The sequence below is a fragment of the Aquarana catesbeiana genome, linkage group LG03 (genome assembly GCF_042186555.1).
Source record: "Aquarana catesbeiana isolate 2022-GZ linkage group LG03, ASM4218655v1, whole genome shotgun sequence".
Lineage (NCBI taxonomy): Eukaryota > Metazoa > Chordata > Amphibia > Anura > Ranidae > Aquarana > Aquarana catesbeiana.
In genome coordinates, this window is record NC_133326.1 from 729,265,024 (window position 1) to 729,337,112 (window position 72,089).

The 72,089-nt window shown below is 41.8% G+C and overlaps 1 protein-coding gene across 1 annotated transcript; it reads left to right on the forward strand.

The window, feature by feature from the left end:
* Nucleotides 1-28,077: 28,077 nt before the first annotated feature.
* On the forward strand, nucleotides 28,078-58,033 carry LOC141133792 (C-reactive protein-like). Its single transcript, XM_073623348.1, has 3 exons — nucleotides 28,078-28,234; nucleotides 43,951-44,012; nucleotides 54,914-58,033. The coding sequence occupies exons 2-3, from the start codon at nucleotides 43,955-43,957 to the stop codon at nucleotides 55,510-55,512; spliced, it is 657 nt and encodes a 218-aa protein (XP_073479449.1). The 5' UTR covers nucleotides 28,078-28,234; nucleotides 43,951-43,954; the 3' UTR covers nucleotides 55,513-58,033.
* The last annotated feature ends 14,056 nt before the right edge of the window (nucleotides 58,034-72,089 follow it).

The following is a 72,089-nucleotide window of genomic DNA, read 5'->3' on the forward strand; positions in this document are numbered from 1 at the left end:
ATTTTTTTTTTATAACCTAACCCTGCTTTATACTTCTCCACACCTTTATCCCTGACCTGTCTGGTGTGTTTCTTGGCCTTCATGATGCTGGTTGTTCACTAAGGTTCTCTAACAAACCTCTGAGGGCTTCACAGAACAGCAGTATTTATACTGCGATAAAATAACACACAGGTGGACTCTATTTACTAATTAAGTGACTTCTGAAGACAATTGATTCCACTAGATTTTAGTTAGGGGTATCAGAGTAAAGGGGGCTGAATACAAATGCACCCCACACTTTTCACATATTTATTTGTAAAACATTTTAAAAATCATTTATCATTTTCCCTCCCTTCACAATGATGTGCCACTTTGTGTTGGTCTATCACAAAAAATCCCAGAAAAATACATTTACGTTTTTTGTTGTAACATTACAATATGTGGGAAATCTCAAGGGGTATGTATACTTTTTCAAGGCACGGTAATATCTTAGTGGTCAGTGGGGACAAAGTCTTGTTAAAAACGTGTATTCTTGTCGGTATAATGACCTAATTGTTAGACAAACATGTTATAGACTGATACACAATTATTCTGTATTCTTATTGGTTAAGGACAAGTGTCCGCCTTTCTTTGTAATTCATATACTGTATACATTGTTCATCTATTAAAACCTTTTGAGTATAGGCTGAAACACATCTCTGTGTGATTGCATGTTTCCAAGTGCACTTGAAGGTTTGTCAATACAGCAGATGCAGCATATATTACACCGCGTTGACTAAATTCTATAGGAAGCTAATAATAACTGTTATACCTTATGCCCTGTACACACGGTCGGACATTGATCGGACATTCCGACAACAAAATCCATAGATTTTTTCTGACGGATGTTGGCTCAAACTTGTCTTGCATACACACGGTCACACAAAGTTGTCAGAAAATCCGATCGTTCTGAAAGCGGTGACATAAAGCACATACGTCGTGACTATAAACGGGGCAGTGGCCAATAGCTTTCATCTCATAATTTTTTCTGAGCATGCGTGGCACTTTGTGCGTCGGATTTGTGTACACACAATCGGAATTTCCGACAACGGATTTTGTTGTCAGAAAATTTTATAGCCTACTCTCAAACTTTGTGTGTCAGAAATTCCAATGGAAAATGTGAGATGGAGCCTAAACACGGTCGGAATTTCCGACAACAAGGTCCTTTCACACATTTTCCATCGGAAAATCTGACCGTGTGTACAGGGCATAACAGTTAGATGGTGTCAGAAGGTGGGGTTTTCACTGACCGGTGAGTAGAGTAATTGATTATTTTTTCTCACCATTCTCACTGTTCTCTGAAAATCACAGATCCACAGAAAAAACTCTGAAGGTTTTTCTGACGGAGTTTCGACGGAATGCCGCTCAAGCTGTCTTGCCTACACATGGTCACACCAAAGTCCGACCGTCTGGAATGAAGTGACATACAACACGTACGACGGGACTAAAAAAAGGAAGTTCAATAGCCAGTAGCCAATAGCTTCCGTCTCGTACTTGCTTCAGAGAATGCGTTGTTTTTGGTATGTTGGAACAGCATATTGACGAGCAGGTTTCCCGATAGGAATTAGTTACATAGTTACATAGTAGGTGAGGTTGAAAAAAGACACAAGTCCATCAAGTCCAACCTATGTGTGTGATTATGTGTCAGTATTTCATTACATATCCCTGTATGTTGCGGTCATTCAGGTGATTATCTAATAGTATCTTGAAGCTATCAATGCTCCCCGCTGAGACCACCGCCTGTGGAAGGGAATTCCACATCCTTGCCGCTCTTACAGTAAAGAACCCTCTACGTAGTTTAAGGTTAAACCTCTTTTCTTCTAATTGTAATGAGTGGCCACGAGTCTTGTTAAACTCTCTTCTGCGAAAAAGTTTTATCCCTATTGTGGGGTCACCAGTACAGTATTTGTAAATTGAAATCATATCCCCTCTCAAGCGTCTCTTCTCCAGAGAGAATAAGTTCAGTGCTCGCAACCTTTCCTCATAACTAAGATCCTCCAGACCCTTTATTAGCTTTGTTGCCCTTCTTTGTACTCGCTCCATTTCCAGTACATCCCTCCTGAGGACTGATGCCCAGAACTGGACAGCATACTCCAGGTGCGGCCGGACCAGAGTCTTGTAGAGCGGGAGAATTATCGTTTTATCTCTGGAGTTGATCCCCCTTTTAATGTATGCCAATATTCTGTTTGCTTTATTAGCAGCAGCTTGGCATTGCATGCCATTGCTGAGCCTATCATCTACTAGGACCCCCAGGTCCTTTTCCATCCTAGATTCCCCCAGAGGTTCTCCCCCCAGTGTGTAGATTGCATTCATATTTTTGCCACCCAAATGCATTATTTTACATTTTTCTACATTGAACCTCATTTGCCATGTAGTCGCCCACCCCATTAATTTGTTCAGGTCTTTTTGCAATGTTTCCACATCCTGCGGAAAAGTTATTGCCCTGCTTAGCTTAGTATCGTCTGCAAATAGAGATTGAACTGTTTATCCCATCCTCTGGGTTGTTTATAAACAAATTAAATAGGATTGGTCCCAGCACAGAACCCTGGGGAACCCCACTACCCACCCCTGACCATTCTGAGTACTCCCCATTTATCACCACCCTCTGAACACGCCCTTGTAGCCAGTTTTCAATCCATGTACTCACCCTATGGTCCATGCCAACAGACCTTATTTTGTACAGTAAACGTTTATGGGGAACTGTGTCAAATGCTTTTGCAAAATCCAGATACACCACATCTACGGGCCTTCCTTTATCTAGATGGCAACTCACCTCCTGATAGAAGGTTAATAGATTGATTTGGCAAGAATGATTATTCATGAATCCATGCTGATTACTGCTAATGATATCGTTCTTATTACTAAAATCTTGTATATAGTCCCTTATCATCCCCTCCAAGAGTTTACATACTATTGATGTTAGGCTAACTGGTCTGTAATTCCCAGGGATGTTTTTTGGGCCCTTTTTAAATATTGGTGCTACATTGGCTTTTCTCCAATCAGCTGGTACCATTCCAGTCAATAGACTATCTGTAAAAATTAGGAACAACGGTCTGGCAATCACCTGACTGAGTTCCCTAAGTACCCTCGGATGCAAGCCATCTGGTCCCGGTGATTTATTAATGTTAAGTTTCTCAAGTCTAATTTTAATTCCGTCCTCTGCTAACCATGGAGGTGCTTCCTGTGTTGTGTCATGAGGATAAACACTGCAGTTTTGGTTACTGAAGCCCCCCGATTCACTCGTGAAGACTGAGGAGAAGAATAAATTCAATACCTTTGCCATCTCCCCATCCTTTGTAACCTCATTCTTTATGGGGCCAATATGGTCTGTCCTCCCTTTTTTACTGTTTACATACTTAAAGAATTTCTTGGGATTGTTTTTGCTCTCCTCCGCTATGTGTCTTTCATGTTCTATCTTAGCCGTCCTAATTGCACCCTTACATTTCTTATTGCATTCTTTATAAAGTCTGAATGCTGAGGATGATCCCTCAACCTTGTATTTTTTTGAAGGATTTTTAGTTCAGTCGGAAAAATTTAGAACATGTTCTCTATCTAAGTCCGTCTGAATTTTCGACGGAAAAAGACCGATAGGGCCTACACACGGTCGGAATATATGATGAAAAGCTCCCATCGGACTTTTTCTGACAGACATTCCGCTCGTGTGTACACGGCATTATGGTTTTCACACAACTGCTCGTACTCTGCTTGTTATCCAATAATCAATCCAGGTTTTTTTTTGGTATTTATTTTTGGAACTTGGATAGGAGAAGGGAATAGTGGGATGCTCCAACTGTAACTAATTACAGACGAGGACAACTCTCACTCGGCTTCCCCATGTTAAATGTGGTGGCAGACTATTTTCTGCTTTACCATACAACACATGTATGGGAAGAATAAGTCCTTTGCTTTCTCTGGCAGCAGACTTGGTGAAACTGTTTATCTTCAGAACACTCACTAGCATTCCCTTTGACTGACACCTGTCAACTGACTCTACTAGCTGAAGGGATGGCCCTCACAGGACAGGCCCCATGAAACTGGTCTGTACTCACTGTAAGTCAAAATAGATCCTTACTGGCGTGTCTCCATTCCAGTCAGTTCTGCAGGACATCTGGGTTGCAGCTTTACTAATTTCAGGCCCTCAGGTCAATGACCTGAGGCCGCATGGCAGTTTCTGCAGGGGAGCCAAAGACCCCGAGCATGTGTGCCCTTGGCATATATACAGCCACCCAGCATGCACTGAGGCACTTTCCTCGGCTAAACACCAGATCTATATATATGCCTGTGCTCTCATTTGTCAAGTTTCCTCCCAATGTCCAATATGCCCCCCTATTGGACCAGTGTGAAACAATCAGACAACATGAGCAGCATCTGAGCACCATGAGCAGAGAGGATCTAAATTTACCTGACAATCTTCTTGATAAGCAGAAAGACCCAAAAACTATACTCTCTTTTAGCACCTACCTAGGAGGGAGCTACATTTTGTATCTGTGTTAGTATTTATGTCTGTTGCTTTCAAAGCAATAAAGTCTATGACATGCCGTTTTGTGTGTGTGGCGTGGGGGGAGACAACTGCTCCGCTGAGAGGAGGGTGAGCTAGCCGAGGCTCCGTGGCAATGGGCGATGACGTCAGCCCAACTGGGAGGCCGTTCCGAGGAGGGAAGGGCTTGGCTTCTCACAGGAAAGCCGCTGGAGTGTCAGCTGTTAAACACTGAGCCGCTGACTTGCCGGTCTGTGTCCCCTCAGAGATGAAATGCCTCTGTGTTGAATGGTTTCACTCAGGGGATGCAGCAGTGCAAAATAAATAAAAAAAGCCAGGGAAGGGAATAAAGGAGCCAGAAAAAAATGATGAAAACCGCTGCTGCTAGGCAATGTGGAGGTCCCAAGAGTGGATGGATGGTCACCGTGGCATATTGCTGGATTGGACCACTGTAGAAAGGTTGCCTTGACGACACGTTTCGCGCATCAGCGCTTTGTCATAGTCAAGGATGGAGGCAACTAACAGGGTTTAAGTAAAAAATATTAAATAAAGGGGAGAGAAAAAAGGGGAGGGGGGAAGGGGGGGAGGGAAAAAACAAAAATTAAAAATTAGGGCGGGAGTGGTTAACCCATTGCGATAGAAAAAAGGAGGATTATATCTCCGATATTAACCCCTTGTTGCTCGGTGGACTCACAATAGAAACCGTGGCCATTTCAAAAAGACATACATTGATGGTTAAAATCAAATAAATTACAATAAAACAATATCTTTATAACACACAAAACAAACAGACTCTACACAAAACTGCCACAATGTTACAGTCCTGCTAAAAATCGCTGATCGCCGCCATTACTAGTAAAAAAATGAATTAAATAAAAGTTCCATCCCATAGTTTAATGGTGCTATAACTTTTGCACAAACCAATCAATATACAATTATTGGGAGTTTTTTTTTTTTTTTTACCAAAAATATGTAGTGAAATACATATTGGCGGGGGGCGTGGCTTGATGGTGGAGCGAGCGGCCGCATAGACACACCGCTCCGGCTCCTAACTGCCATCCTACAGGCATCCTGCGTCCTATCTCCTCACCGACAGTCTCTAATTGTTCCCCACGACTGTGGGCACCCGACAGGCTGGCAACCATGGTGAAATACGGGCCAGCTTGGGCCACATCCACGTCGGACCGGCTGGCGGGCTTCCGGAGGCAAGATGGTGCTGGGACACAGGCTCTTCAGACAGACATGCTGCAGACATGCTCTCCTGCTGACTGGAGTTCTGCTAGTGGGGTGAGTGCCTCTACTCCAGCCATATTTCAGTCACAAATAGACCCCCAGAAACTCCATAACTCCCATTCAGCACAGGACTCCCAACATTTTGCTGATAATGACTCAGAGGAAGCTTCTCCCTCTGCTGAGCCAACCTTAGCCTCCATTATGCTAGCAATACAAGATTGCAAAGCCTCACTCACTTCCCAAATAGCCTCTATAAGAATAGACTTTTCTCTCCTGAAACAAGACGTCCAAAATCTCCGTGACAGGGCTGGGGACATGGAAGAACGCATTAGTTCCATAGAAGATAATGTGCATCCCCTTTCTGTTAAAGTGCGTGATCATACTGGGGAAATGGTGGCCCTCCGCGCTAAAGTTGATGATTTGGAAAATCGTTCCGGATGGAACAACCTTCACTTTGTAGGATTCCCTGAGCGTGCAGAGGGCACGCACCCTGAAAAATTTCTTTACTCCTGGTTAAGGGACATTTTTGGCACTGATGCACCCTCGTTCTCCTATGTGATTGAAAGGGCACACCGTACCCCTTCATGCCCTCCCCTAGAAGGGGCACCTCCACGCTCCATTATAGCACGTATTCTCAATTTTCAAGACAAGGTGGCTATCTTGCGCATTGCAAGAGAAAAAGGTCCGCTTAAATACAATGGCAATAATATTTCAATCTAACCTGACTTCTCAGCTGAAGTTCAACGCCAGCGTATCTCCTTCTCAGCAGTGAAGAATCTGTTACGTGAAGAGGGTCTGAAATACGCCATGCTTTTTCCCGCCAAGCTCCGTATCATCCATGATGGTAAAGCTCAATTCTACACCAGTCCTAAAGAAGCCATGGCTTGGCTGAATGACCGCTACGGACCCACAGACAGAAGAAGAGGTAACAGATAGCAAGCCCATTGACTCCTTGATGCCTTCCATCTTGTAGTAGCACTACAATCCCTTATTTACAACGTGCCTGACCCATATTGGATGGTCGTTCACCTTTACTACTTGGACTAGAAGTCCCAAGATAACATTCGATTTTTCCCCTTTTATATTTCTTTTTCTTTCCCTTTGAATGACCTACTGTTTTTCTCTACCACGTAGAAGGACTACCTACTCTCTGAACTTCTACACATTTGCAGAGATGAACATCCTGGATCGGGACACATACAAATTTTTTTCTTTTTTTTTCAGTTGGGAGCCACACCGGACTCCACAGTACCCCCTCACCGGTTAGTGGCGTGGCCACGGAATAGTTGAACCCTCGATAATGTTCCCCTTTTTTTGCTTATGGGGTAAAAGGGATTTTCTCAGGTTTAGGGATCCAAGGCTCGCTAAGTTGGGGATGGCCGAGCGGGGTGGGGGATACGGGTTTTCAAGCAATGTTCTGTTTGGGTTCATTTTTTTTCCTTTTTTTGTTTTTTCCTTTTTTCAAAAAAAATTTTTTTTCTTTAATTGCTGCTCAGAGCAGCTTATTGGTATTCTCTGCCTTATCGATCAATGGTGTATACCTCTGTAAAAGATATTTGCAATGCAATATGAATGTAATTGAATGGGAGTGGACTGGCACGGCCTGTGAGGTATTAGAGGTGAAAGTATTTACATATATATATGTGATTATGGTATAGAATATGTTTTAAAATGACCAGGTCACTGAAAATAGTGTCATGGAACACTAGAGGTATGAATGCACCTCAAAAAAGGTCTTTGGTCTTTTCAGTCCTAAAAAAATACAGTCCCCACATCATTTGCCTCCAGGAAACCCACCTGACTGATACTAGGGCGAGGGCCCTTAAGCGTCCATGGCTGGCTCAATGTTATCATGCCACCCATACAAATTACTCTAGGGGGGTTTCTATTTTATTGGCTAAATCCCTTCCAGCTGAAATTATACAAGTTAAGACAGACTCAAATGGGAGATTTGTTATACTCTCCTTACAAATTTCTTCTGTGACACTCACTCTGGTAAACATTTTCATTCCTCCCCCATTTTCAGTGGAAATGCTGTCCAAATTGTCACTTCATTTGTTGAACAGACCCCCAGGGCCTTTACTCTATATGGGTGATTTTAATGCAGTACTGGATCCAGCCATGGACCGCTTGGGGGGTGGGGGTAGATCTTTTCCCTCCCTTCTGGATTGGATACAGGTTCATGACCTTACAGAACTTTGGCGATGGAAACATACAGACGATAAACAGTTTTCATGTCACTCGGACTCTTTCCGCACCATGTCTAGGATTGATATGGTCTTTGCCCCTGCGGACACTCTTCCACTTGTCTCTGCGGTTACATACTTACCCAGAGGGGTTTCGGATCATGCTCCTCTCTCTGTGGACCTCGACATCCTTCCAGGCTCAGGTCCGGCCATTTGGCGGCTAAATTCTTAATGGCTGGAAGATGAGATGGTGCAGGAGACCTGTAGGAGGGGTATTGTGGAATACTGGAGAGACAATCTTGGAATGGCGGACCCCTCTACAGAATGGGAGGACTTTAAAGCCACATTGAGGGGCACTTTCATGTCCATCACTGGGGTTTTGAGAAAAAATAATCAACAACTTACTGCAGAACTAGAGACCGCTATGGTGCGGGCAGAGTCTAGATACGCCACTGACCCATCCCCTGACAGGAGAGAGGTATGGTTACAGAGGCGTAGAGAATATGAGATTTGTTTACTAGATCTCACACAAAAACGACTACTACACACCACACAGAAAGCATTTGAACACGGTAACAAAGCTGGATGTCTCCTGGCATATCTAACGCGACCTGACCGACCTCCTGTATCTATTCCACGTATCCAGACCATACAGGGCCAAGTTAGTGATGTTCCTGGGGATATTATGGAAGCTTTTCTTAACTTTTACAAAGACCTTTATACCTCTAGGGCTGAATACACTGACTTACCACGCTCCTACCTATTCCACTATTATCAGCTTAGACATGCTATCCGAGCTCAGTTTGTCTCCCTAAATGACCCCACAGACTTGCCCCCACTGGAAAGACTGCTGAGACAACCTGATCCTAATAAACTTGTCTCTGCCTACTATGCTGCCCTAATGACAGATTTTAACCCCAGATTCAGTAAAGCGCAGAAAAAATGGGCAGACATGGACATTTCACTTACGGAGGATGACTGGACTGAATTTGGTGACACATACAAAAACACTGTTATCTCATCTAAGGACCGGGTTATACAGATCAAGATTTTCCACCAATCTCATCTTACCCCAGCTAGGCTGTGTAAGATGGGGTTGAAGCCCATTGCTGGATGTTTCCGGGGATGTGGGGGAGATGCTGATTTCCTACATTGCTTCTGGACTTGTCCGGTGGTTCAGGACTTTTGGAGGGAGGTGGGTTCTTTCATTTCCTCTGCTCAAGGACTCCTCAATATTATTCACCCTAAGAATGGCTTACTGGGGGTCTTTGGTGATTTACAGATACCAACAAGAGACTACTACGTATCCTTTATTTTTATGTTAGAAAGACTATACTGCTATCCTGGGAAGGTATACAAACACCTTTGAAATCTTGTTCAATATATTTATTGAAATTTTGCATAAGAAAAGACAAAGTATATCAGATATCATAACAAGGGATACATATATGAACAATAGAGACATATCTATATAGTCATTACTAAAACAATTCTCGCAGGCCAGGTGAAAGCAGAGATAATAGATATAATTTAAATTAGTTAATAAATTGTGGACCCAAATATGAATCAATATTTATATATGAGATATATAAAGCATGCCTCCAGACCACCTATCCACCCCTCATGGACTGAAACTGTGGATAGGTGGGGGCATGGATATTCAAAATTGAAATTGTTATTACAAATAGGAATTAGTCCATATAGTATACCTGAGAGAAGAGAGAAAAAATTAAAATAGAAAACGAGAAAAAGGAGCGATACTCACATTACAAGTTATTGACTATACTTAACTATTGAAGGAGAAAAATTGTGGAAGTCTAATATGCATAAAGGCATTACTCATTGATAATGTGATATGAGTAATTTAAGTAAATTGTTAAAGTATCCCAAAATTATCATTAGTGTAATAAATAATAAAGGAAAAGTTAGTAGAGAAAGAAGAGAATAGAATATAAGAATTATACGAGCATTATAACCTTAGTGCTGAATACTAAATAAAAATTACATAGGTTTGCCCTAGAAAATAGAATAGAAAGAAGAAAAGAAAGAATCCCTCGAAGTGGTGTCCCGGCTCCCGACATAGATAAGCAATAATACATCAATATTACAGGAATTTTAATAGGGTAGCATCAATGACTGGTCGAAATCAGAAGAAAAAAGTGCTTAACCCATGGCTGCCAAATCATACGGAATTTATTAATATTATTATCTTCGATGGCTGTCATTTTTGCGAAAATGAGGGCCTTGTTCGTTCTATGTTTGACTTCCGCCACAATCAGTGTATTAGACTTCCATGCCTTGGCTATAGTTTGTTTGACTGCAGTATTGATTTGAATGAGCAATTTGAATTGATTACGGGTTATGTTGTCCGGTTTAAGATTTAGAAGTGCAATGGCTGGATCTAGTGTTATAGGAATTTCTAAAGCTTTAGATGCCATAGCAAATAAGTTTTTCCAGAATTCTTGAGCTATCGGGCATTGCATTAGTTTCAAGAGCAAAGCAATAAGGGGATGAGGATTTGGTAGCCAGCCATATATTAGACCAGTAATCGATGGTGAACGTCCGTCCTAAATTTGTTGCCCATTTAGCAGTATAAGAGGGAAGTATATCATTAGGAGTAATAATGAGATTTTGATAAATGAGTAAAATAACCCCTCTAGCATGTGGGTCACTCATACAAATATGTTCAAATTGAGACATGTGATTAAGAGTAGCACCAGTCCTAAGGAGAGGTGTACAGTACCTGACCGCGAGATTGTGTTTCCAGCGCGATACCATCGCGCTGGTTCTCGGCGACAGGGTACTGTGAATGTCGCGCTGGCTCGCTCATCGGGAAAAGAAAACTTTGTTTTCCTTCCGCGATGAATGACAGGCAGTGCTGACAGTTGTCTAGTATGAATCCTGAGGCGGGAACACCGCGCCAAATTTTAAATGAAAAAAACGGCGTGGGTTCCCCCCTCGGGGGCATGCCAGGCCCTTAGGTCTGGCATGGATTGTAAGGGGAACCCCCCTATGCCGAAAAATCGGCATGGGGGCCCCCCCAAATCCATACCAGACCCTTATCCGAGCACGCAGCCCGGCCGACCAGGAAAGGGGGTGGGGACGAGCGAGCGCCCCCCCTCCTGAGCCGTACCAGGCCGCATGCCCTCAACATGGAGGGTGGGTGCCTTGGGGGAGGGGGGGGCCCGCCCAAAGCACCTTGTCCCCATGTTGATGAGGACAAGGGCCTCATGGAAAGAAGAGAAGAAGCGGCGAGACAGCGGCGGCAAGACAGCGGCGACAAGACAGTGGCGACAAGACAGCGGCAGCAGACCGGGCCCCTTGCTGGCAATAGAGCTGGAAGAAGATAGCGGCGGGGCCCGGACAAGAGGCCGAACACCGGGAGAAGTCGGAAGGAGACCCCCCGAAGTCGGAAGAAGATCCCGGAGCTGACTAATAAATTACTCTTAAAACCTGTGTACTGTGTTTTTTTTATATTGACACTTTTCCCTAGGTGAATGGGTAGGGGTACCATGTACCCCAAACTCATTCACACAGGGTGGGGGGGCCGGGATCTGGGGGCCCCCTTATTAAGGGGGGCTCCCGGATTCCGATAAGCCCCCCGCCCGCAGACCCCGACAACCAACGGCCAGGGTTGTCGGGAAGAGGCCCTTGTCCTCATCAACATGGGGACAAGGTGCTTTGGGCGGGCCCCCCCCTCCCCCAAGGCACCCACCCCCCATGTTGAGGGCATGCAGCCTGGTACGGCTCAAGAGGGGGGGGGCGCTCGCTCGTCCCCACCCCCTTTCCTGGCCGGCCGAGCTGCGTGCACAGATAAGGGTCTAGTATGGATTTGGGGGGGACCTCCACGCCGATTTTTCGGCATAGGGGGTTCCCCTTACAACCCATGCCAGACCTAAGGACCTGGTATGCCCCCGAGGGGGGAACCCACGCCGGTTTTTTCATTTAAAATTTGGCGCGGGGTTCCCGCCTCAGGATTCATACTAGACAGCTGTCAGCACTGCCTGTCACTCACCGCGGAAGGAAAACAAAGTTTTCCTTTCCCGATGAGTGAGCCATCTCAGCGCTGGCTCCTGCGACGGGGCTCGTAGGTGTCAAATCTCGCCGAGAAGTGCAGCGAGATTGACACAATATCGCGGTCACCTACTGTATAGAAATTTTTGATTTGTAGATAACGAAATAATTCATTACAAGGTAGTTCACTGTTATCACATAAAGTAGAGAATGCTTGAAAATTATCTATAGAGACTAGCTTGTATAATCTGACCAAGTTTGTAGATGAACAAGCAGAAAATAACTTTGGAAATTTCCAAGCAGGGGTTAAGTAGATGAGATCTATCTCTAGGTTGCATCCATAACAAATTGGCTACAGATATGGGGTCGCTATCAATAGATTCAATAGCTACCCAAAGGGGTATTTCTTCCCTAGAATGGTATTTAGATAATATTGATATTTGTGCAGCATGGTAATATGAGGAAAAGTTTGGTAACCCCAAGCCCCCGCATGTTTTGCTAAGGTAAAGAGTAGATTTAGATATACGGGGTTTAATATTACCCCAAATGAATGACATCACTTTACGTTGTGTAATTCTAAAGAAATATGATGATATAGAGATTGGAAGCACTCTAAATAGGTATAAAAATTTCGGTAATAACGACATCTTTATAGTATTTATCCGTCCCAACCATGACAATGGGAAAGAGGACCAATGTTTCATAAGGCCTGTGGCTTGTTTCAATAGAGGTAGATAGTTGACTGCAAAAAGGTTGGAAAGTGAGGATGTAAGGTATACTCCTAAATATGGTAATTGATGAGAGACCCAATTAAATTATAAAGAAATTTGAGCCTGTTGAAGATCTGATAATGATAAAGATATATTTAGCGCATTTGATTTAACGGGGTTTACAAAGAGCCCTGAAATGTGTGCAAATTTATCAAGTACATTAAGAAGATTGGGAGCGGAAATGTGGGGATGTGATAAAAAAATAAGAATATCGTCTGCAAAAAGACAAAGTTTGTGTTGATAACCACCTAATTCAATACCTTTGATGTCTGGATTAGATCTGATTAATTGTGCTAAAAGTTCTATAAGTAGAGCAAAAAGCAGCGGAGATAGGGGGCAGCCTTGTCTCATGCCTCTTCTAATATCCAGCATTGCCGATTTGTAGCCAGCATATTTAATATAAGCCCTCGGATTGTTATAAAGAGAGGAAACCCAGGTCAGAAAATGTATTCCAAAACCCCATTTTTGAAGCATATACTGCATATAAGGCCAGGTGACTGAATCAAATGCTTTTTGATGTCTAAAGATAAGAGGCAGGTTGGGATGCGTCTGGATTTAGGATTTAATTGGATCACTAGTGTACGCGTACGGCATTAAGGTATTGAATATGTTGGCGTTTACGTATGAGTTTGTCTGCTGAGTCAGTTAAAAATAAATCCAGATCAAGACAGGCTTTACATAGTTACATAGTAGGTGAGGTTGAAAAAAGACACAAGTCCATCAAGTCCAACCTATGTGTGTGATTATGTGTCAGTATTACATTACATATCCCTGTATATTGCGGTCATTCAGGTGATTATCTAATAGTTTCTTGAAGCTATCAATGCTCCCCGCTGAGACCACCGCCTGTGGAAGGGAATTCCACATCCTTGCCGCTCTTACAGTAAAGAACCCTCTACGTAGTTTAGGGTTAAACCTCTTTTCTTCTAATTGTAATGAGTGGCCACGAGCCTTATTAAACTCTCTTCTGCGAAAAAGTTTTATCCCTATTGTGGGGTCACCAGTACAGTATTTGTAAATTGAAATCATATCCCCTCTCAAGCGTCTCTTCTCCAGAGAGAATAAGTTCAGTGCTCGCAACCTTTCCTCATAACTAAGATCCTCCAGACCCTTTATTAGCTTTGTTGCCCTTCTTTGTACTCGCGCCATTTCCAGTACGTCCCTCCTGAGGACTGGTGCCCAGAACTGGACAGCATACTCCAGGTGCGGCCGGACCAGAGTCTTGTAGAGCGGGAGAATTATCGTTTTATCTCTGCAGTTGATCCCCCTTTTAATGCATGCCAATATTCTGTTTGCTTTATTAGCAGCAGCTTGGCATTGCATGCCATTGCTGAGCCTATCATCCACTAGGACCCCCAAGTCCTTTTCCATCCTAGATTCCCCCAGAGGTTCTCCCCCCAGTGTATAGATTGCATTCATATTTTTGCCACCCAAATGCATTATTTTACATTTTTCTACATTGAACCTCATTTGCCATGTAGTCGCCCACCCCATTAATTTGTTCAGGTCTTTTTGCAAGATTTCCACATCCTGCAGAGAAGTTATTGCCCTGCTTAGCTTAGTATCGTCTGCAAATAGAGATTGAACTGTTTATCCCATCCTCTGGGTTGTTTATAAACAAATTAAATAGGATTGGTCCCAGCACAGAACCCTGGGGAACCCCACTACCCACCCCTGACCATTCTGAGTACTCCCCATTTATCACCACCCTCTGAACACGCCCTTGTAGCCAGTTTTCAATCCATGTACTCACCCTATGGTCCATGCCAACAGACCTTATTTTGTACAGTAAACGTTTATGGGGAACTGTGTCAAATGCTTTTGCAAAATCCAGATACACCACGTCTACGGGCCTTCCTTTATCTATATGGCAACTCACCTCCTCATAGAAGGTTAATAGATTGATTTGGCAAGAACGATTCTTCATGAATCCATGCTGATTACTGCTAATGATATCGTTCTTATTACTAAAATCTTGTATATAGTCCCTTATCATCCCCTCCAAGAGTTTACATACTATTGATGTTAGGCTAACTGGTCTGTAATTCCCAGGGATGTTTTTTGGGCCCTTTTTAAATATTGGTGCTACATTGGCTTTTCTCCAATCAGCTGGTACCATTCCAGTCAATAGACTGTCTGTAAAAATTAGGAACAATGGTCTGGCAATCACCTGACTGAGTTCCCTAAGTACCCTCGGATGCAAGCCATCTGGTCCCGGTGATTTATTAATGTTAAGTTTCTCAAGTCTAATTTTAATTCCGTCCTCTGTTAACCATGTAGGTGCTTCCTGTGTTGTGTCATGAGGATAAACACTGCAGTTTTGGTTACTGAAGCCCCCCGATTCACTCGTGAAGACTGAGGAGAAGAATAAATTCAATACCTCTGCCATCTCCCCATCCTTTGTAACCAGATGTCCTTCCTGGTCTAATTTAGAATTGTTAATGGCATTTGGGGATGATTGAAAGGCGGAATGACAAGAGTTAAAGTTATCTTCCAACTTTGCAAACAGAAGTTTGCGTTCTCTTTTAAGGTTTGTAGCTTGTTGTATCAGTCTACCACGAATAACCACTTTGTGAGCTTCCCACAACGTGGTGTCAGAAATATCTCCGGTGTCATTGGAAGAAAGATAATCATTTAGTGCTATTTCAATTTCACTACGACGGGAAGGGTGAGCTAATGTGGAGTCATTAATACACCAATTAGTATCGTGGGATCTGGGTATTGTAGATGCAATGGATGTGCGTATCGCACAATGTTCTGTCCATGTAAAGGGTAGAATGCTTGAAGATAAAATTTCAGGGGTCATGCTATAAGGGATTAGGATATGGTCTATACGTGAGAATGATTTATGTGGGTAGGAATAATGTGTAAAACATCTACTAATAGGATTAAGCTCTCGCGATGTGTCTACCAAACCATGTTTAGCAAGTAGATGTTGAAGAGTTACTTTAATTGACCTATTGATGGGTGCCGGAGGAGATCTAAGAAGGGGAAAACTGTTGCATTTGAATCTCCACATAAAACTACAGTGCCAAATTTGTGGGTGTCTACAATTTGGAAAAGATGGGACAAAAAGGATTCTGGTCTCTTATTCGGTGCATAATATGATACTATTGTGACAGCCATATCCAATATATATCCTGTGAGAAGTAAATATCTTCCCTCCGGATCGTTCAGTTGTGTTAAAAGCGTAAATGGCATAGAACGATGAAATCCAATAAGAGTCCCTCGTTGTTTAACTGTGGTCGAGGCGGTATAAAATTGTGGATAGGAGGGGGGAAAGAAATTTAGGAGTAGCTTTATCTGTAAAGTGAGTTTCCTGCAAACAAATAATGTGGGAGCTTTCTTGGCTGAGAAAGATCTCATTGCTTTCGCGCGTTTATGTGGGATATTAAATCCTTGAACATTCAAGGATAAAATATTTATCGGGGCCATAATAGATCAGAGATGACTATTACAACATATAGTATACAATTAAAAACCAGAGCCAAGGACACCTCCCTGAGAGAAAGAAAAGGAAAAGAAAGGACAGAATAGGAGAGAACAATTTGCAATCGAGTAACCCTAATATGGTAACATTTTAAGCATAAAGAAAAGCAAAATACTAGGGTAAGGGAGCAACTTAGAGGAGTAATCAAAAAACTCCAAGAGGCTCCAAAACCATCTGCAGACTCCCACATAATAGTAGCGAGAGTCCGAGGATGGAGAGGGGGGCAAAAAGAAGTTCCAAAAGGACGAACTTCGCCGGAGAACTACAGCTCCATTAAAATATACCACTATAACTTATAATACTAGACGCAATCTTAGGCAAACTAAATTATTTAAATCGCTACCGGCCTTAAGATTGTTTATTTGTATGTTAATCATGACTGAGAAAAATAAATAAATAAATAAATAATATATATTAAAAAAAAAAAAAATTATATTTTTCTCAAAAAATTATTGATGATATAGATATTAGAAACAAGGATTAGACTGGAAGTCCAAAAACATGAAACATTGGTATTATGGATAGTGGGTTTACTTAAACAGATTGTACTATAATACTGAAGATTCAAATAGAAGACATTCTTTAACAGATAAAAAAAAAAAATCAGTCCATTGAATCTTCATTATTAGGGGAAGGGTTGTCAAAGCGGCCTCGCTTATGTAGATTTTGACGCGAAGAGGTGGAAGAGTTATGGACTCCTGTTGCATTTTGCTGAGGTGATTCTGAGGCTGACCTTCTGCGTGGTAAATCTTTAGATGAATCCTGGTCCCCTAGGCCCAACTCAATCAAGGCTGACTGCAAATCCTCTGAAGAGCGACATACATATTTACTTTCTAAATGTGTAAACCTGAGTGAAAAAGGAAAACTATGATAAGTAATTTGATGACGCTGAAGTACTTGTAATTGGAGTTTGAGTGCATGTCTTTTTGCCACTGTAATAGGAGAAAGGTCTGCAAAAAGCTGATATGCATGACCTTGAAAGGTGAGAGAATCCTTTCCTCTGGCTGCTGCAAGCAATTGTTCTTTAGTGCGATAATAATGCATTTTAGCAATTATGTCCCTAGGAGGACCATTTATTTTACGATGAGCTAAAGCTCTATGCACTCTATCCATTTCTAATCTCTCTATTGGGATACCAGGTTGTAGTTCCTGAAACAGTGCGGTAATAGCGGCTTGAACATCAAGGACAGTCTCAGGGATACCTCTAATCCGCAAGTTGGCCCGACTATCCCTATTCTCTTGGTCCTCTAAACGTGACTGTAATATAGCATTTTCTTCTTTAAGGTTCATAAATTCTGATACATATTTCTGTGTTTGGCTTTCCAGATCATCCATCCTTATTTCTAACTCAGCTGTTCTTTGCCCCAAATCTCTAATTTCCCTTGTTAATTTGTCCGTTATGTAGTCCGACGTCTGTTTCAGGGCTTTTTGTAATATTCGTTCAAATTTTTTAAATAAATCTGCTTGTGATGCTGATTGTGAGCCTCCTATGTCTGAATCAGAGTCTCCAGAAAAATCCACAGTGCTTGTATTAAGTTTCAGTGGCTTGGCAGTATGTGAAGTGCTGGGCTGTGAGGTAACTTGGATATCGGCCGGGCCGGCGTCTCTTTAATGTTACTGGACTTAAATTTAGATTTGGTGCCCTTCAGAACCATTCTAACAATACCTGAGTGCTTTACAAGTAAGTGCCTGGTCGGTTTGAGGATTTTCGGCGTCTCTGGGACCTGTAGTCCTCCGGCGAAAACGGCCTCGGAGCAGAGCTCTAAGCAGGCATAACTATCCTCTCTGGCATCCGCGCATGTGCCCCCACCTTTGAAATCTTTATGGCTAAAATTAATTAATGACGTCATACCGTTGTATAGACTTACCTTTGAGCTCAGGAAACGAAAAAAAATGTTCCATAAAATATGGGACAGGTAGCTGGCTAGCCCCATGACCCTCTCTATGTAATGTGTGCTCAATCTATACCACTCACAGGTCGTGTCAGGAAATGCACCATATATGTGAATTACTTTAACTCCTATGCATCAATAACTGATTATGTATATACTTATGTAATCAACCTCAAATCGACTTACCATTAGTTATCTGTTTGTTTTTCTCCTCCCCCCACATATAGGCATTGTACTTGACAGGGTATACCAATGCTTAACTGTGATTTATTTAGTGACAGTTTGTTGTGCTTGTTTTTTTTTTTTTTTGTACAACTGGTTTGTATTAAAATCAATAAAAAATATCTTTAAAAAAAAGAAATACATATTGGCCTAAAGTGATGAAGAAATTCGATTTTTTTAAATTTTTTATTGGGTGTTTTATAGCAGAAAGTAAAAAAAAATATTTTCCAAAATTGTCGCTCTTTTTTTGTTTATAGCGGAAAAATAAAAACCGCAGAGCTGATCAAATACCACCAAAAGAAAGCTCTATTTGTTGGAAAAAAGGACACAATAGATCTGCATGGAGTGTTAAATGTTGCCTAATTCTGGGGAGACTCCAAAGGAATTTGTTTGTCATAATGTGGGGGCATATTATACAGACCCATGGACAGACAATCTCTCAGGATGAACAATGTTTAACCACTTCCATACCACACCAATTCTGGCACTCCTCTTCTACATGTAAAAATTATTATTTTATTTTTGCTAGAAAATTACTCAGAACCCCTAAACATTTTATATATATATATATATATATATTTTTTTATTTTTTAGCAGAGACCCTAGGGAATAAAATGATGATTGTTGCAACTTTTTATGTGACACGGTATTTGCGTAGCAATTTTTCAAATGCATTTATTTTGGAAACACAACTGTTTCGTGAATTAAAAAACAAACAAAAAAAAGTAAAGTGAGCCCAATTTTTTGGTATAATGTGAAAGATGATGTTACGCCGAGTAAAAGGATACCTAACATGACACTCTTTAAAATTGTGCACACATTCGTGGAATGGTGCCAAACTTCGGTACTTAAAAATCCATAGGCGACGCTTTTAAAAACTTTTACAGGTTACATGTTTAGAGTTACAGAAGAGGTCTAGTGCTAGAATTATTGCTCTCACTCTAACGTTTGTGGTGATACCTCACATGTGTGGTTTGAACTAAGTTTACATATGTAGGCGCAACATATGTATGCGTTGGCTTCTGCGTGCGAGGACAGGGGGATGTGGGCGCTTTAACTTTTTTTTTTTTATTGTTTGTTTATTTTTATTTTTTTTACACTTTCCCTTTATTTTTTATAAGGGAATAGGGCATGACAGTTCCTCTTTATGGAGACATCTAGACTGGAAAAACTGAGACGCTGCCACGCTGTCCTTTATATGACAAATGCATAGATTCATGCATTGCAATGCATTGCATGAATCTATCCATGGCCGCTGCTGCCAGCTCCTATTGAGGCATCCGGCCCCTTTTCGGACGTCGGGCGCCTAAATTCAAGCAGCGGGGTTGTTTTTTTGAAGCACCTGATTAGAGCCATAGGATCTAATAGGCTTAAAAAAAGGTGGACTTGGAGCGCAGAGCATTGCACTCACAGTCCAGCTATGCGTGTTAGAAAAGAAAATTAATATTTGCTTTTCTAACACTGAACCATGTCTCCGCCAATCAGGAGGCATGGGTCTGATTGGCTGAAGGCACAGGCGATCCCATTGACCAGCTAGCAGAAGCGAAGAAGAGATGCATGGAGGACATAGGAGCCATCGCCTGACCCACGCTACCCATCCCACAGTTTGCCGCCGTCACCCAAAGCCTGACCCGCCACCAAGATGGGGTAAGCGCCGGTCAGACAGCAAGCGCGCGTGGGGGGCACAGTGACTGCATATGATGGGCACAGTGGCTGCATATGATGGGCACAGTGGCTGTATTTGATGGGCACAGTGGCTGCATATGATGGGCACAGTGGCTGCATATGATGGGCACAGTGGCTGCATTTGATGGGGAACAGTGGCTGCATTTGATGGGGCACAGTGGCTGCATATAAAGGGGCACAGTGGCTGCATTTGATGGGCACAGTGGCTGCATATGATGGGCACAGTGGCTGCATATGATGGGCACAAGTGGCTGCATTTGATGGGCACAGTGGCTGCAATTGATGTTTTTGTTTCAGTATTTTTCAGAATTTTTCAGTTTGTTTGCGCCCCCCCAAAAAATTTTGAGCACCAGCCGCCACTGCGTCATTACGTTGTGCCCAACCTCCAAAGGCAATAGACTGCCGGGGACTATCTGGTCCATGGTATTCTCTATGGTGAACTTCAGCCGCCGGCGGAATTCCTTATCTGGCTCGCCGTTTGCATGGGCGAGCCAGTAGAAGCACCAGAGGGTGTCGGGAGAGGGGGGTACCCACTGCCTGTAAGAACAATCAAGCAGCTGAACAGCCTCTATGATTGTTTTTTATGGTGCAGGGAATCGCCGGCTGAGAAAAAATATTGGCATATTGGAAAAGGAGAAAAGGACACCTCTGAGAGGAACTTCGATTGCCAAGGAACATCACTACTGGATCCCCATCTACATGCCTATTACCCCTGCAGGGGTTAGGCGCTCTGGTGAGTGAGGGCACGAGGGGGGGTGCAACAGAAGACGGGGAACACTTGTCAGCATTATATCAAGATTTTTATTGGAGTTTTTGTATGAACACATTACAACTTTGTTACAGACTTTTTCACATTTTTATGACACTGTAATAGCAAATAATTTCTTTCAATTTTTCATTTTTTACTTTTTTCATTTATCTATTTTTGTTTTTTTTGTTTTTCATTTATACACTGATTATCACCATTTGGTATTTTTGTCTTTTTCTCACATTGGTTGAGAGCATTAGTTTCTATTAGATGTCATCCGATGATTTATTACGCTGTGTAACACTGTTTATACTGATTATCACCTTTTTTGGTATTTTTGTCATTTTCTCACAGTGGTTGGGAGCAAAAGTTTTTAATAGATGCCATCCGAGGTTTTACTTTATTTGATTTTTCGTGTATGGCATTTCATTTGATATACACATTTTCTAGTATCTAGCACCTTACAAGATATTAGTATATTTTGGTGTATTTTCACGTATACACACTCCTTATTTAATACACACTTGTACACATATATTTTTTGAACAGCACCAATTCCCCTATCAGAGTATTGTAGTCCACTGTATCGAACGCTGCATGGACCTCCTTAAATGTCATTTCATTCATTGTCTTTTTCTTTTAAAAATGTCAGTTTTGCTGCAGTAGGTTCTATTCATGAGACAGATGCGCCATTTTACAGGGAGACTAATGCCGCGTACACACGATCAGAAATGCCACCAGCAAAAGACGATGAGAGCTTTTTGTCGGAAAATGCGACTGTGTGTATGCTCCATCGGTCTTTTGCTGGTGGAATTCCAGCCAGCAAAAGATTGAGAGCATGTTCTCAATTTTTCGGTCGGGAAAAGTTCCCATCCGAAAATTCGGAATCGGTCGTAGAAAACATTGTTCGTTTGACAACTAAAAACAATGTTTTTGCCAGATACAGGGTTAACTACATTGGGTCGTGATAATTTGTATTAAAAGAAGTTTAGGACATTGCTGTCTAGATGTGTCTGAAACTAGAAGGAATTGCAAACTTGATTCAGTGTAATGTAAGGAGAGGACACTCAGCAGCTGTTTACACATCTGGACTCAGGAGCACTAGTGTGGGACACAAGAACAAACTTTTTAGGGTGTCCCACACAGGTGCTCCAGTGGCTACTTGGGGTGTCTCCATGTGTGAAACTTGTCCAAAAAGGGAAGTATTCCAGCTTGGTTATGGGAATAAATCATGTCTTCAACTTGGAACTCTGCCCAAACAGACAATTGTACCCCACTTCCAAGCAATGTTTCATATTACTATTTCTGGCCTCAAATATCTGTGTGCCAAGTATACTTTTTGTTTTATTCTCATAGGGGAGAAAAGACTCAGGACGTCTGAGGACTCCAGGACCCCTCCCCCCCCCACACTTCCTGAAGAAGGGGACCAGAGAACACCACAACCTGAGGATGTGGAGGAAGGAGAGGTGGTGGAAATTGTCACCACAACAGGTGAGTGTCTGACACCACAGATTCAGGTAATAGATGTATGCCAGCATATTTATAATACATGATGTGTATTTTTTCTTTTAGGTGATGTGCATGTCGTTGAAGAACAAGCTCCAAATTTCACCAGTGACGGTGCCCAAAGGCTTATCCAGGACATCATTTATTGTAGTCAGGATTTAGACTTTATAAAGCAAAAAACACATGAGATTGAAGTCAAACTGAAGAACATGATTGATGTACTAAGAGGAATATAAATACCCAAAAAATTAAATTATTTTTGTTTTTAACAATTTTTTATGCATTTTAAAAGCCACATTTTGAAGATGCACACAGTGTGTCAACATGTGCTATCTGCCAACAGGGGATATCAATGTACGCGTTTTGTGGCGGCAACCCCTTCCTCGCAACTCAAGTAGCTAAGAGGAAGTGGATGCACCCCCAAAACACGTCCATTGATCCTCCCATGATGGGAGATTTTTTTTTTACAATCAAAATGTTATATTTTGTTTATACTTCAACATATCCAATCAATATTATACATTCGTGTATTACATATTCCAATAGTATATAATAAAAGGCAAAAAGTGGTTACAAGAAAGAAAAAAGAAATAAAACTCAATACAAAACTTATATTAACTTCACCAGTTGTGATACCTTCCCCCCTACCTTCCTCCCCCTTCCCCCCCCCCCCCCCCAAGAAAATATAGTCATGGAAAAAAAAATTCCCCCCACTCCCTTCCCCCTCCTTTCGCCCCCTCCCTCCTCCACATCATCCTTAGTTGTAGTGAGGCTCATTTACCCCTGTTCTTCCGCCTCATTCCTTCTGCTCAAAATCCTGTGTACAACTACTGTGACCTTCCGTGTCCATACTATACGTGAGAAAATAAAAAAGTGCTTGTACGTAATTATATATTTATCTAACGTATCTTAAGTGAAAAATCTTATCCAAAAAAAATCAGTAGAAAATAAATAAATAAATAAATAAATAAAAAGGGGATCCCAACATCCCCCCTTATCACCAAAATTTTATTAAATCCTCCTCCACCAAAACATCATATAGGAGGCCACTAATGGCCATAGTGTCCATTTATTTGTAAGAACAAAAAAAAGGTGCTTGTACGTGATTATACATTTATCTATGTATCTTAGTGAAAAAATGTTATCCAAAAAAATCTGAAGAGAAAAAAAAAAGAGAAAAAAAACAAAAAAAAACCCTTCCAAAAAACAGTGATACCATATACACTCTCAACCTACCCTTATTTTAGATTCCCCTATCACCCTTCATGCAATCTCCTTAACCCACCTCTACATCCCTCCCCTCACCACTACAACGTTGCTCATTCCCTCTCTCCTCTTTAGGAGCAGATATTATGCACAATGTTGGGGCATCGAAAAGTTGGCGAAGGGGGGAAAAAAAAAAAAAAAAAAACATAAACAAAAACAAAAGAAAAACAACCAACCTGATCAATATTCATAGTTCCACTCTTTAGTCTTCTATGGCTAAAACCACATATAACTGTACTAGAACCCGTACAGGTCTATCACATCTCATACTTTCCCATTTCATGTTACTTCTCCATTAACCCATCTCGGATGCACATTGTGTCCAACCCGCCCATGTCTTCTCAAATTCCCCTTGTTGACCCTTCACTACGTGAATCCACCTCAGTTTCCATTGTCAGATTGACCTCCTTTTTCCAGTCCTCCAATGTTGGGCAGGTGGCCTGTTTCCAGAATCTAGGGACTAATAGTTTGGCCGCATTCAATAAGTACGGTGTGATACTCTTCCTATAGGATTTAAAGGAGCCGGGCATTCCATGGAATAGGAAGCATAAAGGTGTGAATTCCATAGGTCTAGGGGTCAACCTCTCGATCCACAGTGCAATTGCTACCCAGAATATTTCAATCCTGGGGCACTCCCACCACAAATGGAGAAATGTACCCTTCTGTTCACAACCTCTGCAGCACCGGGCATCTGCCATTTCCTGAACATGCAAACTTATGGATGTAGGGTAAGTTGATTTAATCATTTGTTTTATTTGTTCATCTGTCAATACCTTATTTAATTCTCTTTCCCATTACCTAATGAAGAATGGGACTGTATTATTTTGAGCACTGAGGGTCAGTCTGTACATCTGAGACCATGTTGACATTATATATGGGATCAGGAGGAAAATCCCCAGTTTGATTCCCAATTTTGTGTGCATCTTCAAAATTTGGCTTTTACAGGGGTGACATTACCCCATCTGATGAAGGCAATATCAACACATTTTGGACTCTATAAAGTCTGATCTTGCCTTCAGTTTTTCAATGTTGAACTTTGTAAGTTCCTGAGTTGTGTGTTATGTTTTGAAACATGCCTGTTTATGTACCCTAAAAAAAAAAAATTTAAAGTAAAACTTTAAGAAACCCATATTTTTTTTTTTTTTTTAAGTTTTACAACGCACATGTGCATGTGCACGGAGTAAAAGGTTTTATACTCAACAATGTGTGGCTTCTTCTTTCAATGATCAATACCAGTTTTTGTATTAAGTTTGTGTTTACAGTGACAATGGGTGTTATTTAATAATGGAAAAACCACTTGGCACTACAAGTGCACTATGAGAACCTAGGAGACAGCAAAAAGAAACACAAGCAGTAAATGAAAATCAAGATTTTATCTGATAAAATAGAAAATTTATTCAAAATTGGCTGGCAAAGCAATGGCCCCCTACCCGTAAAATATTCTACATATTTTTCCCGCACTTCACGGGCACTTTGGGGGGGGCAAGCCAGGACGGCCTGCTTCCAGGGACCTCATTGTTTCATGAAGTCCGACCTCAGACCCAACTGAGGCAACATAACTTGGATTATTATTTTTTAAAAAGTTGTGCAGTATGCAGCAAGCAACACAATGTGGTTTAGTTTGTACTCCGCCATATTTATGGCAGTTAAAAATAGGAGGAACCGGCTGGCCATTATCCCAAAGGCATTCTCCATGACTCTTCTGGCTCTGGCCAGCCGGTGATTAAAAACCCTCTTCTCCGGGGTGAGGGTCCTCTGGGGGAATGGCCTCATCACGTGATCACCCAGACCGAATGCCTCATCTGCGACGAACACAAATGGCAGTCCCTCAATGTTCTCTTCCGCAGGTGGCAATCCCAAGCCACCACTCTGGAGACATCGATAGAACTCGGTCCGGGCAAACACTCCACCATCTGACATCTGGCCATTCCTTCCCACGTCCACATACAGAAACTCATATGTCGCCGACACCACCGCCATCAACACGATACTATGAAACCCCTTATAGTTATAACAGTATGACCCCGAATGGGGTGGTGGGACGATGTGGACGTGTTTCCCATCAATTGCCCCTCCACAGTTGGGAAAGTCCCAACGGTCGGCAAAGTGGGATGCCACTGCCTGCCATTCCTGTGGCATTGAAGGAAACTGTGGAGTCAAACAAAAACATAAAAATGTGTCATTTTGCACATAAGCATTGAAAGCAGATTAGACACAAACTTTCTTGGCCAACACCAGTATAACATTTTTTTTGAAGGAGTATTTAAAGGCAAAAAAACTTAAGGTCCACTTATCAGATTCCTCCCTCCTCTGATGACCCATTGTAAAAATTTTAGGGGGGGGGGGTGTTTTGGACAGGTAACCCTCTCAACTTCATTGAGAGCTGAATGCATAAATAACGTGTGTTACTTTGGCCAGCACCTCCTTTCACTGTTGGCAGCCCACTGGACAGGTAAGAAGTATCATAATACAAAAATAGGAATACACACTGTACAAATTGAAGCACATTTTTACATTCTGCAAATAACTAGCAAGATAACAGAAGAACAACACTTTAAACAGTTCCATTTGAAAGTATTCAGGCAGGCCCTTGCAATACATGCATCCATAAATCTGACCACAAAAAAGGTGGGTATAGTGTGTATGGATTTGGCAAAGTCAGCAGATAGAGGATTGGTATTGGTTGACTTAGCGGTTGGGGAGAGGGAGGGTTCCAAATGAGTTTGGGACCCCCCAAAAAAAGCCTCTGGCACTCCGCCTGAATTTAAGGACAAAAACAACATTTGTACACATTTTAGGGGGTGTTTAGGGTAAAGCACTACAAAGGAGCTGACAAAATACATTGTTAAGTGACTAGGCTAGGTGGATATGGGCCCAGGATAGCATGCTGGGGAGGTTAGTGAAGGCAAATATGCATGAAGGACAAAAAAGAAAGTTTAAAAACTGCCAGCATGCATGAGAACAAAGGGAACATTCACAGCATATTACAATCATGGTAATTAGGGAATGATGAAAGAAATACAATACATTAGCAAACATGAAATACATAGAATGTGATGTTAAAGGAGAAAACTTGCTCTAATATAGTCCAGGACCTGAATGATGGCAGAACAGGTCTCTGGGATAAAGATCCCCAGACCCTGGGGGAGATGCCTGTGAAGAACTTGAGGTTCTGCAGGCTTCTCCCAGTAGCCAAGTACCGCAACTTGACAACTAGTCTCTGTTCAGGAGTGATGGCTTGCCGCATGCAGGTGTCCTGCCTGCTAATATAAGGGGACAGCAAAGCCAATAAACGGTGAAAAATGGAGTCCGTCATCCGGAGATAATTCCTGAAATCATCAGGGTTATTCTCCTGGATCTCCCTCAACAAAGGCATATGAGAGAATTGGTCATGCTGGAGTAACCAATTCTTGGTCCATGAACTCCTCCCCACCCTGTTCATGGACTGGGCTTGGGTCAAAGTTAAAGCCCACGCACAGCACGAACTCTACGATGAGTACGTACCCGCATCATGGCTTCAAAACGGTCGGCTGGTCAGAATGAACTAAAAAGAAAGCACTGAAAAACAGCAAGGCCTGTGAAGAGCGAGCTGAAAATCAGAAACAAGCAGACAAGAACACACTGAAGATCAAATACGGTACTATAAATAGCACGCACTGACAAACAAATGCGAACTGACTACACGCACTGAAGAACCCACAAGCACAAACTGAAGAGCAGCAGCGATCTGAAAAGCACAAGGCTGAAAAGCGCGAATCGTCTCTCTCACCAAACTTCTACTAACACGAGATAAACACGAGATTAGCAGAAGGAGTCCAAAGGGAGGCGCACTTCATATTGAACTTCCCTTTTATAGTCCCATCGTACGTGTTGTATGTCACAGCGTTCTTATCTGTGGGAATTTGGTGTGACCATGTGTATGCAAGACAAGCTTGAGCGGAATCCCGAAGGAAAAACCATCCAAGACTTTTCCGACGAGAATTATGATTGTGTGTACGTGGCATAAGGGGACCCCCAGGCACTATATTTAAAGGGATTTTTATTTTTTATTGTTAATTAATTTAAATCACTGCTCCTGTAAAAATGATCTTTTTTAAAAAAAAATGTTGTGTCCCCCATGGCAGTACCCAGATCCCCATACCCTTCTTATGGCCAATAACTTGCATATAAGCCTTCAAAATGGGGACTTTTGATTTTTCAAGTTTGGGTCCCTTAGACTTCAGTGGGGTTTGCTGTTCAGGTCAGAACCTTTTGTTCTGTTCAAGCGTTCTGATGCGAAACAAACCGGGGGGGATTTTGGCCCATCTCTAACTGGCAAGAATACATGTTTTTAACAAAACTTTCGTCCCACTGATGACTAAGATATTTTATATCATCTTAATTATCTGTCTTCTGAGAATTGTTTATTTTGCCATTCATCCTTATCATTTCCCAGGAATATTGATTTCCTGTGCTTTTGTGCAACAATCCTCTGGACATAATCTTATAAAGCTATACAGGAAATACAAGTAATAATATTTAAGACGTAACTCTAATCCTTCATGCTAACTTCTCCTCTAAAATGATGATCTCATTGATGGAGGTCGGAGGAGGAGTTCTTAACAATAAAGAGACTTAATAACACCCCTCCATCCTCTCATCTCACCATTATCAGTAGGACCTTCTGAGACTCGGCAAAGGGAGAAGGCTTCAACCAGACCAACAACATCATACACAGAGATTGCAGGTAACACACAAAGCTGGGGAACTAAGCTGAATATGTGTGATTGTTCTGGATAAGGATAAAGATAAAAAAAATTTAGATATCTTAATAATTCTTGACTCTAGTCAGTGACCAACAATATTAAAGTCAGAGGTCAGGACAGTCAGGAACCCAACACCCTAGGCTGCATTCACACCTAAGCGCAGCATCTTTAAGTGATTTTCCAGCGTTTTTTCATCTATTTTTATGCGTGACTTGCGTGTTTTCATACAATGTTTTTGAGCTTTGCCGTTTTTCTATTAGCCAATAGAGAACACTATTATCTGTTGCATGATTTGTTGCTAGGAATTACAGCTTTTTTAGCTTTTCCATTAGCTTTTATTTCTTTTTTATTATTATTCATTATGTTTTTTTTTTTTTTTTCATTAGGGTACTACTACTATTACTACTTTTAAGTTATTTGTGTATTTATTTTACACTTATTCATATATTATTACTATTTTATTTTTTCCATTTTTTCATTTGAGCAGAAAATTGTGCAAAAGCGCGCCACAAAACGCGTGAATGCGCACAAAAACAGGCAAATGGCGTGTTTCCATTATTGAACCTCTCATTTCTATGAGAGGTTCAAGCTACAAAACGCTGAGGTGTGAATGGGGCCTTAAGAAGGAAGGTCACCTCTGAGCTCAGCCACTGCTGGGATAGGAGAGGAGAGGACACTGTGTAAGGACGACTTTTATATCAGGAAACACACTCACTCTTTCAATGCTAAAGGGGGGGTGGTGCTTGATTGTTGACAAAGAAAAACATATGATACATGTATATTCCTGGATATACAGTGCCTTGAAAAAGTATTCACACCCCTTGAAATTTTCCATATTTTGTCATGTTACAAGCAAAGACGTGAATGTATTTTATTGGGATTTTATGTAATAGAACAACACAAAGTGGCACATAATTGTGAAGTAGAAGAAAAATTATGAAAGATACAAATATGTGAAAAGTGTGGGAGGGCATTTGTATTCAGCCCCCTTTACTCTGATACCCCTAACTAAAATCTAGTGGAACCAATTGCCCTCAGAAGTCACCTAATTAGTAAATAGAGTCACCTGTGTGTTATTTCATCTCAGTATAAATACAGATGTTCTGTGAAGCCCTCGGAGGTTTGTTAGAGAGCCTTAGTGAACAAACAGCATCACGAAGGCCAAGGAACACACCAGACAGGTCAGGGATAAAGTTGTGGAGAAGTTTAAAGCAGGGTTAGGTTATAAAAAAAATCTCCAAAGCTTTGAACATCTCACAGAGCACTGTTCAATACATCATCCAAAAATGGAAAGAGTATGGCACAACTGCAAACCTACCAAGACATGGCCGTCCACCTAAACTGACCGGCCGGGCAAGGAGAACATTCATCAGAGAAGAGCCAAGAGGTCCATGGTAACTCTGGAGGAGCTGCAGAGATCCACAGCTCAGGTGGGAGAATCTGTCCACAGGACAACTATTAGTCGTGTTCTCCAGAAATCTGACCTTTATGGAAGAGTGGCAAGAAGAAAGCCATTGTTGAAAGAAAGCCATAAGAAGTAGGGATAGACCGATATCGTTTCTTCGTTGCTGATACGATACTGATATTTCGGCCACCTCTCTTGCCGATAGCTGATATTATTGGCCGATATTTTGCACATGGAAACTTTTCAGAAATAACATCAATTGTATTAAAAAATGATGTATAAATTGAACATGTTAATGTTTATTAAACATTAAGGGCTCATTCTTCACACCATACCTGGATGTAAACTGATGGGAGAGAAAAACACTCAAAACTGGCATCTCTGTCTGCAGTGCACCATGGTGTGATAAATGAGGTCTAAATGTAAACAACTGGGAAAAATAAAGTGCTTGAAAAACAATAACTTCCTAAATGGCTTCCCAAAACATAGAAAAGGTATAACTGACTGTTATACCCTGTACACACGGTCGGACATTGATCGGACATTCCGACAACAAAATCCATGGATTTTTTCCAATGGATGTTGGCTCAAACTTGTCTTTTGCATACACACGATGACGTAAAACACGTACGTCGGGACTATAAACGGGGCAGTAGCCAATAGCTTTTGTCTCTTAATTTATTCTGAGCATGCGTGGCACTTAGTGTGTCGGATTTGTGTACACACGATCGGAATTTCCGACAACGGATTTTGTTGTTGGAAAATTTTATAGCAAGTTCTCAAACTTTGTGTGTCGGAAATTCCGATGGAAAATATGTGATGGAGCCTACACACGGTCGGAATTTCCAACAACAAGGTCCTATCACACATTTTTCGTCGGAAAATCCGACCGTGTGTACGGGGCATATCTGTTGCATGCAGCGCAAAAAGCTAAACAGTGGACAGGACACAGGGGGAGATTTACTAAAGTTGGAGAGAGCAAAATCTGGTGCAGCTCTGCACAGAAACCAATCAGCTTCCATGTTTTATTGAAAAAAAACTTAACCACTTCAGCCCCAGAAGAATTTACCCCCTTCCTGACCAGAGCACTTTTTGCAATTCGGCACTGCGTCACTTTAACTGACAATTGCGCGGTCGAGCGACGTCAACAAAATTGACGTCATTTTTTTTCCCCACAAATAGAGCTTTCTTTTGGTGGTATTTGATCACCTCTGCGGTTTTTATTTTTTGCGCAATAAACAAAAAAAGAGAGACAATTTTGAAAAAAAAGCAATATTTTTTACTTTTTGCTATAATAAATATCCCCCAAAAATATATATAAAAAACTATTTTTTTCCTCAGTTTAGGCCGATATATATTCTTCTACATATTTTTGGTAAAAAAAATCGCAATAAGCGTATATTGATTGGTTTGCGCAAAAGATATAGCATTTACATAATAAGGGATAGATTTATGGCATTTTTATTACTAATTTTTTTTTTTATTAGTAATGGCGGCGATCAGCAATTTTTATCAGGACTGCGACATTATGACGGACACATCGGACACTTTTGACACTATTTTGGGACCATTGTCAATTATGCAGCAATCAGTGCATTGATTACTGTGTAAATGACACTGGCAGGGGTTAACCGCTAGGGGCGATCGAGGGGTTAAGTGTGTCCTAGGGAGTGATTCTAACTGTGAGGGGGATAGGCTACCTAGGACATGACAGCAATCACTGCTCCCGATGACAGGGAGCAGTAGATCTCTGTCTTGTCACTAGGCAGAATGGGGAAATGCCTTGTTTACATAGTCATCTCCCTGTTCTGCCGCTCCATGACACGATTGCGGCACAATGGCGGACATCGAGTCTGCGGGTCCCATGGGCACGGTCACGGAGCACGCGGCGGGCGCGCACAACCACAATGCCGCTTCTTACCTGTACGCCCATTTAAGCAGCCGTGCCATTGTGTCGACGTATATCGTCGTGCACTGCCGGCAAGCGGTTAATTGAACAAGCTGAAGTTAAAAGCTGAGTGACTGTCTACCATGCACAGCTGCACCAGATTCTGAGTGCTCCAGTTTTAGTAAATCTGCCCCACTGCACTGACACTACTACACTTTCTTCAATATTCCCAGTTATGTAGAACAATATTATAGTGCAGAAAGCATAACATTTCAGCATGTTCACCTGTTAAACGGGTTCTGTTTTTTTTTTTTTCATCAATTGCTGACACTTCACTGAAAGCAAGCTCACTTGGTGCAGATGAAGGAGGAGCAGAGAAGTATCTTCTAGCATGAGAGCAAGTCTTTTGTAGTGTGACTCTTTTCTTTCCACCACTGAAGAGGATCACCACTTCTTCTGTTAATTACTGGTTCCTTCAAATAGAGATGAAGTTCATCATCCAGGCTGATTATTGATGGACATTCAGAAGAATCCTCCGCATGAGTCCCCAATAACACGCTGAACATGGCATCAATTTGACCACGATGAAGATTCTCTTCTGCTCGTTGTCTTTTTTGACCTTTGTCTGTTTTTGCAGTATCCTGCTCTTTCACATTAGTAATATGCTCTTCACTTGACCTTTCAGAAGGAACCTCCAGGCAGCTCTTTTTGATTTTCTGCCAGCCATTGTTTTCTCTTGGCTAATACATCATGAGAAGAGAAAGCATGATGCTTGTATCGAGGATCCAAAAGACATGCAAGCACAACATTTTTATTCTCTTCATGCTTCTCAAAGCGTTTGGTGAGGCTGTCCCTCATGACCTACCTTAATGTTTTAATGCCACATGTGTTGGGTCCTTCATTCTCTTGAGGAAGCATCTTCACCACTCTCACACATGGGATGACAGATAAGTCGTAATGACTCACCTCTAGTGTCACTTCCTCTTTGGGGAGGAGGGTCTCAATGACATTGGCTACAATGTCCCACTGATCAGCAGTAGGATAACTATATCCTCCATGTTCGCTTGAATAGATACTCAGAGCTCTCTTCTGTTCCAGCATTCTTTGCAGCATGAGAAGTGTTGAATTCCAACGTGTTGGAACAGCCTGAATTAGGCTATTTTTGGGTAGGCCAAGGTCTGCCTGAATGCACCTAAGTCTCTGCTTGGCAAGGACTGAATGGTGGAAGTGGCCTGCACACCTCTTCAGCATGCCAATTATATCTATCAAAGCTCTTTGGCTTGACAGACCATCATTTACCACAAGTTTCAGGGTGTGTGCCATGCAGCTGAGGTCTGACACTTCAGCAAGCCTCATTCCTTTCACCATGTTTGTGCCGCTGTCACGAAGCACAAGCATCACTCGGTCTTTGTTTATTCTCCAGTCTTGAAGCATGCCTAGAAACATTTCTCTAATGTACTCCCCAGTGTGGGATCCTTGCATCACCTTTGTATTCAACACCAATTGCCTTTTTGTCCATCCGCTGTCAATGAAGTGACATGTAAGACTCATTAGTGACTCTGTTGGTCCTGACCAGCAGTCAGTCGGGAATGAGAGCGAGTTGCTAGCATGCTCTGGTTGCAGCATCGCCTTTACTTTCTCAACTACCTTTTGGTGAATCTTTCCCAGCATTTCGGTTCGGTAATACTTTTCACTCTTCAGTGGGTACCTTGGCTCAGCTATGGACATCAACCGCTGAGATCCAGAGTCAGAAACCATTGTAAATGGCTGGTTATCTGTAACCATCATCTCTGTGATTGCTTTGTCCAGCTGTTGGGATCTTCCATCTGAATTTAGCCACTTAGCTTTTTTCTGAAACATATCTTTTATTGTTGTTTGTTGGGATTGTGGTATTTTACTTTGTGATTCAGTTTCTTTTCTCTGCGCTTCATTATATAATTCAACATAATGAACTCTTATGCCGCGTACACACGGTCGGACTTTTCGTCTACAAAAGTCCAACGGACGCCGACGGACTAAAGCTGGCTGACAATCCGATCGTGTGTGGGCTTCTCCGGACTTTCAGCAGACTTTTTCAGCCTCAAATCCGACGGACTTTAGATTTGAAACATGCTTCAAATCTTTACGTCGTAACTACGACGGACCCCGAAATCCGCTCGTCTGTGTGCTAGTCCGACGGACAAAAACCCATGCTAGGGCAGCTATTGGCTACTGGCTATGAACTTCCTTATTTTAGTCCGGTGTACGTCATCACGTACGAATCCGTCGGACTTTTGTGTGGTCGTGTGTAGGCAAGTCCGTTCGTTAGAAAGTCTGCTGCAAGTCTGCCGAAAGTCCGCCGGAAGTCTGTCGGACAGGCTGTCGGACTTTTGTAGACGAAAAGTCCGACCGTGTGTACGCGGCATTAGATAGACCCAAAGATTTGACGTATTTTTGATTTTTGCAGTTGTTGATCGCATGCTCACATTGTTTGTGCATGTGTTGCACACTGATGATTTTCCTGGAGATGTTTGAGAAGAGAAATAGTCCCAGATCACAATTTTACTTTTTCTCTCTGCATCCATCTGCATTGAAATTTAAACTTAAAGAGTAAGTTTAAAAATGGCAGGCACCCTGCTGTGGGTGGCTTGCTGCCTGGCACCCTGCTGTGGGTGGCTTGCTGGCTGGCACCCTGCTGTGTGTGGGCTTGCTGGCTGACACCCTGCTGTGGGCTAGCTGGTCAGAGTTAATGGGAAGATGGATGGAGCCAAATACAGGGCAATCCTAGAAGAAAACCTGTTAGAGTCTGCAAAATACTTGAGACTGGGGCGGAGGTTCACCTTCCAGCAGGACAACGACCCTAAACAAACAGCCAGAGCTATAATGGAATGGTTTAGATCAAAGCATATTCATGTGTTAGAATGGCCCAGTCAAAGTCCAGACCTAAATCCAATTGAAAATCTGTGGCAAGACTTGAAAATTGCTGTTCACAGACGCTCTCCATCCAATCTGACAGAGTTTGAGCAATTTTGCAAAGTACAATGGGCAAAAATGTCACTTTCTAGATGTGCAAAGCTGGTAAAGACATCCCCAAAAAGACTTGCAGCTGTAATTGCAGTGAAAGGTGGTTATTCAAAGTATTGACTCAGGGGGGCTCCATACGAATGCCCCCCACGCTTTTCACATATTTATTTGTAAAAACAATTTGAAAACAATTTATCATTTTCTTTTCACTTCACAATTATGTGTCACTTTGTGTTGGTCTATCACCTAAAATCCAAGTAAAATACATTTACATTTTTGGTTGTAACATGACAAAATGTGGAAAATTTCAAGGGGTATGAATACATTTTCAAGGCACTGTAGTCCTGAGGAGGCAATATAACTGTGAAATGCATAGACATATCAGGATAAAGCATTGTTATAGGACATATTTTTATTGTGCACGTTTTATATTATTTTGTGAGACATTTTTTATCGATTTGTATTAATACAAAATTTGGGGTTTTATTTAATTAACCGCTTCAAAACAAGACAACCACTACAAGTTTAAATCAGTATTTTTTTGCTAGAAAATTACTTAGAACTCCAAAACATTATATATATATTTTTTAAGCAGAGACCCTAGAGAATAAAATGGCGTCATTGCAATATTTTATGTCACACTGTACTTGCGCAGCAGGCTTTCAAACTAAATTTTTTGGGGGAAAAAATACACTTAAAAAATACTAAACAGTAAAGTTGGCCAGATTTTTTGTATAATATGAAAGATAATGTTACACCGAGTAAATAGATACCTAACATGTCATGCTTTAAAACTGTGGAAAGACGACAAACTGCAGTACTTAAAAATCTTCATAGGCGATGGTTTAAAAATTTTAATGGTTACCTGTTTAGAGTTCCAGAGGAGGTCTGTAAATCACATGTGTAATGTGAACATTGTTTACATTTACGGGCATGATTTACGTGATTTATGTGCCATTGGCTGCTGAGTAAACCAGAAGTGACATTGTGACGTCGCTTCCAGGTTACTACATCAGAGACCTGTTTTTTTTTTGGGGGTCTCCAGAGGACTCGTGAGTGTATGTCGAGCCTCCCTTTCAATACATTTTACGCTGTGCACGCGTCTTCAGGAAATGGGCTCGGCGCCATTTTACTGGAGCCTAAATAGTATTGCCTTCATTGTAATTGGTCAGAAAAAACAAACAGCTGCCTAAGGAGAAAAACGTTTCTGTAAAGCAATGAAAAATAATGATAATTTGCAGAGAAAAGAAATCTCCGCTAGCCTCCTCAGCTGTAACCTTATAAAACATCATATTTATATATAAAAATGGATGGTAATAAATCAATAGAAAGGACATATGTATACAAACACATCCATATAGCTGATGTTCCACATCGGTGGAAAATAAACTATATATATATATATATATATATATATATATATATATATATATATATACACACATATATATATATATATATATGTGTATATATATACATATATATATATATACATATATATATATATACATATATATATATATACATATATATATATATATATATATATATATATATATATATATATATATATATATATATACACCCATGCCCCTGCAGTATTCCTGCTAAATCTCATATCATAAAAACCAATCCAATATCCATATGCATTCAAAGGCACTATGGAAATACAACCAATTACCATTCCCCATAAATATATCCATCACAATAAACTACACATACCCAGGCAATTAATAGACCATATACATATGAATACATAAACACTATTTAATAAATCCCCAAGAACATATATATGATTATATGCAACAAAATTAAATATATTTATGTATACTGAATTAAGAATATACACAAACAGCTATAATTGAAATAAAAAAAAAAATAAAATTTAAAGTTTAAAAATTAACACCCCCAACAGTGGGAAAATGATAATAACTCCCCACTGTAACAGACAAAAGATGTTCAAAGCTGTAAAACCGTGCACAAAATTGTATGTGCATATATGTACTTGGATGTCGTTTCCATTAAACAAGGAGAAACCTGATACTTTTCTTTCTAGATGTGACAATCTATATCATTACGAGACTGACAATAATATCCAAAGTGTAGATAAAACACGAATCCTCAAGAAAAAAAAGGGGCCATTTCAGACCAGTAGGTCAGATTCTTTGGGTGACCAAAAAAATTGATAAAAAACGTGCCCTCAAATAAAAGGGGGGCTCTTTCAGACCAATAGTTCAAATCCATTGGATAAAACACAAAAAACAAAAAATTATAAACGCATTTAGTAATCGGTCACAAAACAATTCAGACTATATCGATGTTCATACCAGCAGGCACGAGACATCCCAGATCAAAGATCCACCGGGTTTCAGCCTGCGAAACCCTGCTAATCATATCACTCCCTCTCCAGTGTGGTACAACCTTGTCTACACCATAAAATTTTGAAAAGGCTAGATTTTGTCGGTGATGGATTCTAAAATGGTTGGAGACACTATGTTTTTTATACCCATTTTTGATGTTGGTTACATGTTCATTTATCCTATTATACAGACACCTTGTGGTTCTGCCCACGTATAATAACCCGCAAGGGCACGTGAGGAGATACACAACATACCTGCAATTACAGGATATAAATTTGTCAATTTTATATTCTTTGCTATTAGCACCCACAAACATTTCAGTTTTTCTTTTTTTATCTGCGGTTACCCTGCATGATTTGCATTGTCCACATCTATAGAAACCAATAGTGTCCAAAAAACTTTTTTACGGCTCTTGGGGGGCTCTACTACATTTTTAGCTATCATGTTTCTGAGGCCTGGAGCCTTCCTATAAATAAACGAAGGCCTATGTGGCAGAAATTTATTTAAAGTGCTATCTTTGAGGAGTATAGGCCTATATTTTGTAACTGATTTTTCAGCCTGTTTATACCTCCAATCTGATTTTTTGAAGTTCAAACTGGTTGTATCCTTTTTCTAAAAACCTAACAGGATTCCAGATTGTGCCCAATAGTCATCATCCAGGTCACAATTTCTCCTTATACAAGCAAATTGTCCCTTAGGGATGGCCTTAATCCACCCTGAATGGTGACAGCTCCGGGTCGAGATGTACCCGTTTCTGTCTACATTTTTAAAAAAAGTTCTGGTATACAAATGGGTACCTTTCCTGAAAATTTCCAAATCCAGATACTGTATCTCCTCATAACTCCATTTCCCAGTAAGCTTGATACCATAACGATTGTTATTCATATGGGCCATGTATTCCTGTAGCTCCTCAACTGATCTCTCCCACATGAAAAACAAATCGTCAATGTATCTCCGATATAATTTTAGCTGAGGCCACTCATCTGTAAAATGTCTTCTTCCCATCTATTTAAAAATATGTTAGCTACACTGGGGGCATACTTTGCCCCCATAGCCACCCCTTTTATCTGTTTGTAGAAGTTACCTCCATACCAAAAAAAGTTATTGGACATAGCCATATTCAGTTCCTCAATTGAAAAAGCAATTTGTTCCTGTTTTAAATTGGTATATTTATGTAGGGACCATTTAATCGCATCCAACGCATCCTTCTGTTTAATGTTGGTGTAAATAGACTCAACATCTGCTGTAACCAGATTTGGTCTCTCCACATCCACATTATGCACATAATTGGTATCTTTGACCTGCTTATCTTGCGATTTTACCATCAAAATTTTTTTTTTATTATTTAATTTCCTAGAAAATTTTTCAACATCAATCATGGTGTCAAATTTATTCAAAAACTTTGCTGGGGCAAATTTGAGGCCTTCCTGAAGGATGTGCAACTCATCCTCAGTAAAGGTCTCGCCTGCTAGATTAAATATACCTGATTCTAATTTTCTCTCTTTTTTTTGTCTGCCTCCTCTACATCCTCTTTTCTTTCTTCTGATAGTTTGTGTGGGGGCGGGAGAGCTGCTTTGTAGTGTTCCTTCCAAACCCTCCATTCCCCCGATGTTTGGTAATACTGATTATCATACCCTTGTGGGGGAGGTCTATGATACCCTTGACCCTAATTTCCTCCTCTTAAAGGTCTTCCCCTATAAAGTCTTCTGTGTGGAGTTTCATAATGTCTATAGTATGAAGACGAAGGAGGAGGGTGTGGTGGATAGTTACTGTAGTGATGATAATCATAATTCCCACCATACTGTGCATATTCATTAGAATATGTATATGGAGGTTGCTGGTTTCTGTAGTATTCCTTTTTCTTGGGGGTAATTTATCTCAAAGGTAAAAATCAATTCTCTGTATGCACCTCATAATGGGATGCATCTGCTAATCTATTGTTAGTTCTAGGGGGAGGGGGTAAGTTTCTCGCAGGTGGGTTGGGTCCCCTGGGTTTACCCTGATCCTGTGTAATAGCACCCTGAACCCCTTTGCCCTTTCCCCTAGGGGTAGCCAAATGAGTATCAGGGACCTGACCAATTAAAGGCACATCCTCCCGTTCCATGGAAGATTCTCGTGATATTGTTTTCACCATATCTTCCTGCCACCTATACACATTACTTTCTTTATAATCCTTTAAATCTCTTAGATGTTTTTTGATTCTTTTCTTTTTGACATCATTATCATATTTAATAAGTTGTTTTTCCGAAGTAGCAAATTTATCTTTATACTCCTGTGAGTGTGCAAAGGCCGAGAGGCTTTCTTTAGAAGATGAGATTTTTGTCTGTAGGATAGCAAGTTTGATATTTCTCCTACAAACAATTATCTCCATAAGCCTCTTTTCATTGGCATTGAAAAATTCATACCATTCGGACATTAGTTTAGGGTCCTCCAAACCATCATGGGGCCCTATATCCCACCTCAGACTCCTGGGGGTTATATTCTCCTTGATATATAATTCAAGAGTGGCAACATCCCACCAGGCTCTGATCTGTTTTTCCATGTCACGTTTCAACTGACTAAATGCTTGGTCTAGATTTACATAATTTTCCGTGTGTTCCTGAAAAATATCAGCCAAATTGATTTGTCTATTGTTGAGAAAACTAAAAATGTCCATATGGGAATGGACCTCACAAACCAACAAAAATGAAAAACTCAAAAAAACTATACAAACAATGGTGTTAAATAATCAATAATCAAATAATCAAATCTTCCTTCCTCATGCCTTCACATGTATATGTTATGTTGCACCCATGTGAGTGTATTGGTAAACAAAAATAAAATTAAATCTGTATATAAGGCAGCCCCCAAATTGCAATTAGCAAAACAGATCGAGTGAATAATTAATGGGCACGGCGCCAAAAAATATTAAACGTGCACTCTACCAACCTGATGCTGCTCCTAAAATTAGTAATTTACTAATAAACAATTAAACAGACAATATAGGGCGCATCAATAGTGCAATATATTAAAAGAGAACCTGTTAATTTTAGCATATATTAAAGTGCTCCAGTGCATAAGCAATATATATCCTGTGTTAACAATAAAGTGAATATAGTGCAACAAATCAAATGTCCTAAAATGATTATGAAGAAAACACACAACAATCTTCTTAGTAGATCCAATCACCACATAATAAAATGCACATGCTTTCTTATTCGTGCTTCACCCGAAGTGGTATATCAAAGCGCTCACCAGACAGTAGTGGCCACAGAGTGACCCTCAGGCACGAAAAACTATATATCATCAAAGGTAATTTTTCCGGATATCCTGGCATAAGGACTCCAATCTCCAGTCATCAGGAATGTATTGTATATAACTTCTATATCTGAGCCTCGGTGCATCAATGCATCAACCCAATCTGCAAAAGGTGGCTCCCCATGAAAGCCATAAAGCTTGGATAGTGTAAAAATGTCTTTATTCCAAATAAACTAAGCATCCAAGCAAATGTGCGGGTACAGGACGAAAACCAGACTGGGCTACAGCTGAGGAGGAGAAGCAGAGACCGAGCGGTACCTGGTGTTCTATGTGTACTTGAATAGCGTCTCGGCTTGTGTTCCAGCTGATCCAGGAACGGAGGACTCGTGAGTGTATGCCGAGCCTCCCTTTCAACATATTTCACGCTGTGCGCGTCTTCAGGAAATGAGCTCGGCGCCATTTTACTGGAGCCTAAATAGTATAGCCTTCATTGTAATTGGTCAGAAAAAACAAACAGCTGCCTAACGAGAAAAACGTTTCTGTAAAGCAACAAAAAATAATGATAATTTGCAGAGGAAAGAAACCTCCGCTAGCCTCCTCAGCTGTAACCTTACAGAACATCATATTTATATATAAAAATGGATGGTAATAAATCAATAGAAAGGACATATGTATACAAACACATCCATATAGCTAATGTTCCACATCGGTGGATACACACACACACATATACACCCATGCCCCTGCAGTATTCCTGCTAAATCTCATATCATAAAACCAATATCCATATGCATTAAAAGGCACTATGGAAATACAACCAATTACCATTCCATATAAATATATCCATCACAATAAACTACACATACCCAGGCAATTAATAGACCATATACATATGTATACATAAACACTATTTAATAAATCCCCAAGAACATATATATGATTATATGAAACAAAAATAAATATATTTATGTATACTAAATTAAGAATATACACAAACATATATAATTGAAATAAAATAAAAATTAAAAATTAAAAATTGATACACCTACCTCAAACATCTTCTGTTCACTTGCTCTGGTATTCCAGTGTTGCACCATGTAAGACTATTTTATTGTGTCATTAATACATTGTGGCTGTTTTTCTGGAGATCGTGGTTTAGTGTGAATTTCTGAGCCTAAGATTGCATAAATTTGCATTAATGGGTGCCTGTGGAGCCTAGCATTTATGGCTATTCATACATTCTCATGGGAGTGTTCTGGAGAGCCTTTACTGTGTTTGCAATCAGCTAAAAACATTAATCGATCTAAAAATGTAATTTGATCAAAACAGTGAGAAAACATCTGAGGCGAAGCCTTGGTGAAAATATCAGAAGTTTAGTAAAGTCAGGCTTTTTAACTCTCAAAAGGAGAAGACATCAGGGACGGATCCAGAGCCTAGTCTCAGAAGGGGCACTGCCAGAAAATACGTTGTTTTTGGGGGCAATTTATCGGGGAAATGGCTGGTGTTGGCGCTTCAATGATCACGGCTTCATGGTTGATATGGTGTCAGGATGATTGAAGCGCATTATTTCTATTATAACATTGTAATATCAAATGAAATCATTCAGCTCACCATAATGCAGAATCAGTGGGAGCCCTGAGTGTGTCACTTGCCACCGTCACCTGCCACCAGATGCAGATTGTCACTTGCCACGTCACCTGTCACCAGATGCAGATTGTCACTTGCCATGTCACCTGCCACCAGATGCAGATTGTCACTTGCCACCTCGCCTGTCACCAGATGCAGATTGTCACTTGCCATGTCACCTGCCACCAGATGCAGATTGTCACTTGCCATGTCACCTGCCACACTTTGCGGATTGTCACTTGGCACGTCACCTGCCACTCATTGCGGTTTGTCTCTTGCTGTGTCACTTTCCTGCTAAGGTGGTCTCTTGCTGTGTCCCAGAGTCAGGCAGCAGATTACCAGTCAGGCAGCAGAGAGATGAAGTCATGTCTTTGCTTCCCACGGCTGCCTGCACAGTGAGGGTGGAACTGCACTGCAGGGATGCAGGGGGGTGCCGGGCGGTGAAAGATGATGTCATCTCTCTGCTCCCCCACCCACTGGCTCCTTGATTGGCCAGCTGTTCGCTCAACCACCAAGCTGCCCAGCTGCTCGCCCACCGAGCCTCCCGCCTGCTCACTAACTGAGCCGGTGGACAGCCTGGTCTGCCCACTCTCTCACCAGCGGAGCCACCCACCTGCCCACTCACTCACCCAAATTCTCGGGAGGGGCAATCGCCCTGTTGCCCCCCCTGTGTCCGCCTCTAGAAGACATACTGCATGGGGAGACACTGGAATCTAGGGTTGCCACTTTTTCTTCAAGCCAAACCCAAACACTTTAGCGGTGCACAGTATTTTTTTAGTATACACTATAGGATTGTAATAGACCTAGGACACCTTTGGGCACTCCAAAGAGAATAGTAATGCGGCGTACATAGTGCCCCCTCACCCTCCCTTCAAGCCCTGTTCTGAGCCACGTTCCTGTCTGAATAATGTGTCCAGGTTTCAGGTGGACTGAAACCCAGACACATGATTCAAAACCCAGACTGCCCGGCTGAATCCTGAACAGGTGGCAACCCAACTGGGATCCCCACTTCCCACCCATAGACCGTCATATGACGTCCTGGACTTTGAGTGGAGATATTGGGATGATGGGTGCAGCTGCAGGCATCATTCAGATATCTTTCTTTTCTGCTGGCGAATCCCTGCACCGTAAACACATTCATAGTGGCTGTTCAGCTGCTTGATTGTTTTTACAGGCAACGAGAGGGGATGTACCCCTCCTCCTGCCACCCTCTGGTGCTTCTACCAGCTTGCCAGTGTGATCGGTGAGCCGGAGCATGAATCTGCTAGCGGCAGAAGTTTACTATAGAGCTGACCGCGGACCAATCATCTCTATGACCTTTGGAGGCCGGGTGCAACGTTATGATGTCCTGTCCAGCATCAGCAGATGTAAACGCTGCTGTGTTTTTAGCTGGAAAGGTCTCAGGCTTTCCAGCATAGAGGAGAAATGTGGGGACTTATGACCTCAGATCTCTCCATAAAGAGGACCTGTCATGCCCTATTCCTATTACAAAGGATGTTTACATTCCTTGTAATAAGGAATAAAAGTGTTAAAAAATTAAGGGAAAGTGTAAAAATAAAAAAATAAAAATAAAACAAACAATATATTTTTTTTAAAACGCCCCATCCCTGCATGCTTGCACGCAGAAGCGAACACATACGTGCGTCGCACCCACATATGTAAACAGCGTTCAAGCCACACATGTGAGGTATCGCCATGAATGTTAGTGAGAGCAATACTTCCAGCACAAGACCTCCTGTGTAGCTCTAAACTGGTAACCTGTAAACATTTTTAATGCGTAGCCTATGGAGAGTCAAAGTTTTGCGCCATACTACAAGTGTGCGTAATTTTAAAGCATGACATGTTGGGCATTTATTTACTCGGCGTAACATCATCCTTCACATTATACAAACAAAATAGGGCTAACTTTAGTGTTTTGTTTTTTAATTCACTTTTTCCTCCCAAAAAATTGCGCTTGAAAAGTTGCTGCGCAAATACCGTGTGACATAAAAAGTTGTAACAACCATCATTTTTTATTAAAAAAAAAAGATATATAATGTTTGGGGCTTCTGAGTAATTTTCTTGCAAAAAAAATGACGATTTTTACATGTAGGAGCAAAGTCAGAAGTCAAAATTGGCTTGGGACGGAGGTGGTTAAGTAAGACATTCATTTTTTTTAATCATTTTATATGTTCTCAGGGAGATGGAGCTGAGTGTTCTGGTGTTGCTGTTGGTGGTCCCCGTGTCTCTTGCACAGGAAGGTAGGTGATAAATCCTGCTCACACTTACTGCTAGTGGAAATCAGCGATGTATAATATTCAGATTCTTCTCCACTTTTCTATTTCTCCTTTATTTAAAGAGGTTCCACAAGATAGATCTGAGCTCTTTCCATTGGATGCTCTGCTAACTGAATGACCGCCCTTAGATCACTGAATTCCATAGGAGAGTTGGGGGGCTGGGTGAGGTCTAAGCCATGACCTTTAGCCCTACAGAGAAAGATGGCTTGTTAGGGGTGGAGGCAGGGCTGGTGCAAGGATTTTTGACACCCTAGGCGAAACTTCATTTTGCCCTCCCTCGGCCCCACCCCTGACTCCACCCCCTTTGCCCTGCCCATCTATACCCCACCTTTTTAATAAAGCGCCCATCAAATGCAGCCTCATCAGCGCCCATCAAATGCAGCCTCACCAGCACCCATCAAATGCAGCCTCACCAGCACCCATCAGATGCACCCTCACCAGCGTCCATCAAATGCAGCCTCATCAGCATCCATCAAATGCAGCCTCCCCAGCACCCATCAAATGCATCTTCACCAGCACTCATCAAATGCAGCCTCACCAGCGCCCATAAAATACAGCTTCACCAGCACCCATCAAATGCAGCCTCACCAGTGCCCATCAAATGCAGCTTCATCAGCGCCCATCAAATGCAGCCTACCAGTGCCCATAAATTAATGTTTGCTTGCTTCCATTCATTCGAGAGTCAGGACACAGACACAGTCCTCTGCCTCTGCCTGCTGATGCTGAGACTTAGTTACTTGTTGCAGAGAGAAAAGAGTAGGAACACCAGTGGCCAGGCGCCCTAGGCAGCAGTGCACCATAGGTGGCTGCCTAGTTTGCCTATTGGTAGCATTGAATTGCTACATTGAATTGCCTTAATACATTCAACTGATTTACTGTTAAGCTGCTTGTGGCCTTATTCTCATGCGTTCTTAGAGTGGTAGCCTGCTAACACTTAAATCCACAGGTGCCAATGGTCTTCAGTATACGACCAAGTGTGTCAGTGGGGACTGTGCAGTTTAGAGAGTCATGGCAGAACGGAAGATCCACCATTACCAGTGACTTCTTTGGGGGCAACCCTACATAAACAAAGAATTTTTTGTCATGCTTATTCTGCTCCAGCTTGGCTCAATGTACAGTGCCTTGAAAAAGTATTCAGACCCCTTGAAATTTTCCACATTTTGTCATGTTACAACCAAAAATGTAAATGTATTTGTTGGAATTTTATGTGATAGACCAACACAAAGTGACACATAATTGTGAAGTCTAAGGAAAATGATAAATGGTTTTCAATTTTTTTTTACAAATAAATATGTGAAAAGTGTGGGGGGGATGCATTTCTATTCAGCCCCTTTAGTCTGATACCCTTAACTAAAATCTAGTGGAACCGATTGCCTTCATAAGTCACCTAATTAGTAAATAGTGTCCACCTGTGTGTAATTTAATCTCAGTATAAATGCAGATGTTCTGTGAAGCCCTCAGAGGTTTGTTAGAGAATGTTGGTGAACAAACAGCATCATGAAGGCCAAGGAACACACCAGACAGGTCAGGGATAAAGTTGTGGACAAGGATAAAGCAGGGTTAGTTTATAAAAAAATATATATCCCAAGCTTTGAACATCTCATGGAGCACTGTTCAATCCATCATCTGAAAATGGAAAGAGTATGGCACAACCGCAAACCTACCAAGACATGGCTGTCCACCTAAACTGACAGGCAAGGAGAGCTTTCATCAGAAAAGCAGCCAAGATGACCATGGTAACTCTGAAGGAGCTTCAGAGATCCACAGCTCAGGTGGGAGAATCTGTCCACAGGACAACTATTAGTCGTGCTCTCCACAAATCTGGCCTTTATGGAAGAGTGGCAAGAAGAAAGACATTGGTGAAAGAAAGCCATGAGAAGTCCCGTTTGCAGTTTTGTGAGAAGCCATGTGGGGGACACAGCAAACATGTGGAAGAAGGTGCCCTGGTCAGATGAGACCAAAATTTTACTTTTTGGCCTAAAACAAAACGCTATGTGTGGGGGAAAACTAACACTGCACATCACCCTGAACACACCACAGTGAAACATGGTGGTGGCAGCATCATGTTGTGGGGCTGCTTTTCTTCAGCAGGGACAGGGAAGCTGGTCAGAGTTGATGGGAAGGTGGATGGAGCCAAATACAGAACAATCTTAGAAGAAAACCTGTTAGAGTCTGCAAAAGACTTGAGACTGGGGCGGAGGTTCACCTTCCAGCAGGACAACGAACCTAAACATACAGCCAGAGCTACAATGGAATGGTTTAGATCAAAAGGTTTGTACACCTACACCGTAGTGCAGGATTGGAGCAGCCCCCTTGCACTTTTTAGGCAGAAATGGTCATAAAGATTATTTTATAGTAAAAGGCAATATAATGGCACTTTTATTAATACAAAACATAAAAACTTGTTTATATATAGACATAGCCAACAAGTCAAATGATGGTTTAGATCAAAGCATATTCATGTGTTAGAATGGCCCAGTCAAAGTCCAGACCTAAATCCCATTGAGAATGTGTGGCAAGACTTGAAAATTGCTGTTCACAGACGCTCTCCATCCAATCTGACAGAGCTTGAGATATTTTGCAAAGAAAAATGGGCAAAAAATGTCCCTCTCTAGATGTGCAAAGCTGGTAGAGACATTCCCAAAATGACTTGCAGCTGTAATTGCAGAGAAAGGAGATTCTACAAAGTATTGACTCGGGGGGGGCGCTATACAAATGTACCCCACACTTTTCACATATTTATTTGTAAAAAAAAATTGAAAACCATTTATCATTTTCCTTCCACTTCTCAATTATGTGTGTTGGTCTATCACATAAAATCCCAATAAAATACATTTACGTTTGTGGTTGTAACATCTTCTGGGTGCTCCTCCAGCAGCTTCTTCTCTGCACACTGACCATGGGGTCACTTGCTCAGCATCGTTTCCATTCATAGAAAACCTTGAGAATAAGGCATTCTGTTATTGAGTGAGGTGGAGAACATGATCCCACTGCCCCTCTTCTCAACTTCGTCTAATCAAAGAACAGCTTGTGTTCACTGAGAAAAAATACATGGTGTGATATGAATGACAGAGGTTCTGAGTAATTCCCTTCTGTGGTCAGTTTTCAGAGGGGAAGCCACTCACACAAAACTCGGAAGATCGCTGCTATCACTGTATATAGTGCTGGCTACTACAGTGATTTCCAGTATCCTCAGCAGCTCTCCAGGGATCAGATATGGATACTTATATTGAACTAGACAGGACTTATGTAAGAATGCAAAAAATATAATTTCTGGAGTTCAGATTGAATGTTATATGGTAACTTGCAACCATTAATATCATAATGTCGAAGGAGAAAGGGCAACGAAAGTGGGACTTTAATTGAAGCACCGGGTAGCAAAGGATAAATAGGTTGAACAAAAGGAATTTTATTGATGTGGTAATGTAAACATACATAAATGGTTGATATCAGGTACATAATAACACAGTAATAACAATAGCCATAATAACAAAAAACGTAACCGCTAGAGTAAGAAGTCAAAGGATGGATATGATAAAAAGCAGTAAACAATTTAAATGGCAATGATGTCTCAATGGAGACCATAACAAAATTCCGTGGTTCAACCCAATCCAGATTAGATGAAATTGTCAATATGAGGTAAAGCCTGCAGGACCTGTGGCCTCACTAGACCTGACGAGGCAGACATTGTATAATAACTTTAAAAAAGGGTGTAGATAGGTAAAGACACGGCATTATAAATCTCTACGCGTTTCGTGGCTGATACGCCACTCATCAGGAGCATGCATGTGGTAAGCTAAAATAAAAGAATACATATAAGATGATAAATAGTAATTGTAGACCTAAGAAGCGGTTAGGTGACAACCCCAATGGCACCAAGGTGCATACTTACTAACTAGAGTTCAATGGCTGGTGATGCGGCGGTGAGGCGCCAAAGGTATCCGGAGTTAAATCCAACCGGGGGCCGTGGTGGCCAGTCCAACTGGGGACAACACTCCGTAGGCATCTTGTCCTTGTTGTCCCCTGTTGGACTGGCCACCACGGCCCCCGGTTGGAGGTAACTCCGGATACCTTTGGCGCCTCACCGCCGCATCACCAGCCATTGAACTCTAGTTAGTAAGTATGCACCTTGGTGCCATTGGGGTTGTCACCTAACCCCTGTTTAGGTCTACAATTACTATGTATCATCTTATATATATTCTTATATTTTAGATTACCACGTGTATGCTCCTGATGAGTGGCGTATCAGCCACGAAACGCGTAGAGATTTTTAATGCTGTGTCTTTACCTATCTACACCCTTTTTTAAAGTTATTATACAATGTCTACCTCGTCAGGTCTAGTGAGGCCACAGGTCCTGCAGGCTTTACCTCATATTGACGATTTCATCTAATCTGGATTGGGTTGAACCACGGAATTTTGTTATGGTCTCCATTGAGACATCATTGCCATTTAAATTGTTTACTGCTTTTTATCATGTCCATCCTTTGACTTCTTACTCTAGTGGTTATATTTTTGTTATCATTATGGCTATTGTTATTACTGTGTTATTATGTACCTGATATCAACCATTTATGTATGTTTACATTACCACATCAATAAAATTCCTTTTGTTCAACCTATTTATCCTTTGCTACCCAGTGCTTCAATTAAAGTCACACCTTCCTTGCCCTTTCCCCTTCGACTCAATAGGGATGGAAATACATTGCTCTACTGAGTTATGTTTTAATTGAAGTCCCATAGGGATGGAAATACATACCTTACCAGGTTTTGGCTTCCCAAAAGTCCCTAAATAACCCTTTTCCTCATTTAACATAACTAGGGATGGAAGCACATGGATATGCTCCATTGGCTTATATATATTTTTCATTATTATATTCCCTGCACTCAATTACCTTGTGTTTAGCCTCCCCTGTTCTTCATACAATTTACTTGGTTCAATATTTTTTTATATAATATATTTCCTTGTCCACCTTTATTGCGTATAATATTCCAAGAGTGCTGGTACGTGCTGCAGTGTTGTTGTTAGGGTGGCTATTCATCCTCCGGGGGCCGCGACGCGCACTGTGGGCCTCTGCCCATCCCCCGCCCTCACTCGGCCTGGGGGGGCGGATGCACCAACACTGCGCGTCAACGTCACGGGTTCCATGCAGCACATGCGATGCCCCTGGCGTGCTGTGTGCGTGTGATAGGTTTCCATGCTCGTGGGCTACGGAGGACTATATAGGTGCCACTTGGCCGGAGGATGTTCTTCCGGCTAGCGGCGCCCTTCCCTCCTCCGCATTACGCCGCACGCCGTGACGATGGGGGGCGGCACCACGGTGACACATATACGGGCGTCTCTGCGGGCGGCTTCGGCACTCGAGGTTTCCTGCACACCTCACCTCACACAGTCATTTATCTTTGCTTTTCCAGTTGGCTCCTTGCCCACCCAGGTAATTTTGTCATTTTGCACTTGTTCTTTCTCCTTGGTGTTCCTGGTGTTCACTCCCACTACTTGTCACCCTCTGGTCTTCATTAGCTCAATTACCTGGCAGCCATTTGACTGCCAGCCTTCCACTCACCATCACCCTCCTCACCAGTATGGGTCCCTCTGATTTACCCTCCTACACTTTCCACTTTTTAATCACCCACCATCACCCTCCTTACCAGCACGGGTTTCTTTGCCCCACCTTCTCATAATTTCATTTTCAGCCACTCATGGCAGCCCCACAACTTTGTCTTTATCTAACTTTCCAAAGCAGTGATTCCCGTGGTCCATTGTCCACTCCGTAGGCATCTTGTCCTTGTTGTCCCCAGTTGGGCTGCCCGCCACGGCCCCCGGTTGGAGGTAACTCCGGATACCTTTGGCGCCTCACCGCCGCATCACCAGCCATTGAACTCTAGTTAGTAAGTATGCACCTTGGTGCCATTGGGGTTGTCACCTAACCCCTGCTTAGGTCTACAATTACTATTTATCATCCTATATATATTCTTTTATTTTAGATTACCACGTGCATGCTCCTGATGAGTGGCGTATCAGCCACGAAACGCATAGAGATTTTTAATGCCGTGTCTTTACCTATCTACACCCTTTTTTAAGTTATTATACAATGTCTACCTCATCAGGTCTAGTGAGGCCACAGGTCCTGCAGGCTTTACCTCATATTGACGATCTCATCTAATCTGGATTGGGTTGAACCACAGAAATTTGTTATGGTCTCCATATGACATCATTGCCATTTAAATTGTTTACTGCTTTTTATCATGTCTATCCTTTGACTTCTTATGCCCTGTACACACGGTCGGACATTGATCGAACATTCCGACAACAAAATCCATGGATTTTTTCCGACGGATGTTGGCTCAAACTTGACTTGCATACACACGGTCACACAAAGTTGTCAGAAAATCCGATCGTTCAGAATGCGGTGACGTAGCACACGTATGTCGAGACTATAAACGGGGCAGAAGCTTAAAAACTTTTGTCTCTTAATTTGTTCTGAGCATGCGTGGCACTTTGTCCGTCGGATTTTGTTTTCGGAAAATTTTATAGCATGCTCTCAAACTTTGTGTGTCGGAAATTCCAAAGGAAAAAGTCTGATGGAGGCCACACACGGTCGGAATTTCCGACAACAAGCTCCGATCGCACATATTCCGTCGGAAAGTCCGACCGTGTGTACGGGGCATAACTCTAGCGGTTACATTTTTTGTTATCATTATGGCTATTGTTATTACTGTGTTATTATGTACCTGATATCAACCATTTATGTATGTTTACATTACCACATCAATAAAATTCCTTTTGTTCAACCTATTTATCCTTTGCTACCCGGTGCTTCAATTAAAGTGCCCCCTACCTTGCCCTTTCTCCTTCGACTCAATAGGGATGGAAATACATGGCTCTACCAAGTTATGTTTTCATTTAAAGTCCCATAGGGATGGAAATACATACCTTATCAGGTTTTAGCTTCCCAAAAGTCCCTAAATAACCCTTTTCCTTATTTAATATCATAATGTCACGTACCTGGTTGGAGGCCGAAGTGCTGAGGGAGCTTCCCTTGTGGCTGAGTACAGGGCACCCCTGAAGGTGGTAACAGGGAGTGCTATGCCTAAAGAAGTTGGGGTTTCCAGCTGCAACAGACTGAGTGATGTGGTGATGTCTGCTGGCCTAAGCCAAGAATGGAGACAAGACAGGTCAAAGGCAAGCTGGGACGGTAACATGAAATTAAATAGTATCAAAAACAGGAACATAGGAACACATGGGGGGATCTGAAGATCATCCAGCAACTGCTCATGCTGCTGGCTTTAAATAGGCCACTGGGCACCAGAATCTGCCGCGTATTGCTTGTGTACTGGCACATGGATCCTCACGGCTCTTCATGCCCGTCCGCACATGCACATTTGCATTGGCCAATTTCTATGTGTCAATCTTCAGTTCGGCTGGGCATTAGTGGATGTGCCAGTCCTTCTATGAACGGTTCTCTGACACATAACTAGTGATATATTGATGAATGTGGCAGCCAGTTTATATAGCTCATAGTGTTAGGGCTCCTATACTTCTACAACTGAGGCCACAACATTACCGTATTTATCGGCATATAACACACACTTTTTTCCCCTTAAAATCAGGGGAAAATTGTGGGTGCGTGTTATACGCCGATCCCCCTCCGATTGTGAGCCTTTTGGCGGCTCTCGGCGGCTTTTGGCCGCTCTCGGCAGCTTTCGGCCATTCTCGGCGGCTCTCGGCCGCTTTTGGCCATTCTCGCCGGCTCTCGGCCGCTTTCGGCCATTCTCGGCGGCTTTCGGCCACTTTCGCCCATTCTCGGCGGCTCTCGCAGTCCCGCGTGAGCCGGCGAAAGCCGAAAGCGGCCAAGGGCCGCCGAGAATGGCCGAAAGCGGCCGAGAGCCGCCGAGAATGGCCGGAAGCGGCCGAGAGCTGCCGAGGATGGCTGGGAGCACCCGAGAATGGCGCCGCCATTTTTAAAAGCGATTGCAAACGACACAGGGCAAGGCAGATGGACACGACAAGGCTGCAATGAGGGACAGGGCTGCAATCAGTTACAAGGTACAGATGGACACTGACATGGCTGCAATGGGGATAAGGCTGCAATGGGGGACAAGGCTGCATGGGGGACAATGCTACAGATGGACACTGACAAGGCTGCAATGGGGACAAGGCTGCAATGGGGGACAAGGCTGCAATTAGGGACAATGCTACAGATGGACACTGATGAGGCTGCAGATGGACACTGACAAGGCTGCATTGATGGGCATTTAAATGTAAGTTTTTTTCTTAAACTTCCCTCCTAAAAGTTTTTTCCTTAAAAATCCCTCCTAAACTTGGGGTGCGTGTTAAACGCCAGCGCGTGTTATACGCCGATAAATACGGTAATTTAAATTTTGGACGAACATTTGGAGATTAAAGTACAACCCTTTATTGGGTAATTAAGATGGAAAATGTAAAAATAAAATTTAAATGGTACTCTCAAGGTATATGAGTGTATTCAATTATTTTGTATTTTAAAGTCTAGCATCTATAAATGAAATCTGAGTTTATTGTTTAGAATCCAAATCTTTGAGAAGTATCAGTAATGAGTTTTGTTTGTTTGTAAAATGTTCATCTTCTCTAGAGAAACCAACACAGCTCATGTCATTCTAAGATCTACAATTACAAGGCCATTAAAGAAAGTCAGCGTCTGTCTACGTTCTTATACCGACCTTTCCCGCCCCTATACTGCATTCTCTCTTGCTACTCCTGGGAAGGACATTGCCTTTCTCATCTATTTACAGGCTCCAAACACTTGTTCTGTACATATCAACCAGGAAGTCCCTAATTTTAAGACAGACTCTGAGTCTTTGGACTGGAGGCACATGTGTGTGAACTGGGTCTCCAACACTTGAGTGATCAAACTTTGGGTCAACAGGAAACTCTACCCTGGAGGAGTGTCCATGAAAGGGTCTTCTCAGTGGTGGATCCATACAGGGCGGAGGGCCGCCACCCCCAAATCCATGCGCCCAGACCCTAATCTACATGAAGGGTGCCGGACCCATGGATTTCAATGTTTTTTTTTTTTTAAGCACGTCATTAGAGCCTGAGGCTCTAATTGGCTTCAAAAAAGGGTGGGCTTGGGGCTCAGAGAACTGCATCCCTGAGCCCACCCGGTTGTGTGACAATAGCAAATTTATATTCGCTATTGTTTTCCTGATTCTCCTCCCAGCCAATCAGGAATGGGGACCTGAGACCCAATTGGACATCGAGTCTTAGGACTCACTTTCTATTTGGGTCGGGTCTCAGGACCCACTTTCTATTTGAAGGAGAAGCAACAGCCTGGTGTCATGGCAAGCTGCAGCAGGTGGAGCAGCAGCTTTCAGGAGCCCTACCCCAGACCACCAGCACCACTTCCTAAGGTAAGGACATGGATGGCAACTGACCCATCCGCAAGGGAGGGAGGGCTAGTGCAAGCGAGGGGGCCAGGGGCAGCTTCCAGGAGCCTGCACCTGCTCCAATTCACATCTGTCTCCCGGGGAAGTGCCACTGGGTCTTCTGTCACAGCAGAAACCAGAATTGTTCTGGGGCAGGGCCAAGACTCTTTTGGTGGAAGATATGACTCTAATGCAAGGTACACATGGTCGGACATTGATCGAACATTCCGACAACAAAATCCATGGATTTTTTTCAGACAGATGTTGGCTCAAACTTGTCTTGCATACACACGGTCACACAAAGTTGTCGGAAAATCCGATCGTTCTGAACGCGGTGATGTAAAACACGTACGTCGGAACTATAAACGGGGCAGTAGCCAACAGCTTTTGTCTCTTAATTTGTTCTGAGCACTTTGTCAGTCGGATTTGTCTACACACAATCGGAATTTAAAAGATTGGATTTTGTTGTCGGAAAATTTTATAGCATGCTCCCAAACTTTGTGTGTCGGAAATTCCGATGGAAAAAGTCCGATGGAGCCCACACATGGTCGGAATTTCCGACAACAAGCTCCGATCGCACATATTGCATCGGAAAGTCCGACCGTGTGTACGGGGCATTAGGCTCCATGCACACTGGGCTTAAAAAAAATCTGCTCTCTTGATAGTAAAAAACACTCAACATAGAGCTTTTTTGGACAAAGTTTAGATGAGTTTAGGAGAGTTTTACGTTTTTTTTCTGCAAGTAAGCTCCTATTAGAGACACGAACCAGAAATGTTTTTTTTTCCTGCCTCTAAACGTTGGGCTCAAAATATGCCTGTAATTGTCCTAATGTGCATGGACACAAAGAATAACATTGAGCTGCTTCTAGAGGCAGAACACAAACCTCCTGTAGAAGCAACGTTTTTTAAGCCAGTGTGCATGGAGCCTTAGCAGTCATTGGTTGGTGAAATAAGTGACGTCCGTGGGATTATGTCCTGACAGCAGAAGACATTCAGAAGATTGTCTCTGGTGATCTCCATGGAAATGTCATTAATTGGAAGTGTCTACTCTACCAAGTGAAAGGAGACGTTCTTGTCCAGCCTAACAATTTGTGTTGGTGTGCCATCTTCACTATATAAATGAGCTCCTCCAATGCCTGGTACAGAATAACTCTAAAAAATGATGATTTATTTGTCATGAACAACAAAGAGAGGTGACAATGACAATTATAAGAGAAAAATCACATGACAAGGAATCAACGTTCTCATGTAGTAACTACAACAACTGAAAAAATTGAAAAGAAGATTCTTAGTGATGAATTATTGAGTTCTAAAATAAAACTTCTATCATGAGATATATGAGTGTATCCAATTGTTGTTTAGTTATGATTCTGGTACCTTTAAATAAATTCTGATTACATTATTCAGCATGTAAAGCTTTGATATGTATCCGTAATGATCTTCGTCTGTTTTCTTCCCTAGACATGGAGGGCAAAGTCTTCGTCTTCCCCAAAGAAACTAACACAGCTCATGTCATTCTAAGATCTACATTTAAAAAACCATTGAAGAAAGTCAGCGTCTGTCTACGTTCTTATACCGACCTTTCCCGTCCTTATACTACCTTCTCTCTCGCTACTCCCGGGAAGGACAATGCCTTTCTCTTCTACTTAAAGCCTCCAAACACTTTTTCTATGCATGTCAATCAGGAAGTCACTCATTTTAAAACAGACTCTGAGACTTTGGACTGGAGGCACATCTGTGTAACCTGGGACTCTGACACTGGAGTGATCCAGCTTTGGGTTAATGGAAAGCTCTACCCCAGAAAAGCCTCAATGAAAGGGTCTTCTATCACACCTGAAGCCAGCATTGTTCTGGGACAGGACCAAGACTCTATTGGTGGAGGGTTTGATTCTAAGCAGTCATTGGTTGGTGAAATAAGTTATGTTCACATGTGGGATTATATCCTGACTTCAGAAGATGTACAGAAAGCCCTTTATGGTGACTTAAATGGAAATGTCATTAATTGGAAGTCTCTAGTCTATGAAATTAAAGGGGAAGTTATTATCCAGCCAAGACTGTAATTTCAGTCTATCAGCTTATAATACACACCTTGAGGTTGATATACTAAAGGCAAATAAGCTGTTTACGTTGCAAGAGAATTTTCCTTAGTGTATGTGGTGCATCTCTGTTGACATCTATCATTTGGTTTGGAACACATCTGTGTGGCCTGGAACTCCGACACTGAAGTGGTCCAAATCTGGGTCAATGGAAAACTCATAGGTGAAGCTCTGCTCACTTCCATCATCCAATCATCTGCAAGAAAAACACAGGTGTTTTCCTGGCATGTGATTGAGTATTCTTAGCAAAGTGGATTGTCAACACATTGACTAAGTTAAGTGAAAATTATCTTGCAAACAATACCACCTGTTTGCCTTTAGTAAATCAATTTCACTGTTTTTAAGATGCCCCAACTGCTGGTTTTGAATTTCATTAAAAACAATCATTTATTTTTCATCCAAATCAACAATGAGAATCCTTATTTACTCAACCGTATATCGGGATATATTTTCTTAAGTGTGTTGCACCATCCTTCTAGTAAATACGGAACCACAAATATAAATAACAGGTAGGAATTGTTACCCTTTTGCTGCAAGTAGAAACTTTGTGGGGTTTTCTTTGCCACTTTCTGCCAAATGACATACTGGTACTCCATGGCAGCTTGAGTGGTTATACCGGGGCTATGGCTGTAGTTATGACTTCAGTACCTTTTTTTTTAGAGCTGGCAATGCTCTACAATGTAAAAGCAAGCCTAGTGGCTGATTAGCTGCTGGATCAATTTTACAGGCAGTGGGAGGTGTCATCCCTCCCCTTCCCCCCACCCTCCAGTGCCTCTTCTGGCTCTCCTGTCCCACCCCAGAACCCAGGACCGAAGCCGGCAGTTCTGCTGGCTTACAATAAAGCTGAACATCCCCGATCATCTCTATGGTCTAAGACAGGGGTCTCCAAACTCTCTATACAAAGTTTACTGTCCTTGACGCTTTAGGGGGGCCAGAATAAGACCATCGGGAGTAGAAAATGCCCCAGCATAAGTTGGAATAAACAATGTCCCATCTTTGGTGTCAGTGAGAGGAATTGTGTCCCATCCTTGGTGTCAGTGAGAGGAGTTTTGCCTCATCATTGGTGTCATTGAGAGGAATTATGCCCCATCATTGGGAGGAATTGTGCCTCATCGTTGGTGTCTTTGGGAGGAATTGTTCCCCATTGTTGGTGTCATTGGGATGAACTGTGCCCCATCATTGAAGGAATTGTGCCTAATCTTTGGTGTCTTTGGGAGGAATTGTGCCCCATTGTTGGTGTCAATGGGATGAACTATGCCCCATCTTGGTGTCACTGAGAGGAATGGCCCTCCAGCATTGGTTTTATTGGGCCCTGTTGGTTTAATAAGGAGGAACTGTGCCCCTTTGTTGGTGTCAGTGAACGAAATAGTGCCCCAAGGTCCGGATAAAAGCAAGCAAAGGGCCACACCTGGCCTCCGGGCCGCAGTTTGGAGACCACCATTAGTCTAAGAGACTAATCCATTTTTGGATTGGGAAAGCATCTGTTACAAACTGATCTTGGTTTGATCAGATACTATTTAAGGCAGACGGGAGATCTGGCATCTGTTAGACCCCAGATGTCTCAATATAGAGGACCAGTCATGTTTTATTGCTACAGTGGTATAGAAAAGAATCACCCCCTTTAAAATAATCACATTTTGTCTCTTTGCAGCCTGAAATGAAGACAGGCACAGTTTTCATTTTATCCAGCTGTTTTTACTCAGTGCAACTTGAACGATGTAACACCAACATGTCAGGATTTTTTTTTCCAAAAAATTCAAAAACAGAATCACTGACTTGGAAAGAAGATCACCCCCCTCCTAAAAAATGACTTGTAAACTCAATCAATTGTAGCTCATCGCCTTCTCAATGGCAAACAAAGACATCTGACATTCAGCTGTGGTCATTTTGATTAGCTCAGCATGAAAAAGAGCTGACCACAGTGGCCAGGGAAAGTGACGGACCCAGAAGGGGGGGGATCAGTGAATGAACCTTTGTTGGTCTCCTCCAACCCCCCATACCTGGAGGTACCCACCACCATGCTTGTCCTGGAGAGGATGCATGTGATATGGAGGAGAGGAAAGCGTATCTCCCACTGATGCTCATATATGAAATACATTAGTTGAAGCAAATGGGTTAAAGGTGCCAAATGCCCAACTTTATGTTAAATAATTATCCCAAAATATTTCTAAAAGTTATTATTTATTGATTAGTTTAACATCATAAAACATTGAAAACTTAAAAAGTGTAGTACAGCAAAATCAATAAATACAAAATTTTAAATACAATTTTTTAGAAATATTTTGGGATAATTATTGATTGTGATGATTATTATTGATAATTATTGATTGTGATAAATATTTTGGGATAATTATTGATTGTGATGATTTTTTTTCATTTTAATATTAACAATATTTCTGTCATTTTATAGTCTTGTTTAAAACAATATATAGCATAAATAAATATAAATCATCTGAAATAAAATATACAGAGAAGTTATATGAAAGCTGCATTCTCACTGTGTTTTTTCTTCATTCTAAAACCTGAAGTCTAATTTGTTAGTTAATTTTTCGTTATTCAGAGATTCGGATATGTCCGAATACCCGAATTACAGTATAAACAATGTTTACCAAATGCTCCGAATAACGAAACAAAATTCTAAATGAAATTCGATTTGAATTTTATATCGAATTCCAATCGAATTCAAACTGTAAACATATTTCTGAAATCAAAGACTGTGTGTGTTATTAGAGTACCGTTTGGAAATAATGCTGTTTTTGTTAAACCAAAGGTGATTTAACCGCTTCAGCCCCAAGCATCGTTTTGAGATTTTTTTGCTAGAAAATGACTTAGAACCCCCAAACATTATATATATTTTTTTTCAGACACCCTAGAGAATAATGGTCATTGCATGTCACAATGTATTTGCGCAGCGGTCTTACAAATGCAATTTTTGGGGAAAAAATACCCTTTTTTGAGTTAAAAAATAAGACAACGGTAAAGTTATACCAATTTTTTTCTATATTGTGAAAGATAATGTTACGCCAAGTAAATTGATACCCAACATGTCACGCTTCAAAATTGCGCCCGCTTGTGGAATGGTGACAAACTTTGGCACTTAAAAATCTCCATTGGCGACATTTAAAAATGTCTACATTTTATCAGCTTTGAGTTACAGAGGAGGTCTAGGTCTAGAATTATTGCTCTCCCTCTAACAATCGCAGCGATACCTCACATGTGTGGTTTGAACATCGTTTTCATATGTGGGTGTGACTTACGCATTGCATTCGCTTCTGCGTGCGAGCTCGGCTGGATGAGGCGCTTTAAAATTTTAAAAAAAACGTTTTATTTTATTTTTTTACACTGTCCTTTAAAAAAAATGTGTCACTTTTATTCCTTTTACTAGGAATGTAAACCTCTCTTGTAATAGAAAAAAAACATAACAGGACCTCTTAAATATGAGATCTAAGGTCAAAAAGACCTCACATCTCATATTTACACTAAAATGCAATAAAAAAATAATAATGTCAAAAAAAAGAAAAAATTCCCCATTAAGAGCATTGGACAGAAGTGATGTTTGACGTTGCTACTGCCCTCCAATGCTATGGAGCCGAGTGGGGGCCATCTTCCCCTCACTCGGCATCCAGGCAGTGTGGGGAGCGGACACGATCGCCTCCACAGATACCAACGGCCCTGGTAAGCGGTGGAGACGACCAAAGCATGGCGTGAGGGGAGGCCTCTCTCCCACCACCAATAAAAGTGATCCTGCAGCGAATTCGCCACCAAGACCACTTTTATCTTAAAGAGAAATGCACGCCGTTCCTGAAAATACCAGGGTTATGGCAGCTAGCTGCTGCCATAACAATGGTATTTAGCCCCAAAGTACGGACGTACAGGTACGGCGATTTGCGTGAAGTGGTTAGAGTCATTGTAATCATTTAATGAAGATTTCTCTTTTGTTTGTTCACTTCGAATCGAAAATAAAAATCTAAAATTTTCGATTCAACCGATTCAAAATTTATTGATTCAAACTTATCAAATTGAAATAAAAAAAACCGGTAAGTTCAAAGAAAATTTGAAAAAGACATAAAACAAATTCTGAATATGAATTCCAAATACGAATCCCGAATATGAATTGAACGAATCAACAGAATTGAACAAAACAAAATAATTTAATTTAGGAATCTAAATGAAACAAAGCAAAATAGGAGATCCCTTAACCACTTCTGCACGACTATATACATCCTCACTTTGAGGATGGATATCATTGTTATGGCAGCAGCTAGCTGCCATAACCCTGGTATCGCCGTGTTCGTCTGGCAGTCCGGTTTAAGACAAAAGTGGTCTCTGTGGCGGATTCACCCCAAGATCACTTTTATCGCCCCCCACGTGCGCACGCCACGTTCCAGTGCCCTCCGCCACTTACCAGAGCCGTCGGCAGCAGCGGAGGCAATCAAATCCTTCTTGTGGCTGTGCATGGAGATGAGTGAGGGGAAGATGATCCCCACCCGTCTCCATAACAATGCAGGGCAGAAGCAACGTCAAAACGCCACTTCTGCCCATAGCTCTTAAAGGGCCATTTTTTTTTTCATTTTTTTAATTGCATTTTAGTGTAAATATGAGATGTGAAGTCTTTTTGACCCCAGATCTCATATTTAGGAGGACCTGTCATGCTTTTTTTCTATTACAAGGGATGTTTACATCCCTTGTAATAGGAATAAAAGTGATCCAATTTTTTTTTTAAATAGTGTAAAGAAAAAATAAAAGGTAAAATAAATAAGAAAAAAAAATACAAATTATACGTGTGACCCATCCCGCGAGCTCACGTGCAGGAGCATATGCATAACGTGAGTAGCGCCCGCATATGAAAACAGTGTTCAAACCACACATGCGAGGTATTGCTGCGATCAGTAGAGCGAGAGCAATAATTCTAGCACTACACTTCCTCTGTAATGCAAAACATGCAATCTGTAGAATTTTTAAAATGTTGTCTATGGAGATTTTTAAGGGTAAAAATTTGTTGCCATTCCATGAGCGGGCGCAATTTTGAAGCGTGACATGTTGGATATCAATTTACTCAGCATAACATTATCTTTCACAATATAAAAAAAATTGGGCTAACTTTACTGTTGTCTTATTTTTTAATTCAAAAAAGTGTATTTTTTTTAAAAAAAGTGCGCTTGTAAGACCACTGCGCAAATACGGTGTGATAGAAAGTATTGCAACGACCGCCATTTTATTCTCTAGGATGTTAGAAAAAAAGATGTATAAAGTTTGGGGGTTCTAAGTAATTTTCTATAAAAAAAAAAAACCTGTTTTTAAACAACACTACCAGCCCAACTAGGGTGGGCAGAAGGGACAGTTGCCCAGGGTGCAGTAGTAGAGGGTGGCATCCCACTCACCTCACCAAGTAGCAGATCATAGCGAGCAAGCAGTGGACCCCAGCTTCATGTCTGCTCTGACAGCCCTTGTTGTCATCCTGTACTCCAACATGTCCACTCTCCACCCCATCTGCCCCCAGCTGATGCAAAAGCATATTACTACCTTCTGTGCAACTACCTTCTAGAAAGAATGCAGGTAATTGTCCACACATGTGCAGTGCACACTTTATGCCAACCATGGACTGCTGGAGCAAGGTGGTAGAGAATGGACACAGGGCACTACACCCATTCTATGGCAGAGGCTGGGGTCTCAGTACAGAATCTTTGTCCTGGGCACTGGATGGACCTGTCCTGGTACTGAGTAAAACACAGGGACAATAACTGTGCAAGCTTGTATCTGGTAAGTTCAAAAACAATCACTGCACTGGCATTCACTGCTATTTTTTTACACAGTTATAATCCTGGTAAATGTTTAGACCATTAACCACTTGCCGACCGCTCACTTTAGCTTTACTGCTACAGTGCGGGCCAGCTGCATGGAATCACACATATACATGACTCTGCTTTTCCAGGAAGGAGGCGCACCTGATGGCCCGGCTGTATTTTGATACATCACAGCACCTACCGGTCACCAGGTCCTGGCAAATGACTGACCTTCGGGGGGGCGTGGCGACCGAGCTCCAACATGGATGCTTAAACAGTGAGCTCCGCTCAGCCGCCAGAGAGAATCTCCATCCATCCACAGCCACCGGCACCATCCGCGCCGCACAAAGCATCCACGGATTCACCGGGACCTGCTGTACCTGCAGAGATGACCAGGCACAGGAAAAACCCGCAAAATTTGCAAAAAATGCAGGAGTTTTTCAAAGCGCACGAGCTCCAACAAAATGGCGCCAGCGCTTCAGGAAGACAGACGGAGCCACAGGCCACGATCAACAACGGCTGCTCCAGCTCCACAAAATCACTTCAAGGCTCACATCTACATAGCGGATCCTCCTCAGGAGCCTCAAGCCCTTCTACCAGGAGCCCAGCAAGAAAAAAACAGAGGATAGCCTCCCCGGACCGGCCGCTGAAAGACCCTGAGATGGAGGTAAGCAGGCCTCAGAACACTGTGGATCCAGCAGTGCATATTTCACAGGACCCCATAGCAGCATTCCCCACATCTGACAGGCCAGTGTCAGGCACAGTTCTTAAAGAGATGCTGCTCTCTCTAAAAGAATCATTACATGCTGACATGACTGCTGGTATTAACCACTGCCAGAGAGAAGTACAGGCCTTAGGTAGCAGGGTGGATCATATTGAGCAGCGAATGGGTGACTTTACTTCCTCATTTAATACAATGGTGGATGCCCATAGAAACCACGATGAGGAAATCGTATGGCTCAAAAATAAAGTCGCAGACTTGGAAGACCGTTCCAGAAGGAACAATCTAAAAATAAGGGGGATCCCAGAAACCATTCCTGCAACTGCTGCCATACACGCAGGCGCTATTCTCAACCCTGCTACCATCCTTGTCACCACAAGATCTAATAGTGGATCGCATACATCATATACCCAAACCTGCATTTCTTCCTGACAACACTCCCAGAGATGTGCTACTTAGGGTGCACTACTATCATGTCAGAACAAATTCTCACAACCTTCCGTAGAACCGATGATAGGCACCCGCAGTACGCAGAACTACAAATACTCCCGGACCTGTCCAGACATACGCTCCAACAACGTCGCAACCTAGCGACAATAACTAAGGCCCTGAGGAACCACAATATAGTGCATAAGTGGAAATACCCCGCCAAGCTCTCGATTACCCACAACGGCGTATCAGTAATGATATCTACACTAGAAGAAGGTATCGCAGCATTACGAAAAAATGGGATATCCTAACTGATCAAGACAAGTCGGCCACTCAAAGTCCTACACCTAGCTCACTACAGGAGGACTGGCATGTGGTCTCCCGCAAACGTTCCTCAAAGAAAGCCACCGGTGGAAGTGGTTGAAGATAACACGTTATACAATACTCAATTCTCTCCGGACAACAGGGGTTAAATGATTAACATCCCTGTTTTACCTCCAGTCTCTTTTTGCAGCAGTTACGTCTGCCTATGGATCAGTTTATGGATCCTTTTCTTATTGAGTTCACACTCATCTCAATAACAATGTTCTTTTTTCACCACTTTTCTTTTCCTTACTATATGTTTGAAGCACGCCATCCAGTAGCGAACATCCCTTCTATCCTGGACGAAGACAGCATACACATCTTCTACCGGATCATCTACTATGGCCACAGTGAGTATATACTCTTCACAATGCCGCAGTCATCAAAAACCTCTCCATATGCCCATTAACTGCCTATCCATAAATGCTAGGGGTCTGAACCACCCCGCAAAGAGACTCTCCTTGTGGAAGGAAGCCAAGATACACAGGGCAGACATCCTGTGTGTACAGGAGACCCACTTCCAGGACACAAAAGCTCCTAAATGTTCACATAAAGACTACCCACACATATTCATGGCATGTACACCAGAAAAAAAAGGGGTTGAGTATTAATAGCATTGAGGAACACTGTGTCATTTCAACATAAGGACATTATCCTTGATCCCAACGGCAGATACATCATCCTGACAGGAGACATCAACTCAAAACCGTATACATTAGTATCCTTATATGCACCGAACTCACATCAAATCCGTTTCATCAGCAGACTACTCAGGAAACTGAAGAACCATCTATATGGCAATCTTATTGTATGTGGTGACTTTAATCTTATTGTAGACCCCAAAATTGATACGTCTGCTCCAAAAGCATACAGCTCCTCCTATCTGGGCAAAATAATACACCAAGCGGAACTGTATGATGTTTGGAAATATTTAAACGAGAATGCAAGAGATTATACTTTTTTCTCCCACAGACATTGCTCATATTCTCGCATTGACCTATTCTTGACAGACAAGTGGCTTCTACAGAATATCTCATATGCAAAAATACATGACATAACATGGTCTGACCATGCTGCTATTACTATCACCATTAAAGACCAGGTTGTCTCCTCCTCCTCACCCATAGCAATGTAAGATTAATACAAGACCCTCGAACCTCCACAAAGATCTCCCAACATATCAGAGAATTCTTTCTAAGCAATATAGATTCTGTTGAAAACCCTTTCACCTTATGGAACGCCCATAAGGCGTACATGAGGGGCATACTCATACAACTCGGAGCAAGGGAAAAAAAAGACATAAAGCCCATATTGATTCAATCTTAAACGACATCCACACCATAGAAGCACAAAATAAGCAAAAACCTAACGTCAATCTTACCCAAAAACTCTCAGCTTTAAGAGAGGACATCAGAAATAGGCTCAACAATACGATTATCATCTTAGACGTCTGAAACTACAGTCATATGCCAATGCCAATAGAGCAGGCAAATATTTAGCCAATAGACTAAAAGCAGCGAAAACCAAAACGAGAATTGCCCATCTGCTACACCCCACTCTCAAACATAAAATCACAAACCCACAAGACATAGCTAACCAGTTCGCTGACTACTACAGCAACTTATACAACATTAAAGACGACCCCTCTACATAACAACCAACACACGACAACATCCAAAACTTCCTTCAAAATTTAAAATTACCAGCGTTATCAGAATCTGAACTCCTTGCACTAAATTCCCCGTTCACTGTAACTGAAATAGCTGCTGCTATAGAAACACTACCAAATGGCAAATCACCTGGACCTGAGGGGTTTTCAAACGAATACTTCAAAACATTCAGATCACATCTTGCACCGCACTTACAAACAGTTTTTTACAAAAGCAGCAACCACAGAAACCTTTCCCCCAGAGATGCTACAAGCATACATAGTCACCCTACCCAAACCAGGCAAAGAACCTACCACACCACCCAATTTTCGTCCAATCTCTCTTTTAAATTCCGATATAAAAATGTATGCTAAGCTGATAGCTAAAAGAATAGCTACTTATATTCCATGCAAAAGTGTGAACAAGATATGGTGAAAAATACTCCTGCGCTAGTGAGATCGTTTGCTGTAAAACAAAGGTAGTATTGTAGTCAGAGATAGGACTGGGGGAGATGATGGAGCGTGTCCTGCTGCCTTAGCTGACCAGGGGTGGTCTGGAAAGGACTGTTTAGTAGGAAGTGGGTGGAAGGCGCGTGATCAGACGCTTACATCAAGAAATGTATGGTTTATTTATGTAAAAGAATACAGACATATAGTCATATAGATATAAAATACTACATAATATTAAAAAAAAAGGAAAAACAGGTAACAAAATAAGTACTAGGAAGTTAAAATTGGGGTGTGCCCATATTGAGGCAGGTATTTAAGAAAGGCTGACGCGTTTCGAGGAAAACCTCTTCATCAGAGCCAGGAGAACTGGAGCACAGTCTGTATGGGCCGGTAGGCCGACATGTGTACATGGGGAGAGGTGGTGTTGCTAGTAGGAGGATGTGTCCTGTGATGGACAATTGATTATTCCAAGTTCCATACCCAGGTGTTCTAGATGGGGTATAAATAAGAACAATATATACCGTACACTACAGACTGGAGACGTAAGATAAGTTAAGTTTACATTGAAAAATGCATTCATAAAATGATAAAAAGTATATAATAAAATATATTAGAAATAAAAATTACCATATCAGTACAAAAAATTAATGATAGGTAGTGGGATTTTGAAGCACAGAGCATGAGATTGTAGTCTAAATACATACAAATAAAAGAATCTACGCATACATAAGTGTACACACACATACTCGTGTACACATACATGCACATACTTACACGTGCATAATACAAACGCATGTAAATGCATAAAAAAAAAAAAAAAAAAAACATATATGCATATGGGGGGGGGGGGGGAAGGGGGCGATGGTAAATTAAGTAAAAAGTGCACTGAGACACATTGAGAGATATTGTCTCTCCGCATGGTAAAACCGGTTGTGCTTTTGTCCAAAGGACATGTGCATGCGTGTAGAAACTCTGCCAGCACGTAAACGCTGTGCTGGAACAGATATGTGGAGGTATGTCCCTGTTCACTGAAAGCACAAATGGGGGCACAAAGATGGCCATGTGGTTTGTGCAAAAACAGAAATGTGTTCATTCAAATGGAAATCCACAAAAATGTATAAAAAAATGCATATATCAAATGTACATAAAAATCTAAAACGCATATGCATATATATACATAGATAGAGAAACAATATGCACAAAATAAATATATGTATATATTCACATAAATCTGTACACAATTATATATACACACATACACACATATGCACACATATATATATATACACGCACACATATACATGTCCACATGCATGCACACACATGTGGAGACCACCCCTACACAGCATGTATTGTGCCTATGTAGAACCAGTGTCATGGCGGTAGGGTGGGAATGTGTAGTTTGTGCAACGCAATAGCGGAGAGTGGCGGGAGTGGATACGTTAGGGGGATAATCTGGTGTTGGTGACCAAATATTGGAGGTGGCAGACAGGTGGGCTGATGACAGAACGCACCTACCTATGGATGTAAATAGATTGTATTTTCTTTTTGCGGTGCTGTTAGGCTGTCAGATGTGCCTGAGCAGGGAAAGTAAGCAAGCTCTTATGGACACTGCTGGGTTTAACAGGATAAGGAAGTTACAAAGACCATTGTGGCTAACCTGTCTCAGGAGAAGTGTGTAGACACAGCTGCAAACTGTAAAGATCCTTTGGAGTAGAGAGCCGTGTGATCCTGGCAGCAGAAGGGGGGGAGGAGGAGGGAGGAGGTGTCCTTGAGGCAGCTGATGCCTGGATAGAAAGCGTCTTGCTGCCTAGGGATAGGAAAGGTTTCGTGATGAGGTTGTGCTGGGGGTTTAAAAGACTCTGGGAGGCGGGTCTGAGGGCATGAATGAAAAGGCTATTATTGAATCCAATTAAGCCATATAAAGTAATGTGATATGAAAAGTGTGACTATGATTTGAATAGTGAACCGGAGGTATTTTGTGCAGAACATATACATACATATACACATACATATATATATATATATACACACACACACACACATATACACAAATATATATATATATATATATATATATATATATATATATATATATATATATATATATATATATATATATATATATACATACATACATACATATATACATATATATACATAAACACAAACCGGTTTTACCATGCGGAGAGACAATATCTCTCAATGTGTCTCAGTACACTTTTTACTTAATTTACCATCGCCCCCTTCCCCCCCCCCCCCTCATATGCATATATGTTTTTTTTTTTTTTTTTTTATGCATTTACATGCGTTTGTATTATGCACGTGTAAGTATGTGCATGTATGTGTACACGAGTATGTGTGTGTACACTTATGTATGCGTAGATTCTTTTATTTGTATGTATTTAGACTACAATCTCATGCTCTGTGCTTCAAAATCCCACTACCTATCATTAATTTTTTGTACTGATATGGTAATTTTTATTTCTAATATATTTTATTATATACTTTTTATCATTTTATGAATGCATTTTTCAATGTAAACTTAACTTATCTTACGTCTCCAGTCTGTAGTGTACGGTATATATTGTTCTTATTTATACCCCATCTAGAACACCTGGGTATGGAACTTGGAATAATCAATTGTCCATCACAGGACACATCCTCCTACTAGCAACACCACCTCTCCCCATGTACACATGTCGGCCTACCGGCCCATACAGACTGTGCTCCAGTTCTCCTGGCTCTGATGAAGAGGTTTTCCTCGAAACGCGTCAGCCTTTCTTAAATACCTGCCTCAATATGGGCACACCCCAATTTTAACTTCCTAGTACTTATTTTGTTACCTGTTTTTCCTTTTTTTTTAATATTATGTAGTATTTGTATGATTTTATATCTATATGACTATATGTCTGTATTCTTTTACATAAATAAACCATACATTTCTTGATGTAAGCGTCTGATCACGCGCCTTCCACCCACTTATATTCCATCTCTGATTCAAAAAGACCAGATGGGTTTCGTGAGGGGGAGACAAACCTCAGATGCTACGAGGAGAATAATTAACATTATTCATCATGTCGAAAAAACAAAAACGCCTTCTCTGCTGCTCTCCATAGACGCAGAGAAGACGTTTGATAGAGTGAACTGGAACTACATGTCAATGACTTTATCTAAATATGGTCTCAGAGGCCATATACCGAATGCAGTTCTGGCCTTGTATTCCTGTCCCTCGGCACTGGTGTACACGTCCAGCATGCTTTCCACTCCATTCCAAATAACAAATGGAACTCGCCAGGGTTGTCCCTTATCCCCAACGATTTTCAACCTCATGATTGAACCCCTGGTGGAGGCCATTAGATCACATGCTAGCATAACTGGTTTTCAATTTGGAACCACCACACATGTTATCAATTTATTCGCTGATGATGTGATATTATTTTTGATAAATCCGAGTACATCACTCCCTACAGCTCATGAAATACTAAATTCCTTTGGTAATGTATCATACTACAGGGTGAACTGCTCCAAATCCCTCATTCTGGACCTAGGTGTGACCACCAATAATCGTAACACATTACAACAATCACTTCCGTACACTTGGAGTTCCAAAGGTATACCATACCTAGGCATTACCCTAACTAACCATACCAGCTCCCTAATTGATGCTAACTTGAAACCCCTTCTAACCAAACTAACGACTCAAACCAACAACATAGCCAAACACGAACTATCTTGGCTGGGCAGGTTAGCAGCATTTAAAATGTTAATTCTCCCTCAAATTCTATACATTTTTAGGGTACTCCCGATCACCATACTGGCACATTATCTCCAATCCCTCTCTACTCTACAATGGAAACTCCTGTGGGGTACAAAGAAAGCAAGATGCTCACAAGCTACTCTAATTCCTCATAAAAGAGCAGGAGGGGCGGGACTAATAGATGTTCATGATTATATGTGAGCAGCTAGATTAGACCAACTCAAATACTGGTTTTCTTCCAATGAGGTACCACTGTGGGTGGAGATTGAAAAATCCTTGGCTCTGATATCAGACTTACCATCGATCTTAATAGGTGATAGTTGGATACCCTGGAATCTCAAGAATCTACCCCCCACTATCATCATATCAATTAAAGCCTGGAGATTCCTCCTATCTCATCAAATTACTAATAGTAGAGAAATAGATTTTACACTCCCTTTAAGTGTGGTTGAAGCCAATATACCAATGATATTACTGAAAAAATTCCCTTCTAAAAAGATTAACAGTGTACAAGACTTATATCACAAAAATAGACCAAAATCTGCAGCCTTCTTAATGAAGGAACATAACATGCCACATAACATGCTTTTTACCTGCTTACGTGTGGCTCACCTCACACACAAACACCCGTGGAACAGTATCCACCTGCCAATCCCAGCATGGCATCACCTAACCCGAGGATCACTGCACAATAAAGGAATATCTATATACTATAATCTACTACAGGAAAAAACAAAGTTCCAAAAATCAAGAACACATTTTAGATGGGATATGGATATAGGAACTTCAATTACTGATAATCAATGGCAATTCGCGTTTAAGACCATACAAACTGCATCACACTGCATTACGCACTGGGAAACATCACTCAAGATAATACACCGCTGGCAATATACCCCATGTAGACTCTCAAAAATGTTTCCTGACACCTCAATGTTATGCTGGAGAGAATGTGGACATAAATGCCATCTTCTCCATACATACTGGGAATGCCCTAACGTCACTAGCTTCTGGAACAACATCTTTAAACTTTTAGGGGAAATCACAGGAATTATAACACCCCCAGACCCAAAACTAGCTATACTATTAATTGGATTAGAAAAATTCCCATACTCCGTGAGGCATGTAGTAACATACGTACTATTGGTTGCTAGGTCCCTGATACTCAGTAACTGGAAAAATGCTCCAACACTTAACATTACTGATGTAACTAAGAAGGTCCAGCAAAACTACACGTTTGAACGACTTATAGCAATTAACTCGCTTAGATGTGATAAATTTGACAAATTGTGGAAAACATGGACTGATAAATATCATTATACATAAATAACTGTATACATAACCTGAAGATTTTATCATACGATTGCTCTGGATATGTGCTTCTTATAGGGCGTACACACGGTCGGACTTTGTTCGGACATTCCGACAACAAAATCCTAGGATTTTTTCTGACGGATGTTGGCTCAAACTTGTTTTGTCTACACACGGTCGCACAAAGTTGTCGGAAAATCCGATCTTTCTGAACATGGTGACATAAAACACGTACGTCGGGACTATAAACGGGGCAGTGGCCAATAGCTTTCATCTCTTTATTTATTCTGAGTAGGGATGAGCCGAACACCCCCCTGTTCGGTTCGCACCAGAACATGCGAACAGGAAAAAAATTCGTTCGAACACGCGAACACCGTTAAAGTCTATGGGACACGAACATGAATAATCAAAAGTGCTAATTTTAAAGGCTAATATGCAAGTTATTGTCAATAAAAGTGTTTGGGGACCTGGGTCCTGCCCCAGGGGACATGAATCAATGCAAAAAAAAGTTTTAAAAACGGCCGTTTTTTCAGGAGCAGTGATTTTAATAATGCTTAAAGTCAAACAATAAAAGTGTAATATCCCTTTAAATTTCATACCTGGGGGGTGTCTATAGTATGCCTGTAAAGGGGCGCATGTTTCCCGTGTTTAGAACAGTCTGACAGCAAAATGACATTTTGAAGGAAAAAACACATTTAAAACTACCGCGGCTATTGCATTGCCGACAATACACATAGAAGTTCATTGATAAAAACGGCATGGGAATTCCCCACAGGGCAACCCCGAACCAAAATTAAAAAAAAAAAATGACGTGGGAGTCCCCCTAAATTCCATACAAGGCCCTTCAGGTCTGGTATGGATATTAAGGGGAACCCCAGCCAAAATTTAAAAAAAAAAATTGACGTGGGGTTCCCCCTAAATTCCATACCAGACCCTTCAGGTCTGGTATGGATTTTAAGGGGAACCCCGCGCCAAAAAAAAAAAAAAAAAACGGCGTGGGGTCCCCCTAAAAATCCATACCAGACCCTTATCCGAGCACGCAACCTGGCAGGCCGCAGGAAAAGAGGGGGGGACGAGAGTGCGGCCCCCCCCCCTCCTGAACCGTACCAGGCCACATGCCCTCAACATTGGGAGGGTGCTTTGGGGTAGCCCCCCAAAACACCTTGTCCCCATGTTGATGAGGACAAGGGCCTCATCCTCACAACCGTGGCCGGTGGTTGTGGGGGTCTGCGGGCGGGGGGCTTATCGGAATCTGGAAGCCCCCTTTAACAAGGGGACCCCCAGATCCCGGCCCCCCCCCTGTGTGAAATGGTAAGGGGGTACTTACCCCTACCATTTCACTAAAAAACTGTCAAAAATGTTAAAAATGACAAGAGACAGTTTTTGACAATTCCTTTATTTAAATGCTTCTTCTTTCTTCCTTCATCTTCTTCTTCTTCTGGTTCTTCTGGCTCTTCTGGTTCTTCCTCCGGCGTTCTCGTCCAGCATCTTCTCCGCGGCGTCTTCTATCTTCTTCTCCTCGGGCCGCTCCGCACCCATGGCATGAGGGGAGGCTCCCGCTCTTCTCTTCATCTTCTTCTCTTCTTCATCTTCTTCTTCATCTTCTTCTTCTTCTTCTCTTCTTCATGTCTTCTCCGGGCCGCTCCGCAGCCATGCTGTGGCATGGAGGGAGGCTCCCGCTGTGTGACGGCGTCTCTTCGTCTGACGGTTCTTAAATAACGGGGGCGGGGCCACCCGGTGACCCCGCCCCCCTCTGACGCACGGTGACATGACGGGACTTCCCTGTGGCATTCCCCGTGACGTCACAGGGAAGTCCCGTCAAGTCACCGTGCGTCAGAGGGGGCGGGGTCACCGGGTGGCCCCGCCCCCCGTTATTTAAGAACCGTCAGACGAAGAGACGCCGTCACACAGCGGGAGCCTCCCTCCATGCCACAGCATGGCTGCGGAGCGGCCCGGAGAAGACATGAAGAAGAGAAGAAGAAGAAGAAGATGAAGAAGAAGATGAAGAAGAGAAGAAGATGAAGAGAAGAGCGGGAGCCTCCCCTCATGCCATGGGTGCGGAGCGGCCCGAGGAGA

Coding starts and splice junctions, on each gene's coding strand:
- LOC141133792 (XM_073623348.1), top strand. CDS start 43,955: ATGGAGCTGAGTGTTCTGGTGTTGCTGTTGGTGGTCCCCGTGTCTCTT. Junction 44,013..54,913: donor CGTGTCTCTTGCACAGGAAG/GTAGGTGATAAA, acceptor TTTCTTCCCTAG/ACATGGAGGGCAAAGTCTTC.